This window comes from Nicotiana tabacum, chromosome 11, assembly GCF_000715075.1.
Source record: "Nicotiana tabacum cultivar K326 chromosome 11, ASM71507v2, whole genome shotgun sequence".
NCBI classification, from domain to species: Eukaryota; Viridiplantae; Streptophyta; class Magnoliopsida; order Solanales; family Solanaceae; genus Nicotiana; species Nicotiana tabacum.
The window spans coordinates 139,375,152-139,447,240 of NC_134090.1; the positions used below are offsets into that span (position 1 = coordinate 139,375,152).

At 37.5% G+C, this 72,089-nt stretch overlaps 3 protein-coding genes across 8 annotated transcripts in view; 2 read left to right on the forward strand and 1 right to left on the reverse strand.

Moving 5' to 3' along the window:
• LOC107828743 (uncharacterized) overlaps window positions 1-2,134 on the forward strand; it is an 8,041-nt gene extending 5,907 nt beyond the window's left edge. The window contains exons 7-9 of one of the 3 annotated variants that reach the window (XR_001657784.2): window positions 806-976; window positions 1,602-1,691; window positions 1,789-2,134. Coding sequence is in view for 1 of the 3 variants with exons in the window: in XM_016656109.2 (XP_016511595.1) it covers window positions 806-976; window positions 1,789-1,980 (363 nt within the window). In the remaining 2 variants the exon portion in view is untranslated. The remainder of the gene's footprint in view (window positions 1-805; window positions 977-1,601; window positions 1,692-1,788) is intronic. The other 2 variants (XR_012696781.1, XM_016656109.2) reach the window with 2 other exon arrangements.
• Window positions 2,135-7,816: 5,682 nt separating this feature from the next.
• Window positions 7,817-17,739, reverse strand: LOC107807758 (uncharacterized). Its single transcript, XM_075225499.1, has 11 exons — window positions 17,602-17,739; window positions 16,829-16,950; window positions 16,548-16,720; window positions 13,506-13,930; window positions 13,369-13,414; window positions 12,367-12,710; window positions 11,090-11,520; window positions 10,746-10,974; window positions 10,392-10,553; window positions 10,227-10,315; window positions 7,817-8,265 (listed from the first exon to the last, which is right to left on the reverse strand). The coding sequence occupies exons 2-11, from the start codon at window positions 16,939-16,941 to the stop codon at window positions 8,115-8,117; spliced, it is 2,163 nt and encodes a 720-aa protein (XP_075081600.1). The 5' UTR covers window positions 16,942-16,950; window positions 17,602-17,739; the 3' UTR covers window positions 7,817-8,114.
• Window positions 17,740-21,997: 4,258 nt separating this feature from the next.
• LOC107761920 (uncharacterized) lies at window positions 21,998-50,013 on the forward strand. Of its 4 annotated transcripts, XM_075225500.1 has the most exons (18): window positions 21,998-22,188; window positions 22,392-22,464; window positions 22,649-22,692; window positions 27,452-27,494; window positions 27,635-27,853; window positions 27,961-28,113; window positions 29,020-29,091; window positions 29,597-29,641; window positions 29,769-29,848; window positions 29,952-30,016; window positions 30,101-30,167; window positions 30,244-30,357; window positions 36,578-36,651; window positions 37,540-37,637; window positions 37,735-37,794; window positions 37,904-37,972; window positions 38,053-38,106; window positions 49,623-50,013. In XM_075225500.1, exons 1-18 carry the CDS (start codon window positions 22,091-22,093, stop codon window positions 49,677-49,679), a joined length of 1,485 nt encoding a protein of 494 aa, XP_075081601.1. In that variant the 5' UTR covers window positions 21,998-22,090; the 3' UTR covers window positions 49,680-50,013. The 4 variants fall into 4 exon arrangements, 3 of the variants coding, with proteins under 3 accessions (XP_075081601.1, XP_075081603.1, XP_075081602.1); XM_075225501.1 differs by lacking the exons at window positions 21,998-22,188; window positions 22,392-22,464; window positions 22,649-22,692 and adding exons at window positions 25,509-25,523; window positions 25,629-25,719; XR_012696782.1 differs by lacking the exons at window positions 38,053-38,106; window positions 49,623-50,013 and having other exon boundaries at window positions 37,716-37,794.
• The last annotated feature ends 22,076 nt before the right edge of the window (window positions 50,014-72,089 follow it).

Genomic DNA, 72,089 nt, shown 5'->3' on the forward strand with positions numbered 1-72,089 from the left:
TGGTATCTCCATTCTGGTTAATCTACTTGTATGATATTACCCTTTTTGATGTTTGATAACTGTGTCACGCACTCACACCTATGGGTAAAAGTCAGTACAACAACAACAAGCCCAGCTTAATCCCATGGGTAAAAGGCAGTATGGACTTTCAGGTGATTAATGGCAAGACCGTCCTAATAAACTAGTGTTCTTTTTTTGCGACGGTGGTGTCCGAACCAGCTTGTGCGTACCTCGACTATTCCACCGGGTACCTGTTAGCTCCCACCAACAAGGTACCAGGTAACTCTGCTCACCAAGGCTTGGGCAGATACGGAGAAACCACATAATGTGTTTTGCCTCCGTTGGGATTGAACCTAAGACTTTAAGGTTCTCCTCCCATTTCATTGACCGCTAGGCCACACCCTTGGTTGCTAGTACTATTTAACTATTGGTACATTATTAGTTAATTTCTTTTGCTTTTATTGACCAGATATTAGATTTTCAATCCTGAACTGCTGAACAAAAACTGTGTTGCAACTATCATTATGGTCCAATAGTTAAGGAAAGTTCATGAATATAAGACTAATTAAGACATTCCAACTATTACAAATAGCATGTTATTGGTAGCTGTTTGGCATTTTTTAATTTGGATTTGGATTTTTTTTCTAACATTCTCAAATGCCTTGCACGTGCGTTTGTTGGGAGATCCATAGTTTTTTGCTTTTCAGATTGTTTTAGGTTCCACTTCTCAAGCAAATGTTTCCCTTGGCATGTGAGAACATACCGACTGCTTAAACTAATGTTATCAGCTATTTGAATTGTACAGGACATCACAGGAGGCATGGGTGTTGACGTAGCTGTTGAAGCTTTGGGAAAACCACAAACATTCTTGCAATGCGTGCAGAGCGTTCGGGATGGAGGCAAAGCTGTGATGATCGGACTGACACTATCTGGTGCTAAGGGGGAGGTGGATATAAACCACCTAGTGCGACGACAGGTGTGTTTTCATGTGCAGGAGGTCTTTTATTGCTTGTCAGTTGTCACCCTCAATTCCAATCTGCTAATCCTAAAGATCCATTCCCTCTTTTGATATGTCTTAAATTGTTAAGCATTGAATGAAAATGAATGGGTCATTTTTACTATTCATATACATGAACATACTTCTGAAAACACATTCTGTTAGAATGAAGATATTAAGGGGTAAATATAACTAAGGGTAGTATCCATCCAGTGCATGTAACTTGAACTGTAATTGTAATTTCTACTGCAAGGTGATACAGAAATTTTAGTTAACCCCATAGATGGGATAGGTTGACTACAAGAATAACTTTGCATATACTGGTTGCCCATACACGCCAAGGTTAGAGTGAATTCAATGCTCATTTTTGCCCATACATTGAGTGGACAATGTACATCCCTTGCCATGTCAGTGTATGAATTTATTTATTTTTTCAACATGTCAGTGACTCAGTGTATGAATTGGCATGGGCCTAGTCTGTGTTCTGTTAGAAAAATATGCTGTATGTCGATTTTAAAAACATTCAGATAGTTAAGTCATTAAAATGGTATATCAAACGCCGTACTTGTGTATACTAATAAGAATTTTAATTCAATTAAAAAAGGCAGGTGTAAGGCTGCGTAGGTGAAAATAGTCCATATACATTGGGAATTTATTACTCTATTTGGAGCATGGAAATCCATATTATGTTTAGGTAAGGCCATACGATTAAATATTTCCTGAGCACAGTTGTGTTTTCTTTAGAGTTTAAGCAGCGCTCGTATTCTCACTGTTGATATTTGTGATGCCAGATAAAAGTAATTGGTTCTTATGGAGCCAGAGCAAGACAAGATCTCCCTAAGCTGATTAAACTCGCCGAAAGTGGCATATTCAATCTTAGTGCAGCTGTTTCAAGGACATGCAAATTCGAGGAGGCTGGACAGGCATACAAAGATCTTGATCAGGGAGCCATTTCTGGACGCTGTGTTGTTGAGATAATGTAATTGTGACATCTACAGCAAGCATCACCCATTTGACATTCATGTAAACTTCAGTTTTCTTGGGGTCAAAAGCTAGCAAATGTTGTTGGTGTTTAATGAAGCAAACGGTTAACACCTGTACATACATGTAAAACAAAAATAAAGCGAATTTTGAAAAGCGTGCTGTCCAAAAACATAATTCTCAGAATTTACCGGTGTAGGGTGTTTTTATATCCAGTTATGTTCCAATAGGTTATGCTTCATTGGCGATGCCGATAAGTGTAAACTGATTTAGGCAAATGTCCCCTTTTTAGACCATTGTTTTGATACACCTTTAGCCCTTGGAAAATTACCCATTCCGGACAACGTTTCGGATATAATGTATGCACATGTAAGTTTCAATATGCTAAAAAAATATGGCAAAATACCTTATCATTCCCCTAAATTTGACCCGTAAATTTGACACGGATTATTAGTTACAGCCTTAAACTATTCGTGGTTTTAATTACCCCCTTCAACTTGGCATTTTGAGAGTCATTACCTCCCTAGACGTTGATGTGGCAAAAAGTGTGGGTGCACTCGCCTGTCACATGTATTTTTCTATATATGTTGCATTTTTTTGAAAAATAAAACATATTTTTACCTTTCTAAATATGTTACTTCTTTAGATAATTTTTTTCGAATACAATTTATAATAAAACTTGGATATAACTACATTATTTAGGCTAAATTTTTTTATTTGGCTAAAAATAATAAAGTTTTAGTTAATCTTTTTTTTTTTTTTTTGAATTTGACTTGATAATAAAAACTTATACAATTGAAATAAATAGTCGTATAGTTATAGCTAGAGTTTCTCTCTCTAAAAATGAATCCTCAACCCTATAAAACTCCAAACACAATACCACCAAAACCTCCTGACATTAAACATGCTAAATCCATACAAAATATTTTGGAGAACAAAGCATCCTTCAAAGAAATGTTAACAGCCTCCGACCCAATGATCTTTGCACCAAATCGGAGCCAGTCCAACATGGACCTGACAGAAACTCTCTCAGAAGAAGGAACGTTCGAGCAATCAATAACATCTAGCACACGAGGCATTACAATGATTTCGTTAACAGAGGAAGATAGACAACGAATTTATAAGCCCTGGAAGTGTTCTATCATTGTGAAGCTTGTTGGAAAACGTATTTTACACCATTACTTAAAAAAAAGATTCAAGAATTATGGAGGCCAACAGAGGATCAATGAACACCACTTAATTATGTCACACGCTCTTAATTACTTTTTAGATGCTTTCACCACATCTCACTCCTTAGCAAGCTGGATTAGTCCACTGAAAAACCACTCTACACACCCTAATTTAGACCTAATTCACTAGACAGACCTTTACTAGATATTGAAATTAAAAGAGCTTTTTTTGTCGTTTAAACCATTCAAAGGCCCAGGGCCGGATGGCCTTCAATCCTTTTTTTTCAAAAATACTGGAAAATTATAGGACATTCTGTAGTGAAGCTTTGTCATGATATTTTTAAAAATCGGGTAATCTCCAGAGACATAAATAGAACCTATCTTTGTCTTATCCCAAAAATCCCTAATGCTAATAACATTAGGAAATTTAGACTAATTCGCCTTTGCAATACTATTTATAAATTAATTACAAAAATCCTTGCAAATCACCTAAAACCATTCCTAGAACAAATTATAAGTCCCTTTCAAGCCAGCTTCATGAAAAATAGAAGAGTTTCTGACAATGCAATCATCATTCACGAACTAGTTTCCAATTTAAAGAAACTAAAAGGCAAACAAGGCCACATGATCCTAAAAATTAATCTAGAAAACACCTTTGATCGTTTAGAGTGGTCTTTTGTACATCACACTCTTAGATACTTCAATTTCCCTCCTAACTTCTCCAAACTATAATTAAATTGTATATCAACCAACTCTATAGCAGTTTTAGTTAATGGCTCCATCACAAAATTCTTCGAGCCAAGTCGAGGTATTAGGCAAGGTGATTCCATATCACCTTATATCTTCATCCTTTGTTTGGAACTGCTATCAAGATATATAAATCATTAAGTTGATATTAGAAAATGGGACCCAATAACCATAGGAAGAAGACGTCCAAATTTTTCTCACTTATTTTTTGCAGATAATCTTACTTTAATGGCTAAGGTTAATAACAAATCATGCCAAGCTATTAAAAATGGTTTAGATTATTTTTGTGAATTGTCAGGACAATGTATTAACAAATCTAAATCAAAAATTCTTTTTTCAAAAAATTGTCCACCTTCCCTAATTAAGGATATTACGAATAGGTTGGGTATTAAAAAAAAGTAAAAAGTTTGGCACCTACCTAGGATTCCATATATTAAACAAATACTCAAGGCCAATAGACTATCAATTCATAATTGATAAAATTAGATCTAAACTAGCGACCTGGAAAACGAAGTTTATTAATATAGCGGGAAGAAATACCCTTTCCCACTCGTGCCTCAATTCAATACCCAACCACTATATGCAATACACCTTACTTCCAAAAAAAGTCCTAAATAAAATTGATAAAGTTCAAAGGGATTTTATATGGGGTACTACCACAAAAAAACTCATCTAGTAAAATGGTCAAGTATTTGCCAACCAAAATCCAATGGAGGTTTTGGCATCCACAATGCAAATGCTAAGAATTTATGCACCTTAGCTAGCCTAGTATGGAGAATTCTTACCAGTGCCACAACCCTCTGGGCTAGATTGATCATCACATCTTATGGAACTAGTACTGCTAAAAACGAAAACTCCTTCATTTGGAAAAGCATCCAAAAGGGATGGGAATTATGTTCAAAAGGTATTACATGGTCATCCCACTATCATACTAATATGAACATATGAGAGGCCAATTGGATTCCCAGTTTAGAAAGCCTTAGAAATGTTGTGGAAGGCCCCCTCTCGATTAGTGATTATTCCCTAAAAATTAAGGACATCTTTGATGGTAAAAAATGGAACTTCAATAATTTATCGATTAACATCCCAAATGACATTAAATAAAATATTTCTAAAGTAAGAATTCGCTCAAATGGATCAACTAGTGTTACTCCTATATGGTCACTAATAACAAAAGGTTTTTTCACTACCAAGACTTGCTACAACCTTATAGAACACCCTCCTGACAACCAATTAGACTTCAAATGAATTTGGGATCTAAGTTGTCCTAATAAGATTAAATTTTTTTTGTGGCAATGTCTTCACAATAGGATACCATGTAGAAAATACCTTGTATGAATTGGTATAAACATTGATCCTTACTGCCCTACATGCAAACGTAAAGAAGAAGAATCCATCACCCATATTTTCTTTAATTGTAAAACCATCAAACACTTTTGGGATAGTTTTGGATGGCAAACTTTTATAAAGCACAAGGTGACCACTGGCTTCTTCAGTTAAAAGACTTTGACTACCCACTAAAGAACAGATTTATTAATTGGAATTCCTTCTTTTCATTTGTCATCTGGTATATCAGGTTAAATAGGAATAACAACAATCAAAGCAATACTGATACTCCTGTTAATGTGGATTAAATTATTCAAAAGGCAATAGAATTTAATCTCCTAACTGATAAAAACCACAACCCTCAACAAAAAATCTCCATCAAAGTAAAATGGCACAAACTACCAAGAGGATGGTTTAAATTAAATATAGATACTAGTTTCAATAACAACAATCAGAACTGTGGCCTGGGAGGTGTATTCAGGAATGCTAATGGAAAATGGGTGGTAGGTTTTGCAAAATCTACCCATGCTAGCGGATCATTAGAAGCAGAAATCAAGGCACTCCTAGAGGGACTCCGAACAACATGGGAATGGGGAATGTTCCTGTAACAGTTGTCTCGGGTCGTCCTCGTTCACAAACTAGAAATTTGAAAGAAGGTTTTTAAATTAGAATTGATAAAATCGTACTGAAGATCGACCACGGCGCAAGAGATTGAATGGATTAACTATATTATAAATTGAAAAATAACTAGAAGAAATTTGTTATAAAATAAATATTCATAATTTTGCATCAGAAAAAGTTAGAAAATTATATTTCAAATAATTAATATATATAAAAGTTTTTTATATTATACAAAAATAATTAAAGACCTCTTATGGAAGTTTAAGTTTAGGCCCCCAATAGTATTGAGTCGCCCCTGACAGACTCCACGGAGGTAATTCACTCAATACAACAAGGCAATAGACTATATGATGACATTGTTAATGAATACAGGTTATTAATGCACCAAGAGAAGGAAGTAACCCTCCAACATGTATTCCGACAAGGGAATAATGTAGACCATAGTTGGTAAAGAAGGCAAATGCTCAAACAAGGGGAAAAGACATTTTGTTCAACCGCCTTTTTATGTAGAATCTTTTGTGGGAAATGAACTAGAAGAACAATATGTTTTTGTTAAAAATTTATCTTATGATGCTTGCAATGGTTTAGCAAGCCTAGGCAATCAATGTGTCCTTAGTGACGCAATGTATGGAAGTAATGTACTAAACACTATGTAGTTTTTAATATAAATATTTCATGTTTGCTAAATAAATAAATAAATAGTAAATAGTCAAGGCATCTAAAAAGTTATAAAAAATACATAGTTCGAAATTAACTATTTTGGCTATAATTTTTCATATAGCTCTAAATTACGGAGCTTTAATTTTTTTTTGTTTTACAGATTTTACCTAAAAAAGTAAAAATACATAGTTGAAATAAATAGTCATTGCATCAAAAGAAGAAATAAAAAGAGTGTACAATTGCAAGAAATAACTTACTCTATGGATACACTATTTTCAGGTAAAAAATTATAGCCAAAATAAATAATTTCAAACTATGTATTTTTATAACTTTTTCAGATGCCTTGACTATTTATTCCAATTGTATAAATCTTTATTTTCAGGTCAAATTCAAAAAAAGATCTGGCTAATATTTTTTTAGCATAAATAATATAGTTCTATCCAAATTTTATTATAAATTGTATTCGAAAAAAATTATCTAAAAAGTAACATACTTAAAAAGGTAAAAATATATTTTATTTTTCAAAAAATGTCACATATGCAAAATAATCCACGTGGCAGGCGAGTGCACCCACTCTTTGCCACAACAGCATCCAGGGGGTACTGGCTCTCAAAATGCCAAGTTGAGGGGTAACTAAGATTACGAATAGTTTAAGACTGTAACTACTAATCCGTATCAAGTTTAGGGGGTGGTAAGGTATTTTGCGAAAAAAAATTAGATTATGGTCTAACATGTGCAATAACTAACAAATTCTTAGACCGTGGTAATGATATTTTCTCATAAGATATTTAGCTTGCTCAAAAAGAATATTTAGATTATAATCTAAAAGATTCATTGTTGCAAGAGAAATACAAAAGTCATTAAACAACTAATAGATAAAAGGACAACCGGCAAAAACTTCACACTAGTGTACTTTTATAAGGTTGAAGAAGTTAAAAGGAAGCCCAAACAACATTATCAGTAACGTCTTTAAAGTTATAACCTTCCCCCAGAATATTGCTGATAACATCAACAATTCTTTTAGTCTGAAAGAGTAAAATAAAATAAAATAAAAATAGTAGAGGCCTATGACTTCATTTTTAAACGTCAATGACAGTCATTTAAACTGCATTTTCTTGTCGAAGATGTTACTTGCAATAAAACACAAAGACCTCTAGCGCTATCTGCTCTGGTTGAAACCAGTGTTTCAAACATTTTTTTATGGCCTCTATTTACATGTTTCAGCGAGCCAATCAGTTTAAAATGATACTTTCTTGTGTAAAATGATATGTATTTTATTCTTATCACAATATGATCAAATGTAGATAGACAATTATTAGAGGAAAGTACTGATGCTAGCAACTACATTAATAAAACATCTACCAGCCAATGGGCATTGTATACAAAATTGGAACAGTAACCTTACATCTGTACCGTAATCACAGGAATGAAGAACAAAATTTCATTCCTATCATGCCCAGCGTTTCAAATGCGAAGAAAAAAAAAATGAACTGCCATTTTAACAAATGCAGGATGAATTTCATTACCCTATATTCATCTCGCATTGATGGTTAGCTGCGATTTCAATACAAAATCTGAACAGCAGAGTATATCACCATAGCCTAACTTCCAAGTCAGTCTTCTTTCCATTTGTTAACATACTTCAAAAAGGCAAGAGCAGGATTATCCCTTGGTGGAGCACGGACACGCGTTGATCTCCGAACTACATCTTCATCCGTTGCTGCCTTATGAGGCACCTCCTTCGATCTCTTTTGAAGTTCCAAGCTGCAATTAGTTAAACCAAAGACATTCAGAGATGGAGAGAAACCACTCAGCGATGTCCAGATAAGCAATATCAGAAAGGTCAAGCGCATAAGGAGAATTTGATCCTTTTCTCGAACTTTAAATCGATAGTGTCAACCTTTTTCCCACAAGTGAGCATGCACAAATAGCCCTGAAATATCCACGTTACAACGTGGTCACAGGGGAGGAGAAACAAACGCACACAAGAAAATTTAAAAGCTAGTGATAAATTTCTCCCTCATGTTGGAATATCTTCATAATTTGGAGAAAGTTTTGGCAGATACAACTTCTAAAGGAACAACTATAGACACTAAAAACAAACTTAATGAAACATTAGTTAGGCCTCTGGTAGAACCTCTTTTAATAAAACAAGCTTTGTAGTTAACACTTTACAGACAAAAGTCCAAAGAGTATTTGTTACTCAGTAAACGAGAAAGAGAAGATTATGAAATTAGATTAAACAATTAGAAAGGACCTATGACTTCTGGGTTCTTTTTCTTTTTGTTTGAAAATTTAGTATGAGTTAACTTTAGAATATTAAAGTATTTTTAAAAGGATTTATTAAGCAATTTTAACTCAAAATTGAAAAAGTTCTCTAGATTTAAGCCCCAAATGAACACCAGAACATCGGGACTTATGCCTAAGCGAAAGCCCGGAAGGTTGGGACTTGCGCCCCACAATACTTGCAACCCCCCCCCCACCCACACACACACACACACACAACCAAAGTAAGCCTCAATGCGTTATTGGTACACTTGCCCTGCCCTGAAAACGCCTTTTAAAACACTGCTTCACATCATCTTCCAGGGCAATTAGAAAATAACTTTAGTAACAGACCATAACAGCTGTTTACAGAAAACATTTTGTCCTTGCCGTTCACCCAAATCAAGCAGTCCTCCTTGTTTTGACCCATTAAAACTGAATCCAACTGTTGTAGCAGTTGCAGAAAACCTACACCTCCCAGTCCTTTAGATTCCTTCTGAATTCTACTTGCCAGACTGTATCTGAATAAAAATCTCAGACTTTGCCATCCTTTGCTATAGTGTTGTTAAATAGATCTGGATCTCTTCAAACTAGTACTCCCAATCCAAATGCTTGTCCAGAATTTAGTACAGAAATGTTGCTCCAAGGAAAGGACTACTTTATGAATACCGGAGGACATAAGCAGATTGTTGGATATACAGATACAGCTTGGGCAAGGTCACCCTCCAGCAGACTATTCTGGATACAGCATTCTAGTTGGGGAAATTTTGAGGTCTCCGAAAAGTAAGAAACAAAAATAATTGCGAGACCAAGTGCAGAAGCAAAGTATTGCGTTATGGCAGTGTCTAAACCTGAACTAATATGGATCAAGCACTGCTAGAAGTATCGAAATTTGGAGAGCTTAGTCAAATGGAACTTGTGCGTGATAATCAAGCGGACTTCACATTACTACAGCTTAAACTTAATTAAGCAGCAAATGTCAAACATGCCAGCAGAAAGCACGCATCACAAAAGATTATTTACAGTTTTCCAAATGATATAAAAATTGCTTAGCCTAAAAGTAGGACCAAATATAGACCACCCAACCAAGTTCTCACATGAGTTTAGTACCATGGCCTCTTTTCTGAGTTGGCTCCAATTGTTTTTTTTTTTTGAAAATGGTAACATAGATGTCTCCAAAATTCAAATCAAATACAACAAACAACAACAACAACAAAAAAACCAATATAATCCCAAAAATTCAAATGAAATGAAATGAACAAATCAAAATGTTTCATTGATGTTCAACTAATCTTATTTTTATTTTGATAAGTTCAGGTCACCTTGTTGTGTTTTCCTTAAAAACTAATACAAGTACATGATTTTGTTTTTTGGGAACTGTGGTCTCCTTCTAAGTCACATAAGGATTCCAATTAAAGAATATAAGAAAATCAAAATGTTTCATCTGACGTTTAACTCACCTTATTTTGTCATAGAGTTTTTCCAGTTGCATTTTAAGAGCCCTCTCTCTTACACCCTTCACATTCAGTGATCCAATCAGAGCATCAAGCTGTTACCAGGAAAAGCTGAAGATTATCACAACATAAGAGAAAACCATAAGAGAAAGTGTGATCTAGCACCAATACCTCTTCCTTGGAAGAATAATAGCCCCACTGGACAGAATCTGAACTCTCAACGAATATTCTTCCATCCCGGCGGAAAAACCAATACCTATTATAATCTCTGTCCTTACCCAATGGATTGGTGCGTATTACTCTCTTCTCTATTTCCCGTTCAAGATATTCTTTCTGCAATTTGAAGATACACAAGGAACTTGCTTAACAAATAAATAGGTATAAGACATTTATGTCAAGTGAGACCATGAAGCTATTTCAACAGATATCTAGGTAACAAAAATTCTGTTTAAACACAAGACTACATGCTCGTGTGTCAAAGAAAGAAAACCAGAGAACTAGATCGAGAGAAGCGAGGGGGCTCACCCTTTGCTCTTTACTCCTTTTTTCAAGATGCTCCTTTATCTCATTTTTCCGCATTTTGTGAAGAGCTCTTTGATCCTTACTCCTGTTGTCTAATGTTTCCTTCCCTTCATCCTTTATCAATTTGTCAGAAGCAATCTTCGAGGAACCATTCATCTTTTCTGTAGCATTTTTGACTTCAACCTTTCTCATCTTAGCTTTTTTAAATGAGTCTGCTAGTAGCTCACTCTCACTAGCAGATGTCAGAGAGGAAGCAACAGGAGATAGAGAAAAAAGAAAAATAAGAGCCGACATCATTAAGTTACCATCCAAATTCCAGAAAAATTTCGAGTACATAAAAAACAAACCTGTCTTCTAATGAATGTTTTGATTGAGATGATGTTCGTTTGCCGTTCCTACTTGGCACATCTCCATTCTCTCTGAGGTGGTTATCGCTCCCAGTATCTGAGGAGTTGCCACACCCTTTTGTTGCTTCCTTCCCATTAGACTGTATTTTCAAATGGTCTTCTTCTCTCTTCTTCCTAGATTCTTCCAAAATTTCATCTCTCCTTGTTGCTGCAAGTGCCTGCTTTTTTTCAATATCCTCATCCAATTTCTCTTTAAAATACTCTGTCTCAATGACTCGACAGACCAGTTCACGCAAGATTGCCAATTTAGCCTGAATGTCTACAAGGCCATAGTGACCCCTCTTAATTGTTGCAACATGATTAGACAATTCTATAATACCAATTAATTCCAAGAAATCAGACAAATACTCCATCCAATTGATTAAAGTAATCTGGAAGAAAAATAAGAAAGGTTTAAAACTATGATTAGTGTTTAAAAAAGAAAGTATAGCTAATATCATCAGGCTGTAAACAAGAATGCACAGTTAATAGCTACTTGCCTCACAAGAGAGAAAATATCCTATCAGTGAAACATGTCAAACACATTCTGATTTATGAGTCAGTTTGCATACATTTACAAAAAATATTTTATTTCAAAAGTGAACTTACAAATTCAAATTTCAACCATCAGCTTTAATTTATTCATTTCAGGTCATGGGCATTTTGCCTATCATGGGAAAGAGGTTATCCACGAGGAACATTTTCATATAATTACTTACATCAGAAGTAGCAAAAAATATGTCTAGAAGTGGAAAATTCATTCAACTATATAAAATTCAATCACTTTAAATGCCTAGTATAACAGCATACAACAATACATTATACAAATCACCAAATTCTAAGTGATAGCGCATAAACATATTATACAAGATATAGCCAAAAACATAATAAGCTTAAGAGAGAAAATGCTCCAACCCACCAAACATTTAAGCCACAAAGCACGCAGGAGCCGGAAGCCCCAAGAATATCGGGTCATCGGGGCATTAGCCCTTGAGACTTTTTCCCTCCAATAATCCCCACGGGATTTTTGGAGCTTGCGTCACATCAGGACAAGTTCCAACTTCACCTTTCAAAGGTACTCATCATTATCATCAGAGTTGACAAACTATGGTACTTGATCAGATTGTCTTGTTACACAAGAGGGTTAACGAATCATATGTCCAAAATAAACACAAATCCTTGAAGAGTTAAAGAAGTCATGACCTTTAAAAGAAAATATAACATGATTCAAATATTACCTTCAGCTTCTGTCTTTTCTTCTGTACAGCCATGAAATACTCGCCGTTATCTTTCAAAAGAAAGCGAAGAAGGGCTGAATGACATTCAGATATGAGAACAATGTTGCTGCCTTTGTGACAGACAGCACTTTCAAAATCTTCAAGGGAGAATGGCGACAGGTGGAACAACCTGCCAAACGAAGTACAAAAGTCCCATACCATCAAAAGATCCCCTATGCATTCCATTGGGACGTTAAATTCCCTACATGGAGAAGGGCGTTCAACCAAGTGTTTATCGGACTCTGCACATTGCACCAAAAGATCATCGATTGGATATCTAATGGACTCCGCGTTCAGGTTGTCTTCTGTATATGCCAATGCAGGAGGAAGCATTAATACGGAGCACGAGAAAATAGACAGCAGAAATACCGCTTCATATCATACTACCATCAGTTCCAAAATATACACCATAAAGGTGGAAAGAGGAGGTATGTTTCTTTAGATAAAAGATTCCGTTAAATTATAAAATCCCAATTATGTAACACTTTCAAGTTAACATATAACATTTCTAAGTTAATTAACACTTTCCACGTAAACATGGAACATATTCAAGATGTTGCTTAACAATTTGTGTCTGGGAAAAGTTTAAGTAAGTGATGTCCACTGTGTGTGATTTTTTCTTTTCAAGTTTTTCCAGACACAGAATTGCTAAAATTTCTTATTTTGTTACAACTGCCCAATGTGTTGCTGAATAATTCGTCACAGGATCTAATCTACCTAAGATGTTACACTTCAAGTAAGCATGTAACATTTACAAGATATGTAACGATTTAAGATTTGATGCAACTTAGTTAAGTAAATATGCGATCATCTTATGCTGCCATTAATACTTAATTGAGACGAAAAGCTTTAGGTCTATATACAAAATAGTAGCTTTTTCACTGTGTAAGTACCAATAAGTAGAAGAAATAACTCTATGGAATAGAAAGTAAATAGCAACAAGCCAACATTCAACAGCATTACCTTTTCCTATCTCATTTGAATCTTGGAAGCCATTCTCTTTTGCCTCCTGAATAAACAAGACTGTTAGTACATGAATAACAGTTTACAAAGTGACAAAATTAACAGGACAATATGCCCACAGTTAGCAAAGCACTTACTCTATCTTCACTTTTCTTTTTCTTTCTATTAATAACAACACCACCATCCTGCATACATATTTGATCCTTAAGCTCATCCGGAGGACCAGTTGGTATTCCATGCTTCTTTGCCAATTTTTCATGTAAGACCCAAGGAATGCTTCGATATGTAGATTCTCTGATAAAGGACCTTAGAAAAGCTCTACTAAATCGCAATTTGCACCTAATCAGATCTTCTTCATTGATGACTGTATTCTCAGGCAGTCTTTCATATTTGTCTAGCCATGAAACCTCATAACGGGTTTCCTCACCATCCTTCACAACTTTCTCAATTTTGCAGGAATATACATGATTGGTTTTCCTCCCATATAATTCACTACCTTCTGAAAGACAGCCCTGCAGCTTTTGAGCAATAGCGTCCCCAAGATCTTTTAAATTGAGCATACCTGCAATTCAGTCATTGAAAAGGACCAATGATCATCAAGAAAAAACACCACAAGAGAATGGATGCGCACAAACACAGCAGAATTGTAAACGGAAAGGCAAAACCCGATCACATGGATAACCACATTTATTTGAAACACTAGCTTGCAAAATTCTTAACCTTAATAATACTGAACCATAGGTTCATTAATGATAAAAAGCTGAGCTAAGATTGAAATGAGGATATAAACGAGTTCACTGGATCATTTAAGGAAGAGAATATTGCTGGAAAGATTTGCATGTATTCAAGCAGCAAAACCATGAGTTAACCATTGAAACGTAATAGTGTTCTCCTCAAACTGAAGCAAAACTAAAGCAAGAACATGTATAACATAATTACACTAGCAAAGTGTCGGGAACATTGACAGGTTGAGTCTTGAACTTTCATGATCTAGTTTGCAAAAGTGTAACTCTAGCAATTTGCTGTTACTCCTCGTTATTCAACTATGTTCAATAAAGTGTTCACTCTTTAGGTACTGGCCAGGTCTGCTCAATGATAAGCCCGATATTAGTGTTTTATCTAAGTTGGAAAAATCTAGTTCTAGTTTGACCAATTTTGCACTTAATACTTGGATGGCTGGAACTATTTGGCATGTATTGAAGCAGCAAAAACCATAAGGCAAACAATTGCAACGAGATAGAGCTCACCACTGTCAGACGCAAGGCTAAAGCATGAACATGATAACATAACTACATCAATGAATTGTTTAAACTCTTTTTTTAATCAAGTGAAGGATTCACATTGTTCATCCCCCCCAAAAAAGTGCTTCACACTCTACTTGGGAACGTTGATGTAAGTCTTATCTTGCATAATCCAGACTTAGAAAGTATAATTCTAAATATTTACTACTACTCCTTGTATTGCATACAATTTCAATTAAGTGTTATCTGTCTAAATTGTGGTTGGAACTGTTCATTGATCTTGATATAACAACAACAACAATAAACCCAGTGAATTCCCACAAAGTGGGGTTTGGGGAAGGTAAGATGTACGCAGTCTTTCCCCTACTCTAGAAGAGCAAAGAGGTTGTTTTCGATAGACCCTCAGCTAAAGAAAGGATAAAAACTCTAATTCTAATTTGATCTATCATGCACTTAATCCTTGTTATGCTGGATTTAATGCCAAACTGCTTGACATGTCTATTTATCCATCATCATAATATACAAAACATACATCATAAGAGATTGTTTATATACACTAGAGAACAGAGGGAAATTGAAGAGGTTAAACAGAATAAACGAATAAAGTATTTCTAGAGTATACTTCGCTTTACCCCCCCCCCCCCAAAAAAAAAAAATCTCAAGAGGGAAATGAAACAAAATTACTAAAGCCTTTTAGAACACTTCAGACACATGAAATTGATATTAAAGTTCAAAGTCTAAATTTCATAGATTGGAGATGATCTAAACATTTCCAAAGACAAGAAAATATTAGCATTCAAGAGTGTGGCATACAAGTCAATGAAGTGGGTGCAAACTTTGGCAACCAGGGTTCAAATCCCGATATAGACAAAAAATACTAGGTGATTTTTTCTCATCTGCCTAAGCTTTGGTGAGTAGAACTACCCAATAATTATACTATTCTAAAGTAGCAGGTACCTTATGGAATAGTCGAAGTACGCTCAAGCTAGCTAGTACACCTCCATTTTAAAAAAAAAAAAGACAAAGAAGATAAGATAAGAAAGTGATATAAGAATAGCTCCAAAGTTAGTGGATTTCTCAACATTATCTTGTAGTATCTTCTCGATTAAGTAAAGTCTAACCTAAGTAACGAAAAGAAACTGTAGGCTGCCTCTCAGTTTGGCAAGCTTCATCAGGTTTCCAAGTTCATACTCCCTTTCCCTTGTTATTCTACATACATAGTCATTCCCCCTCTCTATCCCTCCAAAAAAATAAAAAAGTAATGAATCTCAAAAGTAAGGTTCCATGTCTACAGCACAGGTAAACCTACCATCTAGGATAGAATTGCATACAGGCAAAATTTATGTGATGACCATGTAAGCAAAATCCAGGATATTCTATCTTTATTCTAAATTAATTAATCATACAGAATATATCCATAGTCTTAGACTATGTTGCTCGGACTCTTCGAAAATGTGGCAGGATACGTGTCGGATCCTCCAATAGTAGTGCATTTTTTAAGGATCCGACACGGGTGCGGCTACATTTTGGAGAGTCCGCGCAACATAGGTCTTAGACCTTGAAACTAGGTAATAAGACCGACAATCGTGATTCCTTTCTTTTGCTTCTTATCTTAAACAAGGCTACACTACAACAACAATAACTATGCTTCAATCCCAAGCTAGTTGGGTTGGCCGTATGAATCCTCACTATCATAAATGCAAGGCTGCATTACAACAACAAATCTTCTTTAGAACGAAAATGTAGTGATATCAGAACCTTAAACATTAAATTCTAAGAGATGAAGTAATTAAATTTGAAAAAAAGAGAGCAAAATTAAGATCATCTCTGTTACTAACAACACTAACAAAATTTCAGTTAGGTACGAAAACAAATTCAGTTATCCCAATGTTTAAATTTAATGTAACACAAAGCAGCTAAGAAAGTGTATTAACGTACTGAATTGCACATCACGGAGAACCGGAGCCATTAGTTCCTCGGGGAACTTCTGAACTTCTTCTGCAGCCTTCTTCTCTGAAACCAATGCCTCCTCATACGTCAAGTTATTCTTTCCTGTCGATTTGCATGACCATACTCTATGGCGATACAGGTTCATCCGTCTCAGATATTCACTACATTTTTTTAGCAAAGTACACATTTCATTACATCGGAATATTACCACAAATAAAAAAAGAAAATATCATCAATTTCAACAAAAATCATGACTTTCAAGGGGTTACCTGTAATCCTTAAATATCTCTTTAGTAAAACGAACTTGGAACACGAGGTCATTAGGCTTCAAATCCTTTGGTTTTTCCACCAAAGCAAATGGCTTTCTTTTATATAACGGCATTTTCAAACCCTGCAATACACCAAAAACGAAACCCCCACATGACACAAACCCTAAGAAGTCAAGATTTACGAATTCCAAAAAAATGCAAATAATACATTCACATGCATATATTCCAAGACACAACATTTCTAGCACTAATGCTGCTGTAAGTAAATAACAAGCATTACATTACAGAGAATAAACAGGAAACCCACATGAGAGAAACCCTACAAATTCAAGACTTATAGAACCCAAAAAAAAAAAAAAAATGCAACAAATAAATTCACTACTATATGTTCCAATACAGAGACAACAACTCAGACATTAATGCTAATGTAGTAAATAAGCATTACACTGAAAAGCATAAACCCAAAAAAATACACATGACACAAACCCTATAATAAAATCAGAATGAAAGAAAACACAAAAAAACAGCATCCAACAAATTCACTGTTCGTAATTGCATACATATCAAGACACAGCATTTCTGGCACTGATACTAATGTAAATAAACAAGCATCACATTATGGAAAAAAGTAGAGATTTTTATTTCCCAATTAAAATATACCAATATTAATCTCATTAGACACAGATAAAAGTTGAGATTTTTATTTCCCGCCTGGTAGTGTATTCAAGATTTTGTGGGAAATAACAGAAAAAATGAAGAAAAAAAGAGTTTACCAGATTCAGAAGAATATTGTGAATTTGGGTTCTTTTTGAGTGTTGAAGTTGATGGTGAAGAGAGAGGAAGGCGGTGGTGGTACGCTTTGCTTTGGAAAGTGTTTGCGGAGAGTCTCTCTCTCTCTGTTCTTGAATTCCCTCGTTTTAGGAAGACAATTTATAGTATATGCTATTTTACATTTTTTATTTTTTTAAGTTACTTTACAATAGTAACCCTACTATTTTTGGATTCCTCCAATTGTTTGCTTTGTTTTTATTCGGTTATGAAATAGAAACATAAGAAACCTTAACATCTTAAATAAAATTGTTATAAAACAATAAAAGTAGAAGAACAATATTACAGAGAAAGAGAGTAATTCTTATTGATATTTTGGGATGATTTACAATGGGGTAAGACCCCTATATTTATAGGGGAAAAATGACTTAGCCACAAAGTAAAATTCTCTACAAAATAGACATTCATTCTAAATAAAATTATATTCATAACACTCCCCTGAATGTCTACTCGATAAGTAATGTGCCTCATTAAAACCTTAACTAAAATAAAACTCAATGGGAAAAAAATTCTAGAAAAGGAAAAAGAGTACACATCTCTAATAATATGCCTTTTGGTTGCCTCGTTAAAAACCTTTCAAGGAAAACCCAGTGGGACAAAACTTTGTAAGGGAAAAAGAGTGTAACGCGCATTAACTCTCCCTGATGAGAGCATCAATTCACATCCTTGAGCCTTCGCATCCCGATCTTGTACACTAGCTTCTTGAAGGTTGACGTCGGCAGAGTTTTGGTGAATAAATCAGCCATATTAACTCCAATGAATATATTGCACCTTGAAAATCCTCGCTATCACATTATCATGCTTATAGTTATAGCAAGATACAAATGTGCACAAATTGCACTGAGAAAGTGGTACTTAATGATCAAGAATTGTATATGCTTTAAGCATCTTAAATCCTTCATGGATTGTCATATAAGTTAAGTCATATAAGCCATCTAAAGAGACTCTAGATGTATATCAAGTTTTCATGTCATGCTAGACATATAAGATATCGAAAACTGATTGCACATACCATTGACTTTATATTTTCAAGTATTTGAACAACATAGACAAAATTATATGTCTTTTATATGAAACCAATTCTATTCGAATTGTGTCTCTTCCATTTGACCAATATTTTTATGTATATATTCGATAGACTTAAGATCCTTATCTATACTTAGCGTTATGATAGATGTCGTCGACAAACATTTTATATCGGTTCCAATATTTTTTCATAAAGACATAATATAGAGATCTCTTCATTCATATATTTAGGTACCTGAATCTCTCATTAGATTTTATGAAGTGTTATGTCACGTGATCTTCTAGATCACTTGCCTCCTTATTATGATCAGTTTGATCATTTGCTCATCTTCTTTATCAAGAAGCTATTTGAAACTGATTTGTCTATATGGTTTAAGCGTACCATAGACTTTGTCCTTCTAGGACTTAATAAGAGCATTTGCAATGAGAATATAGTTACTTTCTTTGGGTCAGCAAATGCGTCTAACATACTTTGCAATATATTGCAGATGAATTATATTTTTATAAACTTCAAGTTCATATTATCGTATTTGAGGATCTAGATATACAAATGATAATCAATTCCAAGTAACTTTTTCTCAACTGTTTATCATGCCCCCCCTCATGTTAGAAAAACTAACTTGTTTCTTCAACTTTGAAAGCCCATCTTTGTGTGTCATTGTGTTAATCAAAATATACACCGCACATCAATAATAATAAGATGGAATTATTTGGTCCTTGACCCTGAACTATTTGTGAGGGGAGAATGTAATATACTTTCGTATATAACTTATATCAAACTGATATAGATAATTTTGTTCTCATAAGCAATTGTTTAGCTATTAAGTGGAGGCACTCAATAAATCATTTTGCTAAACCAACTGTGATGTAAATCAACTTATCAAGACGAACTATCTTGAATAAAAAAATTTGGAATATGCTCTAAATTAAATTATTGAGCAGTTACCTAGCAAACACCAGGTTGTAGGTTAATAATAATCGCACATGTAACCATCTCATAGATGCATCTTGCGTGGTATACATGGCAGGTGACTGGACCCATATTCACCTTTGATATTTCCAGCATTCATGGGATTCAATTCCAATTTTAGTTGGTCAATTAATTAATGAGAACAAGCAATATAAGAGAATTCGTAAAAAACTTTCTAGTTCTTTAATATTTACTCATGTGAATTCTCTACTATTTTTGCACATCGTACTTAAATTTATATGACTAAACCAATTATGCCAACTGAATAAATTATCAATATTGATAAACTTCAGATTTACACCATGACGTGTGTAATTATCAATAAACTCCAAGTTTATCATGATATTGGTTTTTATATCAATAAACATTCACTTTATTGTGGTATTCTTTTATTTGTGTAGTACAAAATGAAGAATAAAGCGGGTAACTTTTCACATACATGGTACCACAATAAAGTGAATGTTTATTGATATAAAAATTTTCCTTTATTTATAGTCTCAATATAATCAACCGCTTTCGCGTATACTTTAAAAACTGAATAAGTTTCTTTGAGACTACAACACAATACCTTATTGGTAATCAATTGTATTTCTCCAAAATAGTAATAATTGGCTCTTCCAAAGCTCTCAATTAATTTGGTACTACCACATATTCACCAACATCCATATGGTGAATATCTCTTTTAAAGAGAAAGTTATACCATTATGGTTATGGTCAAAATTATATGCAAGATCTGTTTCTTGCATGATTGTTGTCCTTTAATAATCACATTACCAACTTATTTTGGCGTACAATAGGTACATAGCCAGTGATCATTCATGCCATAATAATGATATTATTTTCTTATTTCCTCTCAAACCTCATTCTAGAGGTGAGCGTGGTATATTCACTACTACTAGCACGTTCATATTCTTCCAAGAATGAATATGTATTCATAAATCACGTGTTGTCACATTCAAATCATGAATGGACCATAATCACCTCTATGTGTTTTACAAATTCTCATGTCAAATCGATGACAACTATTACTTTCACAAAGTGAAGGATTATTTGAGAATCCTTATTGTTCTCATTATCACAATGATGCCGATTATAATTTCGTCTATTGCCACGTCCACATCCATTGATATCTTCACGGTAATAATTTTGTCTTTTTTCAAACTTATCACATACTGCTATCACATTCTTTTAAGGGAATCAGATGGAGCAAATTCAAAGGGACGGGTTTAATTCTTTGCTCATAATCATACCTGAATTTGATCATGGCAATGCATAGAAACTTTACCATTTTGGATGGTTGTAATCTCTTCCAAACTCCATTATAGTTACAATCAAAATTTATCGTCTTCGTTTGTATTTTAAATCAAATTATAGAATAAAAGAGAAAAATACGGTAAAATACATACCTTAAATCCAGAATTTAATCACGAATGAAGTTCATGGAATAATTGACAATCATTATGCTCGATCCCAAAGCCTTTACTCAATTGTTTAGAGTCTCGTGCTGATAACGTGTTATAAAACAATAAAAGTAGAAGAACAATATTACAGAGAAAGAGAGAGTAATTCTTATTGATATTTTGGGATGATTTACAATGGAGTAAGACCCCTCTATTTATAGGGGAAAAATGACTTAGTCACAAAGTAAAACTCTCTACGGGATAGACATTCACTCTAAATAGAATTCTATTCATAACAAAAATAGTTTTATTTAGTATTTGTTCGGCAAATATGTGGGACTGCACATATTTTTTTAGTTTTTTTATGGTATTTTATGTATCTATAATAACTTTATTTGTTTTATATTTTTTAGCTGTTACAATAAAATATTATTATAGAAGACATATATTATAACACAACATAAAAATTAATTCATTTTAAAAATTTAATTTTTAAAATAATGACTGTTATATTTGAAAACTTTTTATTGAAAGAGTATTTTGAGAGCTTATAACCGAAACTACTACTAAAGGATTCTAAGTAAAAAAGGGGGTAAATATTATAGTAAGTTGATGATAAATATTGAGTTTGTAAAAATAAATTATATAGTGATATGGTCTATTAGGTGCTTAACTTTTTTTGTATTTAAGAAACATTTCTTTGCTCAAATATCTACAATTAAGAGTACTTTTTTTAATTTTAAATGGAGGAAAAAATTATTCCATTTTAAATAGTTCAAAAATAAAAATTTGAGTTTTTTTCTTTTTTTTTTGTATATTTAATTTGAGCTATACTTGTGGGACGTAATTGGCTTTTCCCCTCAAAGAACAGTAAATACTGCCATTTGGTGGGGTGGAAATGTAATTATAAGACTTTTTGCTCTGCTACAAAAGGAGGACAAAAAAGAGAGCACCACTTTAATACGGCGAGAGCCATTGTGAGAGTAGAGAGTAGAGAGTAGAGAGTAGAGCGTGTTCATCGTCTCAGCCTCTCAGGCAATGTCAAACATGCAAACCGAGGAGGAACTTGAGCGGAGGAAGCTTGAAGAAGCCCTAGAAGTCAAATCCCTCCGCCGTATCATCAGCGCCTACCTAAAGTAAGCGCGCGCGCGCTAACACACACACACACTCTTCAATTATTTTTTTCCTTTTCTATGTGCCTTAACTTGTTGTAGTATAAATTAATCTTCTTGTTCAGTATTAACCGGACACCGCCATTTTTTTTTTCTAAATAACTTTCCGGTTTGCAAAAATATTATTTGAAAAGTATATTCTGATTATTTGTCTGATTATCCTACAGTTATCCTGAAGCTGCAGAGGAGGATGTGAAAAGATGGGAAAGATCTTTCAGAAAGCTACCGCCGCGGCATAAGGTATTCTTTATCCCTGATTGATTTTTGTTCCATGATACTTGACATTGCAATTTTAAAATTATCCCCTTTTCGTGCTTTGTCATTCTTATGGGCTGACATAGTTTATGTTGCTAGTCCTTGATGTCCTCAAATCTCTTTGTATATACCATTACACTTCAGCTGACACTTGCTATGTGCTGTGCAGGCTCTACTATCTCACCTTCCCTCGAAGTTTCAGAAGCTTAGATGGTACATTTATTCAACTTACTATACTGCTGATTAGGATTTGTTGGAACGTTACATGCAATGAATTTGATACCATTTTCTTCAAAACAAAAAGGGCAGCCCAGTTAAGCTCCCGCTATGTGCGGGGTCCGGGGAAGGGCATAAGGGTTTATTGTATGCAACCTTACCCTGCATTTCTGCAAGAGGCTGTTTCCACGGCTCGAACTCGTAACCTCCTGGTCACATGACAACAACTTTACCAATTACGCCAACGCTCCTCTTCTCCATTTTCTTCAAAACATTAAAAAAAAATTCTTTTGTTGAACTCTTAGAATCTGCTGGTGGCTATTGTAAAAAAATGTGATCAAGTTTAACCTACCGACCTGGGTTTAGCTGTGAGACTAGCTATGCTTGCTTATGGCTGTTGATGATGTGAGCAGAACTAGAAATGTAAGTTTGCATGTCTTATGGAGAAACCTTATCCTCTTTTACTCAGTAGATTAATTAGCGGGATATTGGCTGCTTACGTGAATCACTAGGTACCCATTGAAGAAAAAATGATGAATATGATGATGTAATGGAATTATCTTTTGTGTTATGATCATTAAAGTAATGAAATTATTTATAGTTCCCAGACACTTGCTGAAAACTAGTTAAATGATAAGATGGACTTTGAAAAGGTGAGGCTCCTTTAAGGAAGAAAGTGAGGTGGTTGCCTAAAGACACCTGAATTGGGGTTGAAGTCTTCATGGTTGAATCCCAGTGATAAACTAAGGTTGGACAATAGTGTGGTGCTAAGTTGCCCGGACTCGGTTGCGGGTGTCCGATACGGGTGCAGATCTAGGAATTTTAAGATTCGGGAAATAAGTTATTGTAGGAATGAAGAAGGGGCAGACCTACTTTCATAAACTTCTAAATGAAGAAGGGGATCAAGGTATTGTACTAGGTGAATGGAGGAATGCCGACAGTCCTCATGAATTAAGTTATTGTAGGGACATTGAGGTCGATGAGGTCATAGAGGTAATGCGTAAGATGAGAAGGGGCAGAGCTACCGGGCCAGACGAAATTCCGGTTGAACTTTGGAGGTGTGTGGGTAGAGCAGGCTTGGAATGGCTTACTGGGTTGTTTAATGTTATATTCAAGACTAATAAGATGCCTGAAGAGTGGAGGTGGAGTACAATGGTTCCGTTGTATAAATATAAAGGCGATATCCAGAGCTGTAACAACTATACGGGTATCAAATTACTGAGTCATACCATGAAAGTTTAGGAGAGAGTGGTAGAAATGAGAGTGCGAAAGACAGTGTCTATTTCAGACAACCAGTTCGGGTTCATGCCGGGGCGATCTACCACAGAAGCTATCCACCTTATTAGGAGGATGGTGGAACAATACAGGGATAAGAAGAAGGATCTCCAGATGGTGTTTATTGATCTAGAGAAAGCGTACGACAGGGTGCCTAGGGAGGTCTTATGGAGCTGCTTAGAGGTTAAAGGGGTTCCGGCGGCCTACATTAGGGTGATTAAAGACATGTATGATGGAGCTAAGACTCGAGTTAGGACAGTAGGAGGCGACTTCGAGCATTTTCCGGTTACAGGGTTACACCAAGGGTCTGCGTTCAGCCATTTCCTATTTGCCCTGGTGATGGATGCACTAACTCATCATATTCAAGGAGATGTGCCATGGTGCATGCTATTTGCTGATGACATAGTTCTAATCGATGAGACACGAGGCGGCGTCAACGAGAGGCTAGAGGTTTGGAGACAGGCCCTTGAGTCTAAAGGCTTCAGGTTGAGCAGGACGAAGACGAAATACCTCGAGTGCAAATTTGGGGCCGAGCCGACGGAAGCGGGAATGGAAGTGATGCTTGACTCTCAAGTCATTCCTAAGAGGAGTAGTTTCAAGTACCTTGGGTCAGTTATTCAGGGGATCAGCGAGATCGACGAGGATGTCACACACCGTCTAGGGGTGGGGTGGATGAAGGGGAGGTTAACGTCGGGAGTCTTGTGTGACAAGAAAGTGCCAACGTTACTAAAAGGTAAGTTGTATAGAGCAGTGGTTAGGCCTGCCATGTTGTATGGGACCGAATATTGGCCGGTTAAGAACTCACACATCCAGAAGATGAAAGTAGCAGAGATGAGGATGTTGAGTTGGATGTGCGGGCATACAAGGATGGATAAGATTAGGAATGAAAATATTCGAGAGAAGGTGGGCGTGGCCCCATGGAGGACAAGATGCGGGAAGCAAGACTTAGATGGTTCGGGCACATTCAGAGAAGGAGCACTGAGGCACCGGTGAGGAGGTGTGAACGACTGACTGTGGTGGGCATGAGGAGAGGTAGAGGGAGACCTAAGAAGTATTGGGGAGATGTGATCAGGCAGGACATGGCGCGACTTAGGATTACTGAGGACATGGCCCTTGACAGGGAATTGTGGAGGTCGAGCATTAAGGTTGTAGGTTAGGGGGAAGTTGTGAATATTTCTACAGCGCACTAAAGTGAGACTAGCCAGTTAGGAGTTAGTCTTAGGATGCTACTGGTCAGCTAGTGATGCAGGGCTTTGTCTGCTGGATATTATTATATCTTCCATCTTTTTCGTACTTCCTATATTTCTTATATTGCTGTTATTTTATTTTATGTTATGTTATGTTATTTTATGTTATTTTATTATGAGTCTATTGAATGTACTAATATATCGTCTCTTGTCGCTTTCTTGAGCCGAGGGTCTCCTGGAAACAGCCCCTCTGCCCCTCGGGGTAGAGGTAAGGTCTGCGTACATATTACCCTCCCCAGACCCCACTAGTGGGATTATACTGGGATGTTGTTGTTGTTGTTGTTGTTGTTGGGGATACGTATCCAGGTATGGTTACGGGTGCTGTTATTTAGCTAAAAGTAATTCAAATATCTAAAATAGAGTTATTAAAATATGTCTAAATTATGAGATATTATTTGAAAAACTTACAAGGTATTCCAAGAAGGAGAAAATATTAATCAAGAGGATACTCCGAGAAGGAGATAGAAGTTTAAGGACTGACATAGAAATTTCTATACACAAGGTATTCCATTTTCTTCAATTTCACCCTAGCTTTTGTTTTGATTTCAAAACTCATTGTATCTGTCCCAAAATTTTCCGTCATTTTTGGTCAAAGTACCCAAAATCAGTTAATCATATCCGGTATAGATCCCATACCCACACCCACATCCACGTCGTGTCGACAAGGGTGCGGCACCAAAAGTGAAGAGCCCGAGCAACTTAGGTATGGTGTATTTGCTAATAAAATGCACTGCTAGTGTATTCCAGGATTAAAGTTTGCTTCTAGCTTTAGTTTGGGGGAAGGAAGTAATCCTGGAATGGGTGATTAGGTAAGAGGACTCTTTTCTGGATAGCGTTAACAGACCTCCAAAGCAACATTTTTTAAGAGCTTTCATTCTTTCATATCTTTATGATATCTTTTCCTCTTTCAAATTCTTTATTTACTTTTAGATATACTCCTATTATCTTTTCTCATAAGAAGAAAATTGCGGTTGGACATTGGATGTCATCACCAGATAGAACTTCTTTTGTTTGAGAAAGGTAACAGTTGATCACTATATAGAACTCTATGGTTGTTTTTGTTTCTCTTGATCATTAACAGTATTTCTTGGGGCATCAGAGCTCAATATCCACCTATAAGTTGTCACCTTTACTCTACTTGAAATCAGCCTAGAACAACAAGGTACCCTTGCTTCATTATGTTTGGCAGTAGTATTACTGTTTAAGTCGTTTTAATTGGGGTTCTTTTTAGTAAATCCTCTCCTCTCAACATGAAACTAGGATATATTTTTCTTTTGACAAGGTAAAGTATGATAAATAACATTGTACCTAGGAGGTACGCAACAGTACAAACAGCACAGGCAGCACCTACAAAAACTCCCTATTACATGTTTCCTAGCAGATCTGAAAATTCCAGATACTGATCCATGCTTTCTCATAAACAAGGGTATATTACAAGCCATTCTTATTTTAGTATAGTAAGAGTGAATTATGTGACAACATAATCTAGTTATGTGACAAGATACTCTAATTATGTGACTCAATTAAGTTAAGCCCTATTAAATTTTATACTCTTCCACCCTATTAACCATGAACCAAACAATCTGATCACAAACTATGAGCACGTTAGCGCCATGAGGCTGATAGGTTGTCACGAAGTTTGTTGCCATACATAAAAATGTTAGGCGTTGTTGATGGAAAGCGGTTTTATGATACTCTCAGAAACCATGTGGGCATTTTTTTTCATCTTGATGACAATGGTGTCCGAATTAATTTGATTTCACCCTACTAGTCCAATGGATCCCCAGACCCCACCTGATGGGATCATACTGGGTTTGTTGTTGTTGCTACTAGTCCAACGGACAACCTGCTATAGCCCACAAGCACAAGTGTGGGGTAAACCTGCCCTCCAGTGTCGGAGTAGATGGACTGACACTATGTGTTATAGTTGGAACTTGAATCTGGGATGTTGTTACGCCTATGCCTCAACCACCAAGTCATCCATTTGGGATAAAACCATGTGTTATTTTTTTTTTTTTGGCATGGCCACCCAGAACCCTTTTGCATTTTAGCTAAATTCCGTTCTCACTATTATTCTAATATTTTTTTGATAAGGTATTATTCTAATATTATTTTATGGTCCAATATGAACAACTTTGTCTTCTATGTAAGAATTGCAGTTGTTGAAATATTAGTCGTTACTTTCTAGCAATATCTTTTGGTGATCCAAACCGATTATCCTTTTTGTGATGCAGGTGTATCGCTCAAAATTCATACTTCATATTTGAGATGCTGAAGGTGATGATGGGCTCTTTATAGTTTTTTTCTTCTTTTATATTTGTTCTTGCCATCCTATTGGTTTATCATAATTTTCTGCCATTTCATAGTCCTTAACCTAGTACGAACCAGTTCGGTATCTTTCATTTGTTATGTTGTAGGTGTTTGAGCCCCCACTCGATATGAGCCAGGATATTGATAATTGTGAAAACCAACATCTAGATGTTGTGTCAGATAGCCATCACTCTTCTAGATCAAGGAACCCTTGCTTATGTGAGTCAACGTCAACTAGTGGTGGAGTAAATTGCCACAGCTTGGCTGAACCAATTTCTGAAGAAACCTGCAATGGAAAGTTCCCAGCACCAACAAATGTTAATGAGGTCTCCTTACTTCTGTGCAGTTGTTGGAAGTTTCTGATGTCCGGTGATTACCTTGTTTCTCTTATTTTGTTTATACTATGGAGTTTGACCTGTGTAGATGACAACAGGAGCAAGACATTGACATTTCAAAGAAATCCATTGCTGGGAAGTGCTCCATCAGTTTAGAAGATCATGGAAGCGCCAATAACATTTGTGGTGATGGTTGTAAAAACCTTCCAGACAGGGATACATTATATGCTTCTGCTTGTTGCAATGGAAATGTAAGGCATCTACCTGAAATTTCCAATTCCCCCTATCCTGAGCACCTCTAAGGAAGTTTGAAATTTCATTTGGAGAGCTTTCCCACTAATTGGTTATCCAAAAAAAAAAAAGAACTCAAAGATCTGTTATATGAGTTTGAGTAGGAGAAATAAAAGATCAGGTGGGACCTTATAAAAAAAAAGTAGGTGGGTGATAAAAACTTATAAATCTAATCACAGTAGTCAACCCATTCCCCTTTTTTTATTGGGAGGGGGCGGTTGTTTGGTGATCACTAGTTAATTGTAGTGAATGGAGTTTTCTGCCCCTGATGGACTAAGGAATTGACATAAAATAAGTGTTAAATCCTTTCAAGTCAAGAAGTTCATCACACATGAGCATGATGACCATTTAAAACAAGATATGTTTAGAAGTCCATGAGGAATGTCTTTTTTTTCCGTGCCCGTAAGTATTCTTACTCTATACAACAACAACAAGAACCCAATAAAAACCTGGGGAGGGTAGTGTGTACGTAGACCTTACCCCTACTCCGAGGGAGGAGAGGGGCTGTTTCCGATAGACCCTCGGCTCAAGAAGACGAGGAGAAAGTAATCTTACTCTATACCTATTACATAAATTGCTCTAAGTAGTTTCTTGGGGAACGACCCATGCCATAAGACATAATTGATTCTTAAGCTTCTGAAATGATGTTTGGTTGATTGGAAAGAGTAAGTACCATATTTGTCTCTTTCAATCGTATTGCACATGGTGAACTGCTTAAAGGAGAAAGAAATAGTATTATCCCTCTTTCCCCTCTCTTTTTACAGCTATATCCTTTGGCTTCCTTTTAATGGTTACCTACTCATGGAGGTAATTAATTACTTAATTTTATCTGCGTATACTTGTTTCCTTACCATCTGCGGTTTCAGGTCTCTTCATCATCTCCTGACTGGTTGGACCCATCTTTGCAGCTGCATGTTCCACTGGTTGATGTGGATAAGGTATCTCTTTGTTTTTGGTAGTGCTGTTTGAAATATGTTATCTCATTGTTTTTGGTAGTGCTGTTTGAAATATGTTAAAGTACCCATCCTAGAGAGTGCATAAGGGAGAGTATGCTATTAAACATGGTTTTCTCATGCAGTAAAGTTGCACCTGTCCAGGATGACAGTTTCCTGTTTTTTGGTTATGTAGAATATTTCCTGTTTCCGCTCATATAAGATTTTGCTCAGCGGTACACAAATTTGGTCTTTTCCATCGCAGTATGCCTAAAAAAAGCAAGAATGACTGGAAGTTGGTGCAATTCCATTCTCATGTCAGGACGTACTGTAAAAATGTTATATAACTTCCGCTAAAATTATTAAGTATTCATATTGCCGTCAACTAGTTTGGTACTGAGGCGAAGTTGTTCTTGTTTATTGTTTCAGCTAACTTGTCTTTTTCTTTGTTATGTCGGTGTACATATGTGATCTATGTGCTTTTTGAATAGTTTGTTCATTTTTTGTCCAGGTTCGTTGTATCATCAGAAACATTGTAAGAGATTGGGCCAAGGAGGTAAACATGTTTCTCTATTGGTTCTTCTTTACTGATGAGTAAACTATCTAAGAACACCCGAACAGGGGCAAAGGGGGAAAAACCAAGAAAATGAAGAAATCAATGCTTTATTATCTTGGTTGTACAGGGTCAACAAGAACGTGATCAGTGTTATAGGCCCATTCTGGAAGAGCTTGAACGCCTATTTCCTGATCGATCTAATGAAAAGTGCGTCACTTCCTTTTGCAGTTGCCATTGCCTTTAATATTATGCTATTTGTTATTTCTGTTGTCAAATGGAAAATTCTAAAGTTTTACTTCTTCTTGAGTAGTCCTCCAGCCTGTTTGGTACCTGGTGCTGGACTTGGAAGACTTGCTCTAGAGATTTCGTGTCTTGGTGGGTTTTGTGTCTTCTGGAATTGAAATCTTTCCTAATCTGGTTAATATCCTTGCTTAACCCAATACTGAACCTTGAAAACAGGTTTTGCGTGTCAGGGAAACGAGTTCTCATACTACATGATGATCTGCTCTAGTTTTATTCTTAATCAGTAAGTTTTTAAGTCAGTCACTTCCGTAAAGATTGTGGACCATGGTTCTGATCTTGCAACCTTGTCACATATATAGTGCCCAAGCTGCTGGTGAATGGACAATCTTTCCGTGGATACACAGCAATTGCAATTCGGTGTCAGACAATGATCAGCTTCGGCCTGTCTCTGTTCCAGATATTCATCCGGCTAGGTATCCATCAACTTGTCGATAGCGTCTTGTTTGTTTGACTGCTCTGATGCATATCATGCTCATCAAATGTTTCTTCTTGCTTGATATGGAGATTTGGCGTAACCATTGTGGGTCAACTTGTTAAATTATCTGAAATGGTATATTACTAGATTTGTAAATGTGGCTGGATGATGGAAACCAAGTTATGGAACTGTTTTTAGTGGTCTGTCTTGCAGGGTAGCTTCTCTAATGGTTATCTAGTTCCCAGTCCATAAGCACGTATTTATGTTAGGGGTCGTTTGGTTGTAATACGATTTATACCGGTATAAGTTATATTGGGATAAGTTATGCTGGGATTATTGCTTATTCATTGTTTGATATATTGTATTAAGAATGACAATTACATAATTTCTAAGAAGAAGGTATAAGTTATACCGGTGCTAATTACCCCTCCTTCTATAAGGTATAAGTTAATTAACACCGGGATAACTTATACCTGGTTTGCTAACCAAACAGAGTATTAAGGTGGTATTAAATTTTTATACCAACCTTATACCTTCTTATACCTCATACCAAACGACCCCTTAGAGTTTCTCTGCTTTTGTTTACATTTTTTCTCTCGACCACCCTCCTTGCTGCAAGTTGAGTTAGTCTTCATTGGTGGATTTATAGGCTATTTTAGCTTCTCATCTGTCAGGAATATTGCAAAGATAAACTTTTCTTCTCTGAGGTGGCGACAGATTTTAAGATGTGTTTTGGTTTGTTCATCCAGGAAGATGGTCCAGAGTGACATCACATTTAAGTTGTTTAATGACAGTGCATAAATATAGCAACACCTTATACTAGGTCACAGACAGAGCATAGAGTATAATATTGAGAATAGATGATCTAACCCTATGCATAATCTTTGTGCTTTTTTGTTTACATAAAATGCTCATTATATATGTGTATATGTATATATATATATATATATATATATATATGTCATTTTAGGATCTAGGTAGTGACAGCCGGTAAACATTTTATAAAATTGTGCTAACAGTAGAGTTGTATTTGGACGGATAGTATAACAGAGGATAAATGTAAACTATTTTTGAAAGTAGAGGGGGTAAATCTGACTCTTTTTTTTCTCTCTCTCTCTATATATATAGTGAGGAACTCTCATGTCCAGAAGATGAAAGTAGCTGAATTGAGGATGTTGAGATGAATGTGTGAGCATACTAGGTTAGATGGAACTAGGAATGAATTTATTCGGGACAAGAGGAATGGCCCCTGTGGAGGATAAGATGCAAGAGGCGATACTAAGATGGTTCGAGCATGTTAAAAGGAGAAGCACAGATGTCCCAGTCAAGAGGTGTGAGAGGTTGGCCTTGGCGGGTATGAGGAAGGGTTGACTCATCCCTAAAGCTTTCTCACCAAGCCAGTACCTGTTTTACTTGAGATATTACGGGATATTTCAACAATTCTCTATCTAGCTACGGTTTAAGATCCATTTTCCATTCCTCGTCCTTATTTTTCTTGTAAAAAGACTGCACAAATATGTGAATCTCATGATTGAATAAATAAAGATTAAAGTGACCATTTGTATATATGCTGTAGAAATGTCTGTTTCCGATAAGATTTATAAAATGAACTTATATGTGTCCCATCGAAAACCGTATCCAGTTCGTCTCAGAAACAAAAGTTTTGGATAATATCCATTTCATGTCAAATCCCAAGAAAGAAGATAACCCAAAATCAATCACCAAAAGAAAATCACATTGCAATTATTTTAGTAGATATGGAGTGGAATCAAAAAACAAAGAGAAAGAGAACGAGAGAGAGAAAAGGGGAAAATCTGGGTTTTGAGTTTTCAAGAGAAAGTGTTATCAAAGGAGCGCTTAAAGCGCGCTTAAGCCCTGAAGCGAGGCTGAAAACACATTGAGTGTGCTTCAATGTTGTCATCAAAACTCTAAGGCATATTTTTCCTTGCCAATGAGCGTAATCCTGAAGGGGCGACACTATACATTGATATTTCACTTTATCATACCTATTGTCCCTGATTGGCCAAATTAGCTTTTTGGCCCAAGAAGTCTTCAATGTTATGTGCTTTCCACAGAAACACTTAGGGACATCATGACGACTTTGTGTTGATCGTTGCGATGACCCCAACATGGAAGGAGATATGTTGTTGTCTTTCAATGAACTATATGCAAACACAATGTATATGATATTTTATGAACTTAGTCATATATATAACAGTTAATATAGAGTCTGGGGTTCTGATGAACAAATATGAAGGTGCGCATTAAATTCGTGTTTCCCGAAAAACAAAGAAGGCGCGATACTGGCCTAGTTCAAAAGGTTGATTTGGCCAATCAGGGACGAAATTTTCTATCTACCACCTTGAGATGCACATTCATCATCGCTCGATGCTCAGCAGAAAAAGCAGCCATCAATGGCCGCCACTATGCAGCATCCACAGTGACATTTATCCTCGTCACGGGTGCTTCTTCAACTGGTAACGCATACGGTAGAGCCATATTCTGTAGTGTAATCGTAACCTCACCAGTCCTTGGATGAAAGGTTTTTGTCTCTGGTCACCATCTCTCCACCAATTATGCGATCATAGCATGATCAAGTGGTGTGTATCCTGCAGCAATAACACCACAAAACCCTGCCTTCAATAAGTAACGACATTCCCTCATGCAACAATTGTCTCTTTATGTGAGCCTTAAATTCACCATCGTACCGTCAACACATCAATGACTCACATGTCCCATTATACCAGATGTCCTGACTACGGTGGTCAAGTTGTCCTACAAGAACACTGGAATAAGAAGGACCCGGATGCACGGTAGGCGCATCCCTGACACCTGAGTGTACAATGCAAATGATGACAAGACATCAATAAAAATACATGAAAGACCTATCACTTACAAAAGCAATTCATAATTTATTTTCTTTTTTTAGTAAATCACGAGAAGTAGCATTCAAAAACGTAATATATTCATGTAAAGTGCAGTGTACTTCTAATGGATGAATTGATCACCAACCTCCAAAATCTGGACTTGTATATGTGCCTTCCATAGTAGCCAAATCCGACCATTATAAGCATGATCATTGTTATAACAAGCCTTTCAATCCTTTGCTACTTTCTATGTGATCTTTTTAGATTGATTCTCTTTCACCCTTGTTTCAATTATTCCCATAACTTCTGTTTTATTCTTCTTCAGAAAGAGAGACATCTCCTTCTTTTTAAAGGGCCTATTGAGCCCTCTAATGTTCTCTGTGCAGATAATCATGGGGGTTGTAACTGGTTTGTGCCACTCTCCCCCATTTCTGCTGGAGTATGACTCTGAGTCAGTATTTCAAATCTGTTGGTGGCTCTCCACTGGTTTGTAGAGCAACTAGCTTGGTTAGCATTTGAAGAATGAGCACTTCGCTCACCATCAGCAATTCTTTTTCCATGATTTTGCTGGCCTGGACTCTTTGAGGGTACTGATAGAACAGGAAAGTGTTGGTCTACTAGGGGAAAAGCAGTATCCTGTGTCTTATCTGCAGCAGCCTGTTCTTGAGGAGCAACTTGATCAATTCCAATTTTAGTGTGCTCCTTGGCCACCCTTTTAGAAACGACCTTCCTCCTTCTCCTGGCTCTTCTCTTATTCTTAGGTTGTTCTATAAAATCTTCTTTTTCCTCCTGTGTTTTTCTTTCAGCATTCATCAGGAGCATGGCCAAATTTAGCAAAATCAACACAATACTTAGGCTTCCAGTCATAGTCTATATCCTGATGAATCACACCAGATGGGGTATGAATCTCAATACAACTAGGGAGGGGGTGAGCTATATCTGTTTCTACTAACACTCTAGCATAGGAAATGCGATGCATCTCAGCTGTACATAGATCAGTGTACAGAGGTTTACCGATTACACTGGCCAATTTACTCAGTGATTCAGTAGACTAGTAGCCAACAGGAAGACCAGGAAATTTCGCCCATAGCGGAATAACATTCAAGCGATCAGAATCAAAAACAAAGTCAGCAGTCAAATTCTTCAATATAAACGGCGTATTATGATACGTTTAGGGTCCAGCATGCATAACATGATCCCTGTCAGATATAGAATCAAATCGGAATATGTAATAGCCATCATCATGGTCTAGGATTTTGGGTTTGGTGACGAAATTCCAAACATTCTCCACATAATTCTCCATAGATTTGACATATGGAGTATCACCCAATAAATACCCCAATCAGAGATGACCTCCAGTACTCATCTTTTTCTCTAATATCCTCCTCAATGATTTGAACGACAAAAGTGTCACCAATAGCAGGAGGGATATAGGTGAGTGGCTTACCCATTTGTGAGCTATGATTCCGCTGGTAGGGTTTTTCCTCCTTTGGGGAATCGTCCTTCAAACCTGATTGTTCCACCATCGAAGGAGATGCCGCAGCAGTAGGACTAGGTTTCGTAGAGTTTGCAACTTCAGAAAATTGGAGCCGACGAGGAATTTCAATCCCTGTTCTTCTCACAAGTCGTTTTCCAGCTGGGTCGGGTTGAATCTCAGTTTTCTCCACACTTTCCGGTTCTTCAAGGATGGGTTGAAATTTCAGAGGCAAGAAGCTACCGAACGTTAATGGACGCATATGTTGTTGAATCCCACTCGCCGGTGTTATTAGAGCAGACATCACCGCCGGCGTAGGTACAGTGGAGAGTGTAGAAGTCATTTTCTTTCAGTCCGTGTACGTTAGCAAATCTCGCTAGACGTGCGCCGAGAGGAAAAAACATGACTCAAAAGAGAGGATCATCAACATTTTTCACTATACAAATTATTCAATACTACAAATTTGTCACTATACTAAATATTCATTAGTTAAAACTTTTCCACTACTAGAAACCTTACTACTTGAAAAGGGAAGTAATTTTCACTTATACAGTAATTAAGCAAAAAAATCAGTATTTATAATTTTTATTTCATACAAATCAGTAACTTTAATACAAATTTTTCATACGTATCAGTATTTTTCTCAATAGTTAACAATTAAAGCATACAATCAATCAATATTAACATAATGGTGTTTAGAATTTAGGAAAAACACACACAACCTAACTTGTTGAAAAGCCGTTTTTCCCAATCAAAAAGTTGATAAAAATGCAAAATTCACGGATTTAAATGTTCCTCGTCCTTCAAGGCACGCTGTAGATATTTCTTTTTACGGATTATCGGGTTGTTTTGGGAGGAATTAGAAGTAGAAAAACGGGGACAACAATGGCGTGATACTGGCCTATCGCCTTCAAAAAGCTAATTTGCCCTGTCAAATCAGCAGATTGAAGGCGCAACTACACTGTAGCACCTTTTATTTTTTAAAATTCAAACTGAAGGCGCGAAGCTGGTGTAGCACCTTCAGTGTATGCAGAACTTAACGTTCCGTCTTTTTTTCGACATTAATTTGGCACATTAAAGGCGCGATGTTTGCCTTACGTTTTCACCATTTATGTCAACAAGTTTCTGACAGCATCATTTATTGGATTTGGGTCACCTTTTGCCTCATTTCAAGAATTCCTTCTAGATATTCAATAGAGAATGGAAGTGCTGGTTTTTATTTTTATGAGTATTGTACAGTTTTAACATTGTAAGTAAAGGAAGTTTGCGTCATAGTTGAGCTATTTAAATGTAGATGGTGGCAAGGACTAAGTCGCAGAGAAGTGCTACCAGATTAAATGGTTTAGGTCAATAATAACTTTGCTGTGAACAGATAAATTGATTAGGTAGATGAACTGTGCTTTGTCTTTGTTGAGCTATATGAAAACAGTTGTTGATACAGGATTACGTCGGAGGGAAGTGCTATCAGAGTAAATGAGTTGGTAATAAAGAAAACCTTTGATCCAGAATTACAAATATTCTAAAAAGAAAAATACATATCAGAAATCTTTGATGCATATATTTTGCAATTCATAGTCTGCCTTACTGAAACTCTTACCAAAGTTGATCAGATCTTATGATGTCATTATTCACTTCCATAATCCTAACTCTTCTTCTTGGTTATCATAAATAGTAATTTTCTTTTGTATATCATTGCTAGTTTGCTAGATGAGTAAGTTAAATTACGCTGTGTGAGGGGAAGTAGTCTGTGTTATGCGCGACATCTTTGTATGAATGTGGCCGGTTATATTTGAGGAGTCCTGCAATTCACTCACTGGTTCGTAACATTTACACTTGCTTCTATATGGTCTAGTTCCAATTGATTCCTTTGGAAACAGTGCAGGAATTACTGAAGGCTTTTCCATGTGCGGTGGTGATTTTGTCGAGGTTTATAGTGATCCAAGCCAAGGAGGTATGGTAGCTTGTAGCATCTCCTTCGTCTGAGGATATAGTAAATTAGAGAGGAATCCTCCAATCTTGTGGCTCGCACTTATCTTATTTCAATTTATGCTACTTCAAATTTAGTCTACTGCTTATCTTATTTGTGGGTTATTTCTATGTGATGTTTGATGTAGAAATATATAAAAATATGTAGATATTAGCTTCAGGACCTTAATATATACCATCTAATCTTTTCACTCCACAGGATTTAGACACGAGATAATGCTCTTTATACTGACCTAGGTTACATTTTAGCTTATTCGAGGAAAATGTATTTCGACATTTCATCTATACCTTGTGGAAATGAGAGCTGTAATTTGGGTATACATATACATGCATCTTAATGGGCCCCAAAGTTACGTTTCGTGCTCACATATCAGCTCATTAGAATCGCTATTCATGTTGATTGTTTCATGACCTTTTGTCTTATGCTAACAATAATCAGTTTGTGAAAATAATCTAAAACATGCTTCAGCTAATAGGGGATATTGTAGAAGAATTGCTCCTTTAATGTTTCACCATTTGTAGAAGTTAGAAAGTGGTAATATTCCAGCTCAAAAAAAGAAATTAGGAATGTAGTAGAGTATTACCAATCGGAGCATCAACTATGTTCTTGTCTTCATTGAAAATCTCTTCTCGTAAAATTGCCATGCATCTATTTGGTTCTTTTCTTGGTTGTGTTTTTTTTTTTTTTTTTTTTTTTGTGTGTGTGTGGGTGGGGGTGGGGTGGGGGTTCATGATGGATTCAAATGTAATTTGCTTCATAATGTATTCCTTATAGATATGTTTTAGTCATTATAATTCATTAGCTGGGTAACATTATAATGGAAGCTGTTCTTATCAGATTAATTATGTGCAGGCGTTTGGGATGCAGTTGTCACTTGTTTCTTCCTAGACACTGCCCATAACATTGTTGAGTATATTGAGATAATATCAGAAGTCCTGAAAGATGGTGGAGTAAGCAATTTAGCTCAGCATTTTTCAATTTTTTTTTGTCATTTATTTGTCCATTTCTGATGTATTTCTTTTGACTAGTGATCCGCTTGCCTTACAGGTTTGGATAAACCTGGGGCCCTTGCTTTATCATTTTGCAGATATGTATAGTCAGGAAGATGTAAGCTCTATGTCCACAAAATCAAATAATTGGCTGTATGTTTTATACTTAGATATGGATGATATACTTGTTTTTCTGCTCCTTCTCCCCCCTCCCCCAAAATATCCAGGAAATGTCAATCGAACTGAGCTTGGAGGATGTGAAAAGGGTTGCTCTTCAGTATGGATTTATCTTCGAGGTAGTCTCAGCTTTTTCTGAACGTTTGCATGGCTTGCATCATTTTTTTTTTTAGGATTGAGCTCTTCATTTTTATTGCAGAAAGAATCAACTATCGAGACAACATACACTACAAACTCACGGTCAATGATGCAAGTAAGTCTTTATAATTTTGGCAATCTGTACTGAAGATGAAGCAAATAGGTTCGCATCTTGAAATATTTAGTTTTTTGAGTCTAATACTCTTTATCAAGAACGGGAAATTCATGTTTGACTCAAATCACAGTTAATGAGTTGGATCGTTTTGCTCCATACCATGGTAGTTTGCTTAACTAACAATTTATAGATAGATGCGTGGAAAGAGAAAAGAAGGGACAAAACTCTTATTAGAATTGGTGATTAACAACATACAACAGGACTACCTATAAAAAAACAATAAGGTGTGCTCATATGGGAGTTTCAGGCTACGTGAAATTAGGAATGTATTAATTCTTGGGATTTCTAATAATAGTAATTAAGAGTATTTTACATGATATTTTTTATGATTCTCTCGTCTTTCAAGTTTCAACAATAACATAACCATTGAGAATATTATGCATAATATTAGTTCTCTTGACTCATCATATACCTTAATTAGAATACATTTTATTGTGAAGTCAATACGTTGTTTGGCTGCAATTTGGGTTTTTTTGGTGGGGTGGGGTGGGGGGGGGGGGTGGAGGGGGCAAGGTTGAAGAATAAAATAATTGGCAGATTTGTGTTATATTAATCAATCAATTCCAGACCAGCTAGGATCAGCTAGATGTATCATTTATGTAAATAATGAGAAAGAAGAGATGTTGAGAGTACAGATTGGTAAATGTTAGGCCTAATAAAAAATGCTCCCAGACACATTTCCCGAGACACTCTCTCTCCTACTTCCTAGGACTGTAGAATAACCTTTTCCGGTGTGATCCTCCACCGGATTTCCCTCCCTTTCTTTCTTTCATTTCCCAGATTTCATCTCTTGTGATCTTCTTTAACTCATCCATTATTATGGGTAGCAACAGGATTTATTATAATGCAGGTTTTAAATCCTTTGACATCACAAAAAATTGTTTTAGATCTGAAGTATTCGAATGGGTTGAACGTAGCAGGAAACTGATGAGGATAGCAAATGTGTATCAAAGTTATGAAATGGGTGACAAAGGTATTTAATGTGGCATCTAAGGAGCACAGCAGGGCAATAAGGAGATGGAATATGAAAGACCATTATGCAGAATTTTATTGCAATCTTAAATACAATGAATATGGTAGGTACATCAGCTTTATTGCCATACAAGGGGAGAACAGGTCCGTCATTATTACACCGGAAATCTCATTAAACGCAGGGCGGGGAGACATAGCTCAAACAATCCAAAGACTCATAAATATCCCAGAAAAAGAAAGGAATGTTCAGATTGTGAGAAACCCCCAGCTGGAGTCATCCTATACTGAAGCAGTCAGAACCAACAGATGGTCATCAGAAGGAACGAAATCCTCCCCAATCAAAATCAACAGGTCCAAAGTTATAATCCCTGGAGGCTCAGAATTATCGGACAAAGATGTGTTGCGTAGGTGCATAGTAGGTAAAGTTATGATTTCCATGAAGGAGACTCCAACATTGAACGATATCAGGAGATGGGCTTGCAACACATGGAAATCCACCATCAGTGTAAACGTGCATGAGATGAATGATTCCCAATTTTTATTTGAACTTCCTTCAAGGAAGGATGCAAAACATGTTCTTATGGGAGAATGGCACTGGAAGAAGTCCAAAGTGATTCTTGATGGGTGGAAACCTACTACTGGCTGCTGGTCAGAAGAGATGGAGCGTGATTGGGTGTGGATTAGGCTTTTGGGACTGACTGTTAATCTATGGTCAGAGAAAGTGTTCAAAACAATAGGTGACCAATGTGGGGGATGGATCGAAACGGAGGAGGAGACAACACTCAAAAACCATCTACGATGGGAAAGAATAAAAGTGAAGGGAGACGAAGCAAGGTACCAAGAGATATACAGGTGGAAAGCGATGGGTTTTTGTACAAAATCCCCATCTGGTATGAAGTTCCGGCGACGGTGACGGCTGTCTTGCGGGATGATGATGATGGAGGGCAAGGTCTGATGGTTAATAGGGGAAGGCAAGGTCTGTTGGTTAATAGGGGAAATCCTCTGGGAAAGGGGATTTATTCAGTGCAGCAGTCCCTTAGTCACGTGGGCACATCGAAGGAAGGGGAGAGTTTTAAAAAACTGGCACGTGTGCCAGAGTCACGTGAGGTCGGCACTAGGTCTTTAATTGAAGTTTTGGGCCACAAACAATTAATTAGTTTGGGCCCAAAATTGACAGATCCATCAATTGATATATCTGTTGCAAAGGCCCAAATCAATTAGCCCAATCTGAGGACCCTTTTTTAAAAGATCCTCTGCTAATTGAGATACAGGCTATTGTAGCGGACTCTTCATTGGAAAATAACGCGAAGGAAATAACGCTGGCAACAGAGGTCGACACTCTCGAGGGAACTGACGAGGAGAATCTTCCGACTCAAGCTGACAAAGAAAAGGCCATGGTGATAATCACTGACAAGGAACACTCATCGACAGACACAGGAAATTGACACCATGTAGATTGGGGAGGGGAGTACAATTGGGGACTGGGCCATAGAAGAAGGTCTACCTCTAAATTCACTAGCCAAGGAAGAAGAGAAGGATCCAGATTTTGATACACCAATTTGGGTGCATCAAAATATCATCAGATTGAGCAAAGAGTTCGGGGTGGAATTTCAAGGGTGCGAGAAAGAAGCACTTCAGTTATTTATGAAATTTGATGGCAAGAGGCGAGCTTCAATGGAGCCAGCAATGATGACAATGGAGGCAGTCACCCCAAAAAAGAAAAAAACAAAGAAGTGAGAAACTTAGATATTGGGAGCAAGTTCAAAAGCAATGGTACTAGAAGCAGGGAGGGATCTTGTCATTGATAGTAAATGATGATTAAAATTGTATCCTGGAATGTTAGGGGTTTAAATAGATTTAGAAAGAGGGAGTTGATCAAAACATGGTTCATAGCTGGAAGGCAGAAGTATATTGCTTCCAAGAGACCAAGATAGAAGGGGAAATCAGGGAATTAGTTAGAGAATTATGGGCCATATAGGTGGGTGGAATTTGCTCAGTTAGAAGCAAGTGGAACTAGGGGGGTATCCTTATCATGTGGGACAATAGGGTATGGGAAGGGGAGATTAGTAGCTTGGGTATGTATTCCATCACATGTAAGTTCAGTGGCAAGTCACAAGAGTTTGTTTGGCACTTATCTAGTATATATGCTCCTAATGACAGAGTTGAAAGAAAAGAAGTATGGTGGGAGGTAGGTGCTGCTAGGGGTTTATTCACTGCACCTTGGGTAGTGTGTGGGGATTTCAACACTGTTAGGTTTCCGAGAAGAAGAATTGTAACAGCTTCACCAGATCGATGGGTGAATTTACATAATTCATCGAGGATATGGGGTTAGTGGACTTGCAACTGCTAGGAGGGAACTTTACTTGGAAGAAAGGGGGTTAATCATAATATTGCTGCTAGGTTGGATAGGTTCCTGGTTTCCGAGGAATGAGATGAAGGCTTTAGAAATATTAAACAGTCAATCCTGCACAGGGTCACTTCAGATCACTCACCTTTGATGCTACAATGTGGGAATTGGGAATTAGTGAAATCTTATTTCAAATTCGAGAATTGGTGGCTGTTGATTGAAGGCTTCAAGGACAGAATTAAAAACTGGTGAGATTCTTTCTCTTGTGCTGGTAGACCTGATTATGTTCTTGCTTTCAAACTAAAAGCCTTGAAAGAGAAACTTAAAGAGTGGAGCAAATCAACGCAAGGTAACTTGAATATGCAGAAATTGAACATCCTCGGCCAACTTGCTGAACTTGAGGAGATTCAAGAGTTGAGGATCCAGAATGATGAAGAGATACATAAAAAAGCTACCCTACTGTTAGAGTTTGAGGAAAATGCTAGAAAGGAGGAGATAGCATGGAGGCAAAGGTCCAGAGCTATTTGGTTGAAAGAAGGAGATACAAATACTAAGTTTTCCCATAGAATTGCTAATGCTCATAAAAGGTACAATAACATTGATAAGTTACTAGTTAATAAGGAGACTGTGGAGAATCCTGAAGACACCAAGAAGGAGATAGTCAACTTTTACCAAAACCTATACACAGAGGCTGAGGAGTAGAGACCACAATGTAATCTAAGGGAATGCCCAATCATTAGTCTAAAGGATAACCAGATGCTACTGAGCACCTTTGAACCACAGGAAATTTGGGAGAGTGTCAAAGCATGTGCAGGGGACAAGGCTCCTGGCCCCGATGGTTATACTATGGCTTTCTACATTCAATGATGGGAAGTCATTAGCCCAAATGTGATTGTTGCTGTCCAGAATTTTCAAGTAAATGGAGTCTTCGAAAAAAGTTTCAATGCCACCTTTGTGGCTTTAATTCCTAAGAAAGTGGGAGCCAAGGAATTGAAAGACTTTAGACCTATTAGTTTGATAGGCAATATCTATAAAATAATCTCAAAAGATTTTGACAGAGAGACTCAAAAAAGTGATGTGCAAACTGGTGGACACTCCACAGGTGGCTTTTATCAAAGGCAGCAAATTATGGATGCTATTCTCATTGCTAATGCGTGTGTAGATGCTAGAATGGAGAGCAAAAATTCTGGCATTTTGTGTAAGCTGGACATAGAAAAGGCATATGATCATCTGAATTGGGAGTTTTTGTTGAGAATTATACTGAAGATGGGCTTTGTTTAAAGGTGGATCAGCTGGATCAAATTCTGCATCAGCACTATAAAATTCTCCATTCTGATAAATGGTTCACCTGTTGGGTTCTTCCCATCTCAAAGAGGATTGAGACAGGGGGACCTTATTTCACCTTTCTTATTTATTTTTGCAGTGGGAAGTTTAAACAACTTGTTTAAAACTGCCAAAGCTAATAACAAGATTAGGGGTTTCAGGGTGAATTATAGGGAATCAGATCACTTGGAAATTACACATCTGCAATATGCAAATGATACATTGGTGTTTTTGTGATGCTAGTAGAGATCAACTGCTATTATTGAGAGTGGTTTTCATTCTTTTTGAAGCTATATATGGATTACACATTAACTGGAACAAGAGTTTTATTTATCCCGTTAATGAAGTAATGGAGATGAATAGCTTGGTGAGAATCCTTGGAGGTAGAATAGGAGTCTTGCCAATAGTTTATCTGGGAATGCCACTTGGGGCAAAAAGCAAATCAAAGGGGATATGGAATGGAGTAGTGCTGTATTCTGGGCCGGGCCCGGGCCTTCGTGGGCCAAACGGGCCGAGCTTCGTGGGCCTGGGCTCTGGCGGTCCCGGGCTTCGTGAGCTCAACGAGTGGAACCGGCCCGTGACGGGCCTAAGCCCACATGGTCCTGGGCTTAACGGGCCGGACTCGTGGGCTTCGCGGGCCTAGCGGGTTTTTTTTTTAAGGCAATTTCTTGTAGTATCATGGCTATATTAAAAATATATATGTAGTATATATGTAGATCTAATTATTAAAGTGCTTGACGAAAAAGAAAAATAACAAAACAATAGTAAAACACTAAATTGTCATGCATAATATATTGTCTTGTAGTATATATATTGTATCTTATGTATATATATTATAACTTATTACTTATATATTTTCTTGTAGTATATATATTGTATCTTATGTATATATATTCTCTTATATATTTTCTTGTAGTATATATATTATATGTTATGTATATATATTCTCTTATATATTTTCTTGTAGTATATATATTGTATCTTATGTATATATATTCTCTTATATATTTTCTTGTAGTATATATATTATATGTTATGTATATATATTCTCTTATATATTTTCTTGTAGTATATATATTGTATCTTATGTATATATATTTTCTTATATATTTTCTTGTAGTATATATATTGTATCTTTTGTATATATATTCTCTTATATATTTTCTTGTAGTATATATTGTATCTTATGTATATGTATATATATTCTCTTATATATTTTCTTGTAGTATATATTGTATGTTATGTATATATTGTAACTTATAAATAATTCTAAGTAAAGACAAAGAAATATTGCGAAAAGATATTCAAGGGTAGAAACAATAAATTTTATTACAAAAAATGGCATATCTTTCTTAGTCATCCTTTCCCCAATGGAATGAGCACAACAAGGTACTAATACCACCATTAGAAGGAAAAAAAACTAAGGAAGATGTGCCAAAATACAAGTTACATATTAGTCTATGTATTATCTAACAAATCTCATAAATCCTTCAAGGTTCGGAGGAGGTTGCGTTGGTGGTGGTGGAAAAGAAGCTTGTTCATCACCACTTCCGGGCGAAGCCGAATCCTCCGCAAGTTCCGCTATCATTTCTTCATAAGCTTCATCTATCGCCGGTTGTGATTATGCAATTCCAAAGTTTCTTCTTTCCGAGCGGATCCAATCTCTAAACAGTACTGATTTTTCCAAGCTATCCCTCATAGACGCTCTATGATCACCTATTTGCAGTCTTGCTTGACTGAAAGCGCTCTCTGATGCAACAGTTGAAGCTTGAATTGATAAAATATCCCGAGCCATCCTTGCAAGAACCGAAAAATGTTTTTCCCTTGCCTTCCACCATTCCAAAAGATCAAAAGAGCCGTCTGGATTTTCCTTTTCAAGTCCCTGAGACAAATAAACTTGAAGCTCATTTAGATGTGAAGTTTCATCATAATTATCACCTTGAGAACCCCTGAACTCCGTCCAAGATTTAAGAGCTTTTAAGCCCGCAACTCTTTTAGACGATTGTGAGCTAGACGAAGTAGGGGTTGAAATAGTTGGCCTAGCATGCTCTAAGGCAAGTTGATAAGCATTATAAACTGTTTGAGCATTAATTTTAATTGAGGCTTTTGCATCTGCAAGTGTAGCAACTTCCTCATTTGAAAGATCTAAAGCCTTATAAATATTTGAATACCAAAAATGAGGACCTCCCAATTTCATTGTAGGATTTAACATTGCAGCAAGACCATAAATAGGAGGGATAGGAAAAAAATATTTTTTAAACTTTTGTTTCATTTCATTTATAGCAAGTTCATAAATGTCCCCACCCTCACCAAATTCAACAAACAAATCAGATAGTGCTGCAATATAAACTAAACAGTTTGAAATAGTAGGATAATATTGCCCAGAAAATGTATTTGTAGCTATTTGAAAATGTTCTAAAAAATCTAAAAGAATTTTAACATTCGTCCAATCTTGAGTAGTAAGCATTTCATCATCATCCTCACCACCTACCCGAGAATTAAACGTTGCATTAATTGGGTTTCTATATTCATATGCAACTACTAACCTTTCGTACATACAATTCCATCTAGTCGGGCAAGGTTTAGGAACCTTTCTTTCTCTAAGGCCATATTCATCACATTTTTTAAAATACTCTCTAAGTCTACTTCTACGGTTTGAATAAAAAAGCCAATTAAGAGCTATTCTAACCTTTTCAATTTCTATGTTTAAAATTCGCATACCATCACCGACAATTAAATGATAAATATGACAAATACATCTAACATGGAAAATATTAGTAAATGCAGGATTTAGTGTTGTTGTAAGCATGCCTATAGCACTAGTGTTACTAGAAGCATTATCCATAGAAATTGCCATTATTTTATCGCTAAAGCAAAAATATCTACAAATATCTGCAACAGTGTTCAGCCCAAATGCTAGATTTTAAATATGGCCGTTGGAGAATTTTAAATTTTTTTTTTTTTAAAATAGCCGTTGGGCCCGTTAGGCCCGCCAGGACCGGCCCAGACCCGTCTGACGGTCCCGGGATCGTGGGCTAATAGTACAAGACCGGCCCGTCACGGGCTTCTCAGGACCACCAGGACCGGCCCACCGGCCCACCAGGCCCGTTAGGACCGCGGGCCCGGTCCGGTCCGGTTCAGGCCCGACCCACCAAGCAGCCTTAGAATGGAGTAGTTGAGAAATGTGAAAAGAAGTTAGTTAGCTGGAAGAGCCAATATCTATCCTTGGGAGGAAGACTAATTCTTATTAACAGTGTTCTTGATGCCATGCCTACTTACATGATGTCCTTATTTCCAATGCCTGCAAGTGTAGTGAAAAGACTTGATGTTCTGAGAAGAAATTTCCTGTGGCAAGGCAACAGCGAAAAGAACAAAATTCATCCGGTCAGGGATATCCTTACAGCCAACAAGAAGGAAGGGGGAATGGGGATCAGGAATCTGAAAATTCAGAACCAAGGCTTGATGATGAAGTGGTTATAGAGGTTTGCCACAACAGAGCAATCTTTGTGGAAGAATGTAATCAAGGCAAGGTATGAGATGGAAGGAAGTTGGACAACTAATCCTGTAAATAGCCCTTATGGGGTAAGTTTATGGAGGTCTATCAGAAATCTATGGCCAAAGTTCAGTAACAAATCCAGCCTCAAAGTTGGAAATGGAATGAAAACATCTTTTTGGGAAGATAAATGGCTTGGACAAAGAACACTAAAGCAACTCTTTCCGGACATTTACAATCTGAATCAACAACAAGGATCATCTGTTGGAGAGGCAGTGTTTTGGATAGCGTGCTGTGACAAATAGCGACAAGGGCCCGCTTCATTGAGGCGAGAGGCACGCAGCGAAGCACTCGCCTTTTTGATGTGAAGTGACAATTTATACAAAAACATAAAATATTATATACATGTAACTAAAAATTCAATAACAATAATATATTAATAAATATATCATTCAAAAATTAATTGAAACAAAAATTAATTCTACTCTATAAGACTATAAATCTTTATTTGAAAAAACAGAGCAAACAACAGATGCAAAGCAAAGAAAAACAGAGCAAAGAAAGAAAGAAAGAAAGAAGAAGAAAGGAACAACAGAGCTACTGCCTCTGCTCGATGTCCAAAAACAGAACCCAAAAATAAAATAAAGCTCTGGTCGAGAAACACAGCAAAGAAAGAAAGAAAGAAAGAAGAAAAACAGAGCAAAGAAATAAGAAGATAAACAAAGCTGAAAGGGATGATTGAAGAAAGAAAAATAGAGCTGAAACAGAGCTGAAAGAGAAGAAAAATAGCGATCATTGAAGAAAGAAGAAAGAAGAAGACAACAATGGTGGTCGACCAAAGCTGAAATAGAAGAAGAAAGGAGAAGAAGAAAAAGAAAAGAAAGAAAGTAACATACCTGAAGTGGTCGCTGATGGCTGATGATGGAAGAAGAAGAAGATGTGAAACCCAAGCCCTAATTTTGTCGCCGAAGGAGAAGAAGTGGTCGCTGCTCATAAGAAGTGAAACCCAAACCCTAATTTTGGGTTTTAGTACCCGATCGGATCCGTCAAGAACGAGCTGACGACTACAAGGGAAGCAGCTGACTGCAGTCCCCGAGCTCGCAAGCCAAAAAAAAGATCCTGGCGAAGAGAGTCATTATTTGTGTTGCATCTTCGAATTCGAGAGAGGGCTTTCCTCTTATCTCTCAAATTATAGGCATTGAAGCGATTGAGGAAAGTAAGAAAACTATTGCACACGCCCCCCATTCGCCCTTTACTAATATAATAGAAGGTAAGGCAAAAGCAAGAGTGAAACTACGAGCTAAAAGCAGGCGTGCCCCTTTCGGCGTCTTCCTTTATGTTTCCCTCAAATCAGTACCCCCTCGGTAGTCCCTTTTTATTCAATATCCGTCATGCTAAGAATATGGGGTTTAGGAAGAATACGGGCTTTGTTTCGAGGTTTTCAGGTGTCGAACTCTTTTATTTTCGCCAAGATGCTTTCTCAGCGATCTTTTCTCATCCTGAAAAATTGCTGCCTTTTCTTGAGTTATTTTCAAATAGCGACGCCTCACATCGCCTCCCGCATTGCAGCGCCTCTTGCTACACAAGCAGAGGCACTCGCTTTTCTTCTTCGCAGCGCAACAACCCAGAAATGGAGACATTGTCTCGCCGCGCGTCGCTACACGCCTTTAGCGCTGTAGCACTCACTATTTATAACACTGTGGAGAGGTGTGGATAGGCCAAGGGTGGAATTTCAGTTATAGAAGACTTCGAAATGATTGGGAAATTCACAGGTTGACAGCTTTCTATAACACTCTAGAACAATTCACAGGGACTTCCAACACTGAGGATAGTATGATTTGGCAAGGGGGGGTAGAGAAGGCAAGTTCTCTGTTAGATCAACTTACAAGGAGTGTTGGCCTTGGAAGCTGATATGGGAAGTCAAAATCCCATACAAAGTTGCATGTTTTACTTGGCGTTTCGCAAGAGAGGCAATTTTGACACAAGATAATCTCATCAAGAGAGGATATCAGTTGGGCTCTAGATGTTATTTATGTGAAGATCATGCAGAGACAGTCAACCATCTTTTTTTGCACTGCGGAGTTACTGTCCAACTATGGAAGATATTCATTAACGTGAGGGGGATTCGATGGGTTATGCCAGGGAGAATCCGGGAAGTTCTAACAAGCTGGAAAAGAGATGGTGAACAATCCAGTCAGAAAGAGAGATGGAAGATTGTCCCTGCTTGTATATGGTGGACAATCTGGAAAGAAAGGAATCAAAGGTGTTTTGAAGACAACCAAAACCCTATACAAAAGTTGAAGATGAGCTGTCCAATGCTCTATTATTTTTGGTGTAAACAGGAGTATTTAGAAGGATGTGAATGTATTTTTGATGTTTTAGATTATTTATGAGATTTTACAGAACTAGAATCTCGTCTGGTATTCCCCCTTGTAATTATGGATGGTTACACTGGTTTAGTGTAGCCCAACTTTCTAATTAATACAAATATGTTACTTTTTCAAAAGAAAAAAAAGAGATGTTTGAGAATGAATTGCTTGATTATTCCCTCAAGCATGCTGGGGTTTATATATATAGTGTCTACAAGTATATCTTGCAAGGCCCGTCATCACTGATTATTTCCTGGTGAAATGAGATTTTACAAATGAGAAACTTTGAAGGCTATACATCAGAACTGCAGTAAATTAAACTCTAATTGCGTCATGTCAAGTATAAGTACGCGATCAAATTAAATTAGTGTAGGCATATTCCGCAAAGTTAAGACAAATTCATAGTTTCAAACCCATGCGTGATATATTTGGATCCCTAGTGGTTTAGTGGCAGAATTTCTTAGGTTACAATCAACCAAGAGTCTTGCATCAATGAAAACAATTTTGACTAAAAAAGAAACCTGGTTTGATATTATTAGACATGTGTTCCGTAAAAGTGTGTAACACTTTATCTTACCCTTTGATTGTTAACATTTTCTAGTGTTGAATTTGTCTTCATCTCTCCTTTAAATCCTCCTGTTATGCCAGAGCATGTGGGGTTTTGTTAAAAGTTTGTGGCAAGTTCAATAAAATCTTCACTTTCAATAATTTAGCTTTCCTCCAGGGTAGGGGTAAGGTTAATGTGCGCTCTACCCTCCCCAGACTCTACTAGTGGGATTTTACTGGGTTGTGTTGTTGTCAATAACTTAACTATGACTTTTTTGTTACAGAACCTTTTCACTTACATTGTCTTTCTACTAGATTTATTGTTTTCGTTTCCTTTTGAACTTAACCTTGCTTGTTCTTTGGTAGTTCTATACCTCTATCCAACAATTTTGTCTTTTCATTGCAGAACCGGTACTATGCTGCCTTCTGGACGATGCGCAAGAAAACATCAGCAACCCTGTAGTTGTTAAGCTGTCAAGCATCAGCTGTTTGCATCTTTGTGTTGCAGAATACAAAAGAATAGCTTTGATACACTTGTATGCTATCCTAGTCAAGGCATGCGGATTCAGCAAAGCGGAAGAGTTCAAAGTTGCAATTGTACGTGTCAGATTTAAGAGTCTGTTTATTCATTGACCAATTTAAAAGGGATGAAATGGCTATTAAATTTGAGATTGTTCGACTTCATCAATGTATAATAACTATCAGTGTGGTTCATCTCCAAGTTTTCAACTTGACTTATTGATTCAACTTCAACCGCTTATAGGTTGATCCTTTACTCTTCGTGGGTTGATTTCACATTGCTTTGATCTAAGCAGATAGTTTTGACTTATCAATTCCAGGAAGCATTCTTTGTTTGTCCTTGATCATTTCTCTCAATAAAGAATGAATAATTGGTATTTGTTAGTTTCATGAGAGACTGGCGCAACGTTAGACTATTGCTGGTTAATTCGGCAGACTCGTCAGGGGATGGAGCTCGTTGGAGCGTGTCCTTTCTTACGTAGGTAGATCAGTTTCTTGTATTTGGCATCTCTCTTAGAAAAAGGCTTGCCTGTGCACAAAGTGCTCTCTTACTAGTATAGAGGCCGGACGAGGAAAAGGGGTGTGTGCGCTTGTAGCCACCCTGCATCTCTACATCTCAGAACCTGTGGATTGCAAGTCATCAAAATCCAATTGAGGTGCTCGTAAAATTTACATAAGATTTGAGTTTCGCCGGGAGACATGTATTTTCGCATGCAAAATAAATCAGGCTCGCACATGAGAGGTTGTTGGAGTATTAAAATATAGAAATAGATGAACGTTTTCCTCTGCAAAGGGTTAATGCTTTTAGATGTGATCGGTGGCACAACTCATTGTGGTATTAAGAGCGACTCTATAGTTATGCTACCTCAGTGTCAGCGTGGAATCACTTACGGAATTTGTTTCCTATTTTAAGGAACTTCTTTTTCCTAAGAAAACAATTGGAAAAATTGAAAAACATTTTCTTCATAATAAACACCCGAAATCTGCATGATTCTGGGATGCACTTGATAAGAAGGCCTATTATGGATTCTTGAAAATATTATGTGAAAGCTGGTTGCTCATAATCATGATGACGAAGCAAATGCCCTTTATACGGTAAGCAGAGAACAATGGATTGCCAGTTGAATCAAAGACCTATGTGGATCGTGCATCGTAGATTGTCAAAAAAGAAAGATGCAGCTGTGAAGAAGGAGAAGAAGCGGGAGGCACTGATGAGAAAATGGCTTTAAAGAGGAGAAAGCTAAAGAAACTTCGCCTAAGAATTGTGAAGAAACCTAAAAGCATTTTGATCCCTCTGGAATCTGATGATTTTGAGGGAGTTTTTCTTTTTCAAGTGGTATGCTGTAAGGTTTTTGTCCCTTAATTTGATATAACTTGAAAATATCAGATATAGATTTTTTGGTTCACAACAATTCATGCTCCCTTAAAGAATTGGAGATTTGTAGGTTTGACCGACAATTGACTATCCCAAGCTACCATCTTCAAAATTAATAACCACGCGCAGTTCGACATCAAGTACCCCAGGTGTATGACCATAATTATGGAGAAAAATAACACAATATACCACAATCTGGAAAGACCATAACTAAGGCGCAATCAACCATTTCACACCCCAATCACCATCTCGCTCAAATTCTGCTATAAGTCCTAAACAGAACCTCACCATGTGTGCATTTAACCGACAAATCACAACCCTTAGTAGCATGGAAAAGTAACACATAGAACATAGCAGATACGAATAAAATCAATTCTAACCGAATGGCACATCCCTCAACAATAGCAGTTCGGGGTCAACAAATCTGATCCGATGTAGAATACACATCCTCATTCGGCCTATCAATGAACCCCCAAATCAACTACGATCATCCACAAATAGTTAAATAACCCTCCGAATACCATCTTCTGACTAGCTTTGGCCAATTTCACAGTCCACAACCACGAAACAATTTGCTCCTGAGAACTCCGAGTCTCCAAATCCATAGAACACACGAATCACCATATCTTGTCCCAACCGTCCGAATGTCTAACACCTCTCTCATACACGATCATCCCACGAGGAATACTTCTATAATTCTTACGTGCCACATAAAAAAAATTTGAATATCAGCAATCGATCAACCAGGCGAGTATCGCAATACCAATAAAGCATCCGTAAGTCAAAATACAATGCGCATTCCGAGATGGGCACTCTTCTCAGGCAAGACCAAGTAGTTATAGCATTCATCTAAACATCATAAACCGTCCATGTTGTCTAAGAATTCAAGACCTTCCCTTCAAAACTGACCTTGCACATAATAATCTCAATCCTACACAACACACCACATCTATCATGACATCATATTAAAAGCAATAGAATCTCACGATCAACTTTGAATCGCTAGCAGAATACATACCCGATCAGTCAGAAACCTTATATTTGATATCATACAAGAGAAAATCCCAATACGCAACACGTTCCTTACGCCAATAGGAAATATCTATCTAAAACCGTGGTAGAAATTATCGAGAACTCTTTGGAATTCATTTGCACATAACCAAGCTATGTTATCAGATTTTGATTGGTATTCCAGGATTTTGGATAGGTTCATTTAGTTGAATGGAACTTATCGATAAAGTTTGGTTGAAACCCGGAATATTTAGGCATGATTTGTACGTGTTTGACGAAGTTGGAAATTTTGAAAGTTAAGAGAAGGATTTTGATCTTCGATTCTCGGTTTCTATGTAATATGGTGTTTTGAGCATTTTGATAAGTTTGGAAGGTATTAGGGCTTGTTGGTATGATTGGAGGGGGGACCCAAGGGGCTCGGATATATTTCAGAATGGAGTCAAACCATTTTAGGATGTTTTGGTGTTGCTAGTGCTGGTGTGTCGTACATGCGGTGCTTATTGCGTAGGTGCAAGGTCCCAGAAGCGATGCTTCTCGCGCACCAACGAGTATCACATTTGCGGAGATATGGGCACATCTACGAAGATTGGTTGGGCAAGCACAACCGCACCTGTGGAGATGTCTGTCGCACATGCAGTCCGCATTTGCGATAGATGGACTATAGATGCGAGGTTAGTCTAGGGGCTGGAGTTTCTCAAAAGCGAGCATGGGATCATAGAAGCGATGTCGCAGAAGCGGGATTATGGGCTGTAGATGCTAAATACCTCACAACATTTTTATATTTTGGGGATTAACTCATATTTTACTATTTTGAGTTTTGGAGCTCGGGAAGATGCGGTTTTGAAAGGAATTTTCACTACTACTTTGAGGGTAAGTAATTTCTACTTGATTTTGATTATATATATCTTATTTTCCCATGGATTTATGCTTTTTAATCATCGAATTTTGAAGAGAGATTTGGGGATTTTTCCTGCAATTTAAGAGTGTAATTTAGAGATTTGAGGATCGATTTGGATACGGTTTTAGAATCTAATCACATATTTAAACTCGTGGGATTATGGTTGTCGGGATATACCCATGGACTTGGGTTTTGACAATGTGGGTCAAGGTTGACTTTTGTTGACATTTAGGAATTTAATTAAAAATTAAAGTTTTCTGTTTGGAATTAATTCCTATAGCTTTGTTTGACGTTATTGAGTTGTATTTGACTAGATTCGAGTAGTTTGAATGTTGATTTGAGAGGAAAATTTATTTTGGAAGGTTGAAGTACCGGGTGGAGGTAAGTCTCTTGTCTATCCTTGTAAGAGAAAATTCTTTCCGTAGGTAATCCATTTACTACTTCTTGCTTGATTTAGAAGCCACCTATATGTGAGGTTACGAGCGTATATACATAGCTAGGTGATGACCATAGCATATAGAGTTTAGTTTATGATTATGTCTTGTTTGGACTATGTGAACTTATTATCTATGTTTCATTGATTCTATAATTACGTGATAACTCGAAATTGTAGCTTAGAATCATGCTTAAGGTTATGAATTATTGAATTTAGGCATAGATAATTATTTTGCCATATTGAGCTTCCTTGTTAAGCTGAAGTTAATTGCTTTATAATTTGGTGGTTACATGACTTAAATTATTCATGTTAAATATTATAGAAAGACCGTTAGAGTGTGAAATTCCTTATTGAATTATTCAAATAATTTTAAATACATGATTAGGCATAGCCATTTTTTAGCTAGATGGATTTTTATTTGCATTTCTATTGTTATGATCTGTTTCCTCTTAGTTATAGTTTTTCGTACATATATTCATGAGTTGGAGAGTTAGATAAATTCTTGTACTTAGAAAAATAAAACTATCAATCAAACTAGAATGTAAAGGCAAAGAATTAGATTATTAAATAGCAAAGAACTATACTAAAAATATAAATAACTAATATGTGCCATAAAATTTTAGAAACTTTATATAAAAATATACATTTATATCTATCGGTGTAATAATAAATTTAAATAACTACTTTTATAGTCGGTTTGGTTTGGTTTTTTTCGATTATTTTTTTAGTAAAACCAAAACCAAAACAAATTTGATCGGTTTTTAAAATCCAAATTCAAAACCAAACCAAACCTAAGAAGTATCAGTTTTTTTGGTCGGCTTGGTTTGGTTTTTCGGATTTTTATGAACACCCCTATATTATAAAAAGTTAGAGAATTTTAGCACCAAGGATATTGTGAGCGAATATTGATTTTTGATCATGTAGTGGTTGGAACGGGTTGCACATTGCAACTGTATTATGAGTGAATCAGATTGCACGTTGCAATGATATTATGATTGAATCGGATTGCACACTGCAATAGTATTATTAGTGGATCGGGTTGTACGCCGTAACGGCTCTTGAGTATGGATCGCTCTTTCCGAAGTCAAGTGATTATCCATGCTACCTTGAGCCCTTTGAGTGCATGCATCCAGATTGATGCTACTTTTTGATACTTGGCCAATGTCGAATATATTGATTGTACAATAAGGTTTGGTATTTGATATGAGCATGTATTGGTAATCTAAACTCATGTAGTGGCTCTTGTATATGTATGAATATTGACCGATTCACAATATGTTTATGAAAAAATTGAGATAACTGATACTGTATCCTATCTCTTGTCTAAAAAACATGCTAAATTTTAGATTTACTGTTTTCCTACTAGTGGACTTGATTTATGCTATCATGTTTTACTCCATGCTCTAATTATGTTTCATATGTTTATTGAGCTATTAGCAAGTGTCAATATTGACCCTTTGCTACTACTTCTTCAAGGCTAGACTTGATACTTATAGAGTATCGTAATTTTGTACTCATACTATAATTTCGCATATATTTGTGCAGGTTCTGAGGCTGGTGTTAGCAGAACTCTTTGAACTGAGTAGGAGTGTTTATTTGGAGACTTCGTGGTGAGCTGTCTTACTTGATCCAATCCGCAGCACATGGAGTTCCCCTTCCCTACTCATTTACATCTGTGTATGTATTTCATTTTTGGATAGATGTAATATTTTCTTGAGATTATATACTCTTGTTATATGCTCGTAATGATGACGCGACACCAAGGATTTGGAAGAGATTGTAAGACAGTTGTAGTGTGTTTAGAACCTGTCTAGGATTCATGTACTTTTGATATTAAGTTATGACTTATTCCGCCTTGCTATTTATATCATGAATCAGTTAATAACTTAGTAATTGAATTATATTATTGTTGTTGTTGAGTGTTAGCTTGCTTAGCGAGCAGGTTAGGCTCCTTCACGACCTTTGGTGGGATTTAGACCGTGACAAGTTAGTATCAGAGCTCTAGGTTTTAAGGGTCTCACCAGTCATGAGTAGGCCTAGTAGAGTCTTGTAGATCGGTATAGAGACGTTAGTATCTATCTGCGAGAGGCTATAGATCTTTAGAAAACTTTCCATTTCTTGATTAAGTGTCGTGCGTTGATTATTGTGTGAGATTCATTTACTCTCTCATATATGGTAAGAACGCGCGCTTCAGCGGAGGCAGACGACAGAGAGGCAATACCACCGGTCGTTGTATTGAGGGGCATAGTCTAATGTATGGCAAAGGCTTCCACGAGGGGGGCACAATGGAAGCCAGGGGCAGAGAACCCGCCAAAGCCTAGGAGCATACTAGGACAATATCAATGGATTCACCTATGGATCAGGTAAAGTATTAGTTTATTAATGATCTTGTTGAGGCTCTAGTGCCAGCTCAACACCTAAATGGTTTTGTTACTGCACTGGTATTTTAGGAGACAATGGCCAAAACGGTCAACTTTATTGATGCTTTGACTCAGGAAGGAGTGGTTCCAGTGGGCCCATTCACATCTTAAGTTGGAGTTCAGAACTCTGATACTCATGCTCCGGATCAACCTATTATAGCATCTAGCCCTATGGTTATGCGTACTATGTCTTCTAATGAGCAGAAGAGGATGGAGAGTTTACAAAGGTTATATACTCCATAATTTAAGAGTTACATCACTCAACACTCCAGTTACATCACTCAATGCTCTTATAGTGAACTCGTACCATGCTCCATCAATTTAGGGTTCTTCCAGTAGGTCTTCAGGCCATTAGGGGCAGATTCAAGTTCAGCATCCACAATCAACTAGTGGTTGTTATGATTGTGGAGAGCTAGGCCACATGAAGAGGCATTTGCCTTAGGCTTGTTAGGGGCGCAACTCCACAAATTTTGATTTTCGTACTAGCTACTCCATCCCCGTAGATCCAAGGTAGTGGCCCTAGATGCAGTAATTAATGGTATGATTTCAGTCTGTCATAGATATGCTTCTATGTTGTTTGATCTGGGGTCTACCTATTTATATATGTCATCATATTTTTCTCCTTATATGGATATGACTCGTGGTTCTCTTGATATTCATGTTAATGTATCTACACCTATTGGTGATTCTATTATGGTGGATCGTGTATATCGGTCTTGTGTGGTTACCATTAAGGGTTATGAAACTAGGATTGGTCTTTTGTTGCTTAATATGATCGACTTTGAGGTAATTTTGGGTATAGATTGTCTATCTTCATACCAGATTCTTGATTATCACTCTAAGACCATGTCATTAGGGTTTCCAAGGTTGGAAAAAAGGTGTTCTCTTGGTCATACCCCTAGTAGGGTGATTTCTAAAGGCTCAACAGATTATTGAGAAAGGTTGTTTAGCGTATCTGGCCGTTGTTAGAGATACAAGTGTTGAGACTCCTACTGTTGATTCAGCCCCAGTAGTGAGGTATTTTCTAGATGTATCTCCTGCGGACCTACCAATTATACCACCCGATGAAGATATTGATTTTGGTATTGACTCGATGCATGGTACCCAGCCCATATCTATTTCACAGTACTATCTGGTTCCAGTCGAGGTGAAGGAATTGAAGGAGCAATAATATAAGTTGTTGGATAAGGGATTTATCATGCCAAGTATTTCTCATTGGGATGCATCGTCGTTATTTGTGGAGAATAAGGATAGCTTTTTGAGTTTGTGTGTTGATTATAGGCAGTTTAACATAGTCACTATCAAGAAAAAGCAACCATTACCTCACATTGATGATTTTATTTGACCAACTTTTAGGTGTGAGGGTATTCTCATTGATTGATTTGAGATCGGGTTATCACTAGTTGAAGATTAAGGCTTCACACATGTAATACAACTTTTAGGACTCGATATGGATATTATAAGTTTTTGGTGATGTCTTTCGGTTTGACTAATGCTATGGTAGCTTTCAGTATCTGATGAATAGTGTGTTCCAGCCTTATTTGGATTCATTTGTTATTGTATAAATTGATGATATCTTGTTACATTCTCTTAGTAAAGAGGAGCACGAGTAGCATTTGAGGATTGTGCTTCAAATTTTGAGGGAGAAGAAGTTTTATACTAAGTTTTCCAAGGGCGAGTTTTGGTTGGACTCAATGGTATTCTTAGGCCACGTGGTGTCCAGTAATGGTATCAAGGTCGAGCTAAGAAAGATTGGGGCCATTCAGGGTTGGCCTAGACCTTCTATAACTAAAGAGATCATGAGTTTCTTGTGTTTGGCTGGCTACGATCATCGCTTTGTGGAAGGGTTCTCATCTATTGTAGCTCTATTGACTAATTTGATTTAGAAGGATGCTCGGTTCAGATGGTCTGATGAGTGTGAAGAGACTTTCAGAAGCTCAAGACTGCTTACAACTCCAGTTTTGGTATTGCCCTCAGGATTGTGGATGCATAATATCTATTGTGATGCTTCATGTGTTAGCCTTGGTTGTGTGTTGATGCATGACAATAAGGGAATTGCATATGCATCGCGTCTGCTGAAGCCACATGAGAAGAATTATCTGGTTCATTATTTGGAGTTAGTAGCTATTATGCATGCACTCAAAATTTGGAGGCATTACTTGTCTGGTGTATCCTGTGAGATTTACACTAATTATAGAAGTCTTCAACACTTGTTCAAGCAAAAGGATTATTATTTGATGCAACATATATGATTGGAGTTGTTGAAAGATTATGATATTACTATCTTATATCATCTGGGAAAGAGAATGTGGTAACAAATACTTTGAGTAGGAAGGCGGAAAGTATGGGAAGTTTGGCATTTATTCCAGCTGTCAAGAGGCCTTTGGCTATAGATGTTCAAGGCTTGGCCAATAGATTAGTGAGACTGGATATTTCAGAGCCTAGTAGAGTTTTTGCTTGTGTTGTTACGCAGTCGTCTTAGTTTAAGCGCATTAAGGCTCGTTGGGTATGATGATCCCCATTTGCTTGTCCTTAAAGACATGGTGTTGTATGGCAGTGCTACGAAGGGTGTCATTGGTAATGATGATTTATTGAGACTTCAAGATCAGCTTTGTGTTTCTAATGTGGATGGTTTGAGGGAGTTGATTCTTGATAAGGGTCATAGTTCACAATATTCTATTTATCCAGGTTCTACGACAATGTATTATGATTTAAAGCAGCATTATTAGTGGCAGAGGATGAAGAAAGACAATATTGGAAATGTTTCGCAGTATTTGAATTGTCAGCAGGTCAAGTATGAGCATTAGAAACTAGGTGTTTTGCTTCAGAGGTTAGATATGTCTGAGTGGAAATGAGAGCGTATTGCTATGGAACATTGTGGTAGGATTTCTATGAACCTTGAGGAAGTTAGATATTTTTGGGCCATTGTGGACAAATTGACCAAGTATGTGCATTTTATTCTGGACATAACTTCTTACACTTATTAGAAGTTGACTCAGATCTACATCAGAGAGATTATCCGTATGCATAGCGTGCCTATTTATATCATATCGAAACAAGGCACGTAGTTCACATCGTACTTTTTGGAGAGCTGCAAGTGGAGCTTAGTACTTAATTTCACCCGCAGATAGATGGGCAGTCCGAGTGGACTATTCAGATCCTTGAGGATATGTTGAGAGTCGATGTTAGTGATTTCAGAGGATAATGGTATTAGTTTCTACCATTAGTGGAGTTTGATTACAACAATATCTACAGTCTAGAATTCAAATGGCTCCGTATGAGGCCTTATATAGGAGGCAGTGTCATTCTCCAGATGGTTAGTTTAAGCTTGACGAGGCTAGGTTGTTGGGCACAAATTTGGTTCGTGATGATTTGGAAAGGGTGAAGTTGCTTCAAGATCAACTTCATATAGCAAGTCCAGGCAGAAGAGTTATGCTGATAGGAAGATTCGTGATGTGGCTTTTATAGTGGGTGAGAAACTTCTTCTTCAAGTTGCATCTATAAAAGGCACGATGAGATTTGGGAAAAAAGGCAAGTTGAACCCTCAACATATTGGTCCATTTGAAGTTTTAGAGATAGTTGGTGAGGTGGATTAGATGCTTGTTTTACCATCCAACTTGTTGGGAGTTTATCTAGTATTCCATATTTTCATGCTTCATAAGTATCATGAAGATACGTCACATGTGTTAGATTCCAATTCAGTGTAGTTGGATGCGAATCTCACTTATGAAGAAGAGTTGGTGATCATCTTGTATAAGCAAGTTCAGAAGTTGAGATCAAAAGAGATTGCATCAGTAAAGGTTTAGTGGAGAGGTCAGTCGGTCAAGAAAGCAACTTAGGAGACCGAGCATGATTTGCGGAGAAGATAACCTCATTTTTTGGCATTCCAGGTATGATTCTTAACTTATTTGAGGATGAAGTTTGTTTAAGAGGGAGAGAATATAATGACTCAGTCGGTCATTTTGTATATTTGAGCCTCGTTTCTCTATTTAATACTTCTCATATGTTTATTTGTTGTTTTGTGCCATGGGGGGGGGGGTGGTTTGATTAGTTCCCGGAAGGTTTGAGAGTGAATTGGAACAGTTAGTTTCATTCTGGAAAGTTTAAGTTGCTAAAGTTATCCAAGGCTTGAATTTTGAGTAAACGACCTTAAATTAATGATTTGATTATTCTAATAAGTTTGTATGATAATTTAGGATTGGGGAATATGTTCGAATTTGAATTTGGAGGTTCCTAAAAGGTTTTGGCTTTATTTGCCGAAAGTAGGCAATTTGAAGAATGAGATAGTTTGTATGTTTGACCGATAGTTGAATTTAATGTTATCAAATTTCAATTGATGTTTAGGGAATTTGTATATTTGGTTAAATGAAACTTGTATATAAAATTTGATTGAAATCCAGAATGTATAGGCTTAACTCAGACGCGATTTGCGAAGTTAGAAAGTTAAGAGAAAAAATTTAATCTTTGATTCTTGGTTTCAATGTTATTTGTGGCATTTTGAGAATTTGGATAAAATATTTGGACTTGTTGGTATGATTGGAGGGGGGACCGAGGGGCTCGGCTATGTTTCGGGATAGTGTCAAGCCATTTTAGAATGTTTTGGTATTGCTGGTGCTAGTGTGTTGCACCTGCGGTGCTTATTTCGCAAGTAAGATACCACAGAAATGATACTTCCAGCATACTTGCAAGGATTGTATTTGCTGAAATGTGGGTGCATCCGCGAAGATTGGCAGGGCAAGTGGGGCTGCACCTACGAAGGTGTCTGTCGCACCTGCAGTACCGCATCTGCGGAAGATAGACCGCTAATGCGAGGATGGTCTAGCGAGATTATAGGCCGCATATGCGAAATGCCTAACAACATTGTTATATTTCGATGGTTAGTTCAAATTTTATTATTTTGAGTTTTAGAGCTTGGGAAGAGGCGATTTTAGAAGGAATTTTCACTACTTGAGGGTAAGTGATCTTTACTTGATTTTGTTTTATATATCTTAAATTCCCATGGATTTATATACTTTAATCATGGAATTTTGAAGAGAAATTTTAGGGGTTTTGTCTACAATTTAAGAGAATGTTATTTGGGAATTTGAGGGTCGATTTAGACCCAATTTTGGAATCAAATCACATATTTGGACTCTTTGAGATTATTAGTAGTCGATATCTACCCCTTGAATCTAATTTTAGCCATGTGGGTTCGGGTTGACTTTTGGGGATATGATTAAAGATTGAAGCTTTCTTGTTTGACATTGATTCCTATAGTGGATTGGGTTTCACGCTACAACGGTGCTTGGATATGGATCCTTCCCTCTAGAGTTATGTGATTACTCATGTTACTTTAGGCCCTTTGAGCACATCACCCAGATTGGTGCTAGTTTTGGACACTTGGCCAGTGTTGGTGATCACGTCCAACTCTAGTCCTAAAAATAATAAGCGGTCGCTATAAATATAATCCGGTCTAAGAGTCCGGAGTCGAATCTCATAGAGAACTAAGTTTTAGCTACAGTTGTTCACTATCACTAAGAAGACAAACTCGACCAATTCCTAAGTTATAAATGTTATGATTCTTATATCTAATTATCTAACAAATTAAAGTAGTAGATTAACAATTAGAAATACTACTGGTTGAAGAAAAGATTAAGGAAGTCTAGAGTTATAATTTCCCTAATTGTCGGAATCCTAACCGCTATGTCTTCTATAATTATGCCTAATTATTCTCTACTGATCGTGAGTAGTTTGGGTGTCGTAGCTCTCTCTCGAGCAACTACCATAATGTACTAGACACATTCTCTCGAAATACGCTTGCTGGCACCAAGTTACCACGCTCTACGATTGCATTAAGGTTTCGTTATCTTTAATCCGAACCTCCATATTAATCTCTCACATACGTTAGGAGTGATGTTTCTCAACAACTACCTAAATATATACCCTCTCTCAATAAATACACACTAAATAGACACATTCAATTAATGATCATTTAATCAAAAACATTAAACACGTAGTTGAACAAGTAGAGCAATACAACCGTTCAATTATATAAAAACATAACAAGAATTTATCCTACAAAAGTTTCCATCAAAATCCTAGATAACAAATTAGCTCATAGTAGTATGTAAAACTACAATACTAAAATTAATAACCAATAATGGAAATAGGAAGAAGAAAGTAAAAAAATCGTAGAAAAATTCTCCGTGTTTCTCCTAGCGTGTTCTTTCCTCCAAAGGTTTAATCCCCTCACAAAAATATCCCACACTCTTGGACATGTTTAGGGAGTATTTATAGTCAAGGGTTGAAGTCCTTAAGTCCAAATCCAGGTCAGAGTCTTTTAATTCGCGAACTTTTGACCATCGGGATATAGACCTCGCGAGTCCAGGCTTATAGGGAGGCTAACCTGGCTACAGAGCTATCTACGCTTGGTCTGTAGCATGGTCAAGATGGCTATAGAGCTGGCTATGCTTGTCCTGTAGCTAGGCTTGGGTACTTTGTGTTTGTGTGCTCTGTTCTTGCATTTTCGTCCTCTTTTCGTGCAACTTTCATTTGACTTTTTCTTTTGATGCTCCTACACATAAAGCAACATAATTTAGCTCAAAGGTCGTACAATTAATCAATAAACCAACAAAATATAAGGCGAGTAATGTATTAAAAGTATATCATTTTGGCCAAACATCAGTTGGATATATAAATTGTACAGTGAGGTTTAGTTTTGGATCATGAGCATGCATTGATAGCCTAGACTCCATGCTCTAATTATGTTTCATATGTTTATTAAGCTATTAGTACGTGTCAGTGTCGACCCTTCGCCACTACTTCTTCGAGGCTAGACTTGATACTTACTGAGTACCGTGGTTTTGTACTCATACTATACTTCTACATATTTTTGTGCTGGTTCTGAGGCTGATGTTAGCGGTACTCTTTGAGCTGAGTAGGAGTGTTATTTGGAGTTTTTGTGGTGAGCCGCCTTACCGGATCCGACAGCACATGGAGTTCCCATTTCCTACTTATTTACATCTATCTATATATTTTTATGTCACGCCCAAACCTCGGGAGGCGCGACCGATACTCAATCGAGTGAACCCAACTGAGCAAGCCTTTTTGGACACCTTCTACCCAACTCCCTATGATCAAGAAACCATGCTTTCCTTTAATTAGACAGTAGGAAAGATCGTACATATAACATTGGTAGTTCATTTTATATTACAACCCTTAAACATAGTTATGTTCCCAAAATTCATACAGTTATAGTTTTAGAAGAATAAGAGTTTAGAATTGCAACATAGTCTAGTGACCCATCCAATGCCCGTACATAACCCACACAAACATCTACGGAACCTCTAAATACACAAGAGACAGTTATGATAATGCCGGCGACAAGGCCCCCGGATATACCTCAAAAAGTGGTCATTTATAACAAAAGATTATACTACATAACCCCTAGAAGAAAATGGGCTCACCAAGATTACTGAGAGAAGGATGATCCACTATCTGCGATAGGCATTGTCTGCTATAGAACCACCTACATCCATTCAAAGATGTAGCACCCCCAGCAAAAGGGACGTTAGTACTATGGAATAGTACTAGTATTTATAACTAAACACCATCTTATTACAAAGAACAACCATACAAGAATAGAGAAATCATAAGGACTAACAAAAGCTTCAAACAATCACCACATCATCAAATAAGAGAGTTTGCACAACTTTTACATAATTTCCATAATTTTAGGTTGGGACATTTCATACTGTTGCATCACCATTCACAATACCACCGCTTTCTTGCGCGGAGTCCGATCATGGCCCGATCGGCTAGGTTGCCTCATTTGAGACATGTACCTCAGTCACAATTTCATTCTCACCTTTTGGTTTCAATATCAGCACAATACCACTATGTTTGCGACATGGCATCCGATCACGGCCCGATCGGCTAGGCCGTCTTACCAAGACGTTTTTCCTTTTCCATCAATCATCTCATTTCAATCTTTATTTCACATAAATTAGTTCGTCGGCACTTGGGGCCACAATTATCACATCATACTTGGCACTAGGTCGCATTTCATAACTCATATTTCACATCACTTTCATTTTCAACATTACACTTGCAATTTAAGATAATGGCACATACAAGAGCAATCAAGTTGTAAGCATAGAGAGGTATTCACATGGTTCGGCATAATAATCACAATTTAAACTTGACTTGAAATCTAGGCATTTTAGTATATAGTTCACATTCTTCACATATCCTCAATTTACCAAGAATAGCATATTGAACACATTGATACACACCTTTCACATATAATATTGCAACACCAATCCTTTGAAATAACAAGTACTACATCAATCAAATTTTGGACTTACAATATTTGCATGGACACCGTGGGAGTTTAATTTCTAAGAAGAGGGGGTTTTAGCCATACATACCTCAATAGAGCTTTCCTTAAATTCTTACAATAATTCCGGAACTCCTAGCAACTTCGATCTATTTCATGAGAATTACAAGTTGAACCAAGAATTAGAGGGATAATCAAGGTTCTAGCTCATTTGGGCACATTATCAAGCACTAAATGTGCATTATGATTCTAGGACCTTTTTTGGTGAGAGATTCTATCCTACACCCCATTTGTTACATTTTTAGCTCACAATCTCCCCATACCCTTTTATAAAACATGCATGCAAGATAATCAACCCTTATACCCATGATCCCACTTGTTAATTACTCATTCTAGTAGGAATTTCAAAATCAAGGATTAGGGCACAAGTTCTTACCTCTTAGGATGAAGGATTAGCAACCTTTTTTGATAATCTTCAAATATTTGGGCAAGGATTGAGTAGAGACTTGGTGAGGTTTACTTTCTCCCTCTAGAACTCTTTCTCTCGCTCTAAATGTAGTACAAAATGGCACAAGAGAGTCTAATGGGGTGTTTTTAACGGAATGGCGTCGAGTTTTAAAAGTTAGAAAATAGGAGCCCCGACTCAATCTACGGTCGCATATGCGACTGCATAACTGATATGCGGCCCACAAAAGGGACCGCAAAGTAGCCCTCAATATTTGAATATTCTGCCCGGGTATGCGACCGATATGCGGTCTGCATACTTGTTCTACGGTAGCATAATGCACCGCAAAACTGCCTTATGCAAAAATCACAAGGAGGTTATGCAACGACTATGCGGCCCGCATATTAATTATGCGATCACATAATTGGCCGCATAGTTATCCTCAAATTAGCCAACATTCTGCCTCACTCTGCAGCAGTTATGCGGCCCACATTGCTATTATGCAGCCGCATAATGGGCCACAGAAATGCGCCCTTCTAAAAAACATTTTTCCTTAACTTTTTAATGCACAGATCAATCCAAAAGGTTCGAGCTGTGGTGAGCTTTTATAAATTTCTAACACATATTCTTGACTTGGCACTGCGAGATTTTGGGATTTTGAGTAAAACTTTTACAGGGACTTACATCATCTCCCACTTAAGATCATTCATCCTCTAATGAGGAACAAGGTTCACTTATCAGCAACTTATGCAATTTCAGTTTCACACCACATACCAACAACCCCCAAATTTGACTAACTCTCTAGATTTCCAAAAGTTTTGCCTAAGTTTCCTTTGTATCTAGGCCTATCCACCTGCCAGAGAGCCCCAGAAACATATCCGAACAGCATGTACACAATCTATTGATATGATATAACTCATAACCATACTAACCATGGCCCCATAGGCCATATATTATCAAAACAGAACAGTTTTACATAGACTGATCAGGTGATATAAAGTTCATAGGAACCAAATTCATAGAAGCTATTACATGGCTATACAAACAAATGTGGGCACTTATTTTTCATTTCTTTCTCGGCTTCCGAAGTGGCTTCTTCAACCTGCTGGTTTCGCCATAACACTTTCACGGAGGCAATTTCTTTGTTTCTCAACTTCCGGACTTGCCTGTCAGGAATGGCAACTAGAATTTCTTTATATGACAGTTCTTCATTAACCTCAATAGTTTCAACTGGCACAATAGTGGACAGATCTCCCACTACCTTCTTCAACATAGACACATGGAAGACTGGGTGTACCATTGACATCTCGGGTGGTAGCTCAAGCTTGTATGCCACCTGACCGATCCTTTGAATGATTCTATACGGTTCGACATACCTCAGACTCAATTTTCCTTTCTTTCCAAACCGCATGATACCCTTCATGGGGAAATCTTCAAAAATACCCAGTCATCTTCTTTGAACTCTAAATCCCTACGACGAATGTCCGAATAAGACTTTTAGCGACTCTGAGCAGTTTTCAACCTTTCCATAATAATCTTGACTTTCTCCATAGCCTGATGCACAAGGTCCGGCCCTATCAATTCAGCTTCTCCAACCTCGAACCACCAAATGGGAGACCTACATCTCCTACCATACAATGCCTCAAATGGTGCCATCTAGATACTAGCATGGAACTTGTTGTTATAAGCAACCTCTATGAGTGGAAAATAATCATCCCAACTACCTTTGAAATCAAGAACACAAGCACACAACATGTCCTCAAGCGTCTGAATAGTCCACTCCGCTTGCCCGTCGGTCTGACGGTGGAAAGTTGTACTAAGATTTACCTGCGTACCCAAACCTTGCTGAAATTTATTCCAGAAGTTGGCCGTGAACTGAGCCCCTCGATCTGAAATGATTGAGACTAGAGTGCCATGCAACCTGACTATTTCTTTGATATACAACTAAGCATACTGTTCCGCTGTGTCGGTAGATTTGACTGGCAAAAAGTGTGCTGATTTTGTGAGTCAATCCACGATCACCCAGATTGAGTTGAACTTGCCCGGAGTGCGCGGTAACCCTACCACAAAATCCATATGGAACATTTCCCATTTCCACATTGGAATTTCTATGCTTTGAACCAATCCATCGGGCCTTTGATGTTTGGCCTTCACTTGGTGACAGTTCGAACATTTTGCCACAAAGTCTGCCACATCCCTTTTCATGTTGTTCCACCAATAAACTTCCTTGAGATCATGATACATTTTTGTAGAACCTGGGTGTACGGAATACCTGGAAGTGTGAGCTTCTGCCATGATCCTTTCCCGAAGACCGTCAATATCTGGAACACATAGGCGGCCTTGGTACCGTAGGGTACCATCATCCATGCCAAAGAAAAAAGTTGTGGTCTTGTGTTTATGAATCCCCTCCTTCAGCTGTGCCAACAATGGATCATTGAATTGCTTCTCTTTCACCTTCGCCACAAGCGATGATTCAACCCTATTCTGCACAATTACTCCTCCTTCATTAGAGTCCGCAAGGCGAACTCCCAAACTAGCCAACTGGTGAACCTCCGGGCCAACGACCTTTGATATGCCTTCAAATGAACCAAACTTCCCATTGATTTTTGGCTAAGAGCATCCGCCACAACATTGGCCTTTCCCGGTGATAGAGAATATCGATATCATAGTCCTTGAGTAACTCTAGCCATCTTCTCTGTATCAGATTCAACTCCTTTTGTTTGAAAATATATTGAAGGTTCTTGTGGTCTGTAAATATATCCACATGGACCCCATACAAATAATGTCACCAAATCTTTAGTGCAAACACCACTACCGCAAGCTCTAAGTCATGGGTTGGATAGTTCTTCTCATGATTCTTGAGTTTCCTAGAAGCGTAAGCTATAACCTTTCCGTGTTGCATTAACACACACCCAAGACCGATCCTCGAAGCATCGCAATACACCACAAATCCCTCTGTACCCTTTGGCAGGGGCAATACCGGTGTAGTAGTCAATCTTGATTTCAATTCCTGGAAGCTCCTTTCACAAGCATCAGACCATTGGAACTTAACTGCTTTCTGCGTCAATTTAGTCAATAGAGAGGCAAGAGTAGAAAATCCTTCCACAAATCTTCTGTAGTACCCGGCCAAACCTAAGAAACTATGAATCTCCGTTGGAGTGGTAGGTCTACGCCAATTCTTTACTGCTGCAATCTTTTGAGGATCAACCATAATTCCTTCCCTGAAGAGGACATGACCTAAGAACGTGACAGATTCAAGCCAAAATTCACATTTCAAAAAGTTTGCATACAGTTGGTACTGCTGAAGAGTCTGCAGAACTACCGTGAGATGGCCAACATGGTCCTCTCGACTTTAGGAATACACAAGAATATCGTCAATGAACACTATCACAAAAGAGTATAGAAAAGACTTGAAGACTCGATTCATAAGATCCATGAAAGTTGCCGGGGCATTGGTTAGCCCGAATGACATCATCAAGAATTCAAAGTGCCCATACCGTGTCCTGAAAGATATTTTTGGAATATCCTGCTCCCTTATCTTCAATTGATGATACCCAGACCGTAAGTCAATTTTTGAGAAACACTTAGCACCTTGTAATTGATTAAATAAATCATCTATCCTTGGTAGAGGGTATTTATTTTTGATTGTGACTTTATTGAGTTGCCACTAGTCAATACACATCCGTAGCGACCCATCTTTCTTCCTTACAAACAAAACCGGTGCACCCCACAGTGACAAACTTGGCCGGATGAAACCCTTTTCTAACAAGTCCTTCAACTGTTCCTTTAGCTCTTTTAATTCTGTTGGTGCCATTCTGTAAGGTGGAATTAATATAGGCTGCATGCCTAACATCACGTTGATCCCAAAATCAATCTACCAGTCTGGTGGGATTCCAGGGAGCTCATCTGGAAAGACATCAGGAAATTCTTTCACAACTGGCATGGACTCAAGGCTAGGCACCTCGGCATCGGTGTCCATAACCCTGACTAAATGATAGATACACCCCTTTTTGATTATCTTTGCGGTCTTAAGATAAGAAATAAATCGACTTTTCGACACTATATTATCTCCCTTCAATTCAACAACGGGCTCGTTAGGAAATTCAAGCCTCATAGTTCTAGTCCGACAATCAAGTTTGGCAAAACATGAATAAAGCCAATCCATTCCTATTATTACATCAAAATTGACCATCCCCAATTCAATAAGATCGGCTATGGTATCCCTACCACGTATTGTAACAACACAACCTCTATAAACTCGTTCAACCATAATAGACTCACCAATCGGAGTAGACACCGAGAATGGCTCATGAAGCTGATCCGATTCTATCCCAAATTCCATAGCAACAAAAGGGGTAACATAGGACAAGGTAGAACCGGGGTCAATAAGTGCATACACATTATGAGATTGGACCGTCAGAATACCTGTAATAATATCTAGAGAAGCCTGTGCAGTCTGGCGACCACTTATAGCATAGAACCGGTTGGGTCCTCCCGAACTTTGCGCACCACCCCTAGCTGCACCACGCCCCGCGGGTGCTGGATCAACTCGAGTTGGAGAGGGTGCTGAGGATGTAGCAGCTGCTAGACTAGATGGCTGTACTGTGCCCCTATCCGCACCCTAGTGGGATACACAACAATGTCTCTGAATGTGGCCCCTTATCCCACATCCATAGCATATGGGTAACTCCATGTAGTAAATCCCTGAGTGCATCTTCCCGCACCTGGGCACGGGGACCTTTATTATTGTTGGGATCTCCCTCCTAACCGACCCTGCTAGTGGGCCCCCTGCTACCTTGACTGGGCTTCAAACGACTCCATTGCTGCTGCTGGTTGGGCCCTGATGGTGGTGCACTGGTGGAAGACTGTGCAATAGATTGGGACGGCCCTGATGATCCTCCCCTGAAAGCTGATCTTCCCCCACCTAGTGACTCTCCCATGGTTCCCGTAGACCAGGCCTTGCTGTTACCCTCTTTCTCCATCCTGTTCTTCAGTTTACGGTTCTCTGTAGCCTGAGAAAATGCCACCATCTTCCCATAATTCATGTCAGAGTTCAATGCAATTGTAAAAGCTTCATTAATAGTCAAAGGATTAAGGCCTTGAACAAACCGATGCACCCTGGCCTCCATTGTGGGCAACATATGAATAACATACTTGGATAGGTGGGAAAACTCCATGTGGTACTCCCACACACTCCAGCTACCTTGCTTTAGATTCTCAAATTCTGCTGCACAGGCTGCCCTTGTATTAGCAGGCAAGAAATAATCTACAAAGGCATCGACAAACTCGCTCTACCTCGCCAGAGGGCTCCCCTCCTCACGGGAATCTTCCCACAACTCAAACCATGAATAGGCCACCCCTTTCAGATGGTAGGCAGCTAATTCTACTCCCTTTGTCTTAGTTGCACGCATAACCCTGAGGGTCTTGTGCATCTCATCAATAAAATCCTGGGGGGTCCTCTTTTTTATTTGCACCAGTAAACACTAGAGGGTCTAATTGAAGAAATTTATTCACCCTGGAACTGGGGAATCCCCTTGCTGGCTAGTTGAACTGGGTGCAACTCTAGGCCTGAGAGGCCACTAGCTGAGTCAGCATCTGGATATCTCCCCTAATATCCCTGTCAGAAATACAGGAACTGAAAGCTAGTTCTGGAGGCGGAACAGGAATATCAGTGGGAGGGATAGTGGCACCCTCAGTAGATGTAGGAACTGGTGTAGTGGAACCGGGTAGTTTAGTAGTTGGGGGAATGTCCTCACCCCTCGGGTTCTCACCCGCATCATCAATTAAGGAATCGACTACTGCTGCTTAGGTAGCATTGGCTCCTTGGCTAGTTCTTGCTTTCTTCTTTGGTGCCATGTACTGAAAGTTGAAGGAATGCACTAGTTAGATGAGGAATAGTTTCATAACAAGTTTTGCCGCACGATCCAGAACATCAAAGAAGGGTATTATTCCTAAATGCCCAAGTAGCCTCCAACTTATAGATGTGGTCGACTACACACCGATAAGAAGGACTCTACTAGACACATCTTTGAGACATCCTATGATACTTTAAAACCATAGGCTTTGATACCAAGTTTGTCACACCCCAACCTCGGGAGGCGCGACCGGCGCTTAATCGAGTGAACCCAACTAAGCAAGCCTTTTTGGACACCTTCTACCCAACTCCCTATGATTAAAAAACCATGCTTTCATTTAATTAGACAGTAGGAAAGATCGTACATATAACATTGGTAGTTCATTTTATATTACAACCCTTAAACATAGTTATGTTCCCAAAATTCATACAGTTACAGTTTTAGAAAAATAAGAATTTAGAATTACAACATAGTCTAGCGACCCATCCAATGCTCGTACATAACCCACACAAATGTCTAGAGAGCCTATAAAGACATAAGAGACAGTTATGATAATGCCGACGACAAGGCCCTCGGCTATACCTCAAAAAGTGGTCATTTATAACAAAAGATTATACTGCATAACCCTTGGAAGAAAAAGGGCTCACCAAGATTGCTGAGAAAAGGATGCTCCACTATTTGTGATCGGCACTGTTTGCTATGGAACCACCTACATCCATTCAAAGATGTAGCACCCCCGGCAAAAGGGACGTTAGTACCATGGAATAATACTAGTATGTATAACTAAACACCATCTCATTAGAAAGAACAACTATATAAGAATAAAGAAATCATAAGGACTAACAAAAGCTTCAAACAATCACCACATCATCAAACAATAGGGTTCACACAACTTTCACATAATTTCCATAACTTTAGGCTGGGACATTTAAATATTGTTGCATCACCATTCACAATACCACCGCTTTCGTGTGCGGAGTCCGATCATGACCTAATCGGTCGGGTTGCCTCATTTGAGACATGTACCTCAGTCACAATTTCATTCTCACTTTTTGGTTTCAATATCAGTACAATACCACCATGTGTGCGGCATGGCATCCGATCACGGCCCGATCGACTAGGTCGTCCTACCAAGACGTTTCTCCTTTTCCATCAATCATCTCATTTCAATCTTTATAACTCACATTTCATATCACTTTCATTTTCAACATTAAACTTGCAATTTAAGATAATGGGCACATACAAGAGTAATTCAAGTTGTAAGCATAGAGAGGTATTCACATGGTTCGGCATAATAATCTCAATTTAAACTTGACTTGAAATCTAGGCATTTTAGCATATAGTTCACATTCTCCACATTTCCTCAATTTACCAAGAATAGCATATTGAACACATTGAGACACACATTTCACATATAATCTTGCAACATCAATTCCTTTGAAATAGCAAGTACTACATCAATCAAATTTCAGACTTACAATATTTGCAGGACACCGTGGGAGCTCAATTTTTAAGAAGAGGGGGTTTTAGCCATACATACCTCAATAGAGCTTTCCTTAAATTCTTACAATAATTCTGGAACTCCTAGCAACTTCGA

Coding starts and splice junctions, on each gene's coding strand:
- LOC107807758 (XM_075225499.1), bottom strand. CDS start 16,941: ATGCCGTTATATAAAAGAAAGCCATTTGCTTTGGTGGAAAAACCAAAG. Junction 12,711..13,368: donor TTCAAATGAGATAGGAAAAG/GTAATGCTGTTG, acceptor TGGCATATACAG/AAGACAACCTGAACGCGGAG. Junction 11,521..12,366: donor AGAAAAGACAGAAGCTGAAG/GTAATATTTGAA, acceptor TTTTTCTTCCAG/ATTACTTTAATCAATTGGAT.
- LOC107761920 (XM_075225500.1), top strand. CDS start 22,091: ATGTCAAACATGCAAACCGAGGAGGAACTTGAGCGGAGGAAGCTTGAA. Junction 29,642..29,768: donor TAAGAGATTGGGCCAAGGAG/GTAAACATGTTT, acceptor TTGGTTGTACAG/GGTCAACAAGAACGTGATCA. Junction 37,973..38,052: donor AGTATGGATTTATCTTCGAG/GTAGTCTCAGCT, acceptor TTTTTATTGCAG/AAAGAATCAACTATCGAGAC.